At 42.4% G+C, this 71,170-nt stretch overlaps 3 protein-coding genes across 4 annotated transcripts; 1 reads left to right on the top strand and 2 right to left on the bottom strand.

The window, feature by feature from the left end:
• Positions 1-13,016: 13,016 nt before the first annotated feature.
• HMMR (hyaluronan mediated motility receptor) lies at positions 13,017-38,232 on the bottom strand. 2 transcript variants are annotated; one of them, XM_054036864.1, is made up of 18 exons: positions 38,160-38,232; positions 33,922-34,044; positions 32,990-33,078; positions 32,101-32,151; positions 31,317-31,505; positions 29,954-30,040; positions 27,168-27,268; positions 25,252-25,326; positions 23,793-23,971; positions 22,933-23,081; positions 22,443-22,657; positions 20,651-20,767; positions 17,813-17,971; positions 16,229-16,381; positions 15,989-16,088; positions 15,335-15,511; positions 14,610-14,772; positions 13,017-14,093 (listed from the first exon to the last, which is right to left on the bottom strand). In XM_054036864.1, the coding sequence occupies exons 1-18, from the start codon at positions 38,203-38,205 to the stop codon at positions 14,074-14,076; spliced, it is 2,193 nt and encodes a 730-aa protein (XP_053892839.1). In that variant the 5' UTR covers positions 38,206-38,232; the 3' UTR covers positions 13,017-14,073. The 2 variants fall into 2 exon arrangements, with proteins under 2 accessions (XP_053892839.1, XP_053892840.1); XM_054036865.1 differs by lacking the exon at positions 33,922-34,044.
• Positions 38,233-38,479: 247 nt separating this feature from the next.
• Positions 38,480-49,348, top strand: NUDCD2 (NudC domain containing 2). Its single transcript, XM_054036866.1, has 4 exons — positions 38,480-38,730; positions 42,687-42,735; positions 47,108-47,259; positions 48,378-49,348. The coding sequence occupies exons 1-4, from the start codon at positions 38,542-38,544 to the stop codon at positions 48,459-48,461; spliced, it is 474 nt and encodes a 157-aa protein (XP_053892841.1). The 5' UTR covers positions 38,480-38,541; the 3' UTR covers positions 48,462-49,348.
• A 2,299-nt stretch (positions 49,349-51,647) lies between these two features.
• On the bottom strand, positions 51,648-60,402 carry CCNG1 (cyclin G1). Its single transcript, XM_054036863.1, has 7 exons — positions 60,233-60,402; positions 58,812-59,075; positions 57,679-57,932; positions 56,533-56,611; positions 56,343-56,441; positions 55,030-55,224; positions 51,648-53,432 (listed from the first exon to the last, which is right to left on the bottom strand). The coding sequence occupies exons 2-6, from the start codon at positions 59,073-59,075 to the stop codon at positions 55,033-55,035; spliced, it is 888 nt and encodes a 295-aa protein (XP_053892838.1). The 5' UTR covers positions 60,233-60,402; the 3' UTR covers positions 51,648-53,432; positions 55,030-55,032.
• Between the last annotated feature and the right edge of the window lie 10,768 nt (positions 60,403-71,170).

Raw genomic sequence — 71,170 nt, 5'->3', positions numbered from 1 at the left:
CCTCAGAACCCCCAACCCCACCCGCTCCTTGTCCCCTGACTGCCCCCTCCTGGGACCCCTGCCACTAACTGCCCCCTAGGACCCCACCCCCTATCTAAGCCGCCCTGCTTCTTGTCCCCTGACTGCCTCCTCCTGAGAACCCCCACCCTCACTGCCCCCCTATGAAGCTACCTGTCCCCTGACTGCCCCGACCCTTATCCACACCCCCACCCCATATTCATGCCCCTACCCCCCAGACAGACCCCGGGACTCCCATGCCCTATCCAACTGCTCCCCGCCCCCTGACAGGACCGGCAGAACTCCCAACCCATCCAACCCCCTCTGCTCCCTGCCTGCCTCGACCCCTCTCCACACTCCTGCCCCCAACAGCCCCCCCAGAACCCCAGACCCATCTAACCCCCCTCTGCTCCCTGTCCCTGACTGTCCCCCTGACAGCCTGCCCAGAACCCCAGACCCATCTAACCCCCCCTGCTCCCTGTCCCTGACTGTCCCAACCCCTCTCCACACCCCTGCCCCCCTGACTGCCCCCCCGAACTCCCGACCCATCCAACCCCCATTAAAAGCTAATGTACTCAATGATTTTTTTGCCTCTGTCTTCACGCACAAGGTCAGCTCCCAGATTGCTGCACCGGGCAGTACAGCATGGGGAGAAGGTGACCAACCCTCTGTGGAGAAAGAAGTGGTTCGGGACTATTTAGAAAAACTGGATGTGCACAAGTCCATGGGGCCGGATGCGCTGCATCCAAGGGTGCTAAAGGAGTTGGCGGGTGAGATTGCAGAGCCATTAGCCATTATTTTTGAAAACTCATGGCGATCGGGGGAGGTCCCAGATGACTGGAAAAAGGCTAATATAGTGCCCATCTTTAAAAAAGGGAAGAAGGAGGATCCAGGGAACTACAGGCCAGTCAGCCTCACCTCAGTCCCTGGAAAAATCATGGAGCAGGTCCTCAAGGAATCAATTATGAAACATTTAGAGGAGAGGAAAGTGATCAGGAACAGTCAGCATGGATTCACGAAGGGGAAGTCGTGCCTGACTAACCTAATTGCCTTCTATGATGAGATAACTGGCTCTGTGGATGAGGGGAAAGCAGTGGATGTGTTATTCCTTGACTTTAGCAAAGCTTTTGATACGGTCTCCCACAGTATTCTTGCCGCCAAGTTAAAGATGTATGGGCTGGATGAATGGACTGTAAGGTGGATAGAAAGCTGGCTAGATCGTCGGGCTCAACGGGTAGTGATCAATGGCTCCATGTCTAGTTGGCAGCCGGTTTCAAGTGGAGTGCCCCAAGGGTCGGTCCTGGGGCCGGTTTTGTTTAATATCTTTATTAATGATCTGGAGGATGGTGTGGACTGCACTCTCAGCAAGTTTGCAGATGACACTAAACTAGGAGGCATGGTAGATACACTAGAGGGTAGGGATTGGATACAGAGGGACCTAGACAAATTAGAGGATTGGGCCGAAAAAAACCTGATGAGGTTCAACAAGTACAAGTGCAGAGTCCTGCACTTAGGACGGAAGAATCCCATGCACTGCTACAGACTAGGGACCGAATGGCTATGTAGCAGTTCTGCAGAAAAGGACCTAGGGGTCACAGTGGACGAGAAGCTGGATTGTGCTCTTGTTGCCAAGAAGGCTAACGGCATTTTGGGCTGTATAAGTAGGGGCATTGCCAGCAGATCGAGGAACGTGATCGTTCCCCTTTATTCGACATTGGTGAGGCCTCATCTGGAATACTGTGTCCAGTTTTGGGCCCCACACTACAAGAAGGATGTGGAAAAATTGGAAAGAGTCCAGCGGAGGGCAACAAAAATGATTAGGGGTCTGGAGCACATGACTTATGAGGAGAGGCTGAGGGAACTGGGATTGTTTAGTCTCCAGAAGAGAAGAATGAGGGGGGATTTGATAGCAGCCTTCAACTACCTGAAGGGGGGTTCCAAAGAGGATGGAGCTCGGCTGTTCTCAGTGGTGGCAGATGACAGAACAAGGAGCAATGGTCTCAAGTTGCAGTGGGGGAGGTCCAGGTTGGATATCAGGAAAAACTATTTCACTAGGAGGGTGGTGAAACACTGGAATGCGTTACCTAGGGAGGTGGTGGAGTCTCCTTCCTTGGAGGTTTTTAAGGCCTGGCTTGACAAAGCCCTGGCTGGGATGATTTAGCTGGGAATTGGTCCTGCTTTGAGCAGGGAGTTGGACTAGATGACCTCTTGAGGTCCCTTCCAACTCTGATATTCTATGATTCTATGATTCTATGAACCCCCCCCTCCCTGTCCCCTGACCAGGGCCGGCTTTAAAGAGCCCAGAAATTGGGCTGCGCTCCGGCTGCAGGGGCTGGGGGGAGCCGGGAAGGGGCTTTGGCTGCCCAGTGGTGCTTGGCCGCCGCTTTTCTGTCTATAAATAGCTGACCGGGGGGAAATCCCGGACATTTTTAGATTTTTAAAAATCCCCCCCGGACGGCTATTTATAGACCGAAAAGCTGGACATGTCCAGGGAAATCCATATATATGGTAGCCCTAAGCAGTAAGAATCCTCAGTAGAGTTCTCAAGATATACAAAAACTGCAACAAGCAGCAAAGGTTAAGGTCACTGGCCAGAGTGCTAATTAGAGGTTTTTTTGTGTAGTCCATTTATTCACCTCACATGCAGGGGCTGAAGATAGTATTTATACTTGGTAGGAGGAGGCATGTGATAGGCAGTAGAGAGCCTGCTCACACTCTGCCCCACTACTGTTGTCTTCCAGGGTAAAACACATCCCTTTGGGAGTTCCGTGAATCTTGTGGAAAGGAACAAAGAACCTGGTGTATGAATCCCAGAGATGGTAGCGTGGTGCAGAGGCCTGTAGTCTAACTGTCCAAGCTAACTGAAGCCAAACTCAGCCTGTTACTTACAATTGTTGATAAAAGTCAGCAGCACTCAAAAAACAAAGACTTACTGGATTATCTAGGTTAAAAGAACTGGGATAAGGGTTCTTCCAGGCTCCTCCCAACCGTCACAGGAGGATGGGTTGACCAGAAGGAGTGAGATTTAGCATTATGGCTGTCACTTCCATGGTGCCCTAGAACCCCAGGATCCAGTGACACCACTGGGGCTTCATTGGTCTGATCCTGAAATGTGTCCTTACCCAACTAGGCCAGAGGGAACAGATGACATTGGCACTCCAGGTACTTCTGCTAAATCCTGAATACCTGCAATGTGAGGTTTGGGTTCCTTCTCTTACACATGAAGGGTTTATTTTTTTTCCCCCTTTCCCCAATTTCCCTTTTGCCTCTGTCTCAGAGCCTGGCTTAGCCAGCTGTGTCAACTTCATCTTTTGCAACAGAACTGGGAGTCTGTGAGGCAGCTAAAGGCAATGCCTCACCCAGCCCACCTCTGGTACAAGTTTGTCAGGTCTCAGAGTGGCTAAAAAGAGTGTTATCCCCATTAAAAACACCATACCGCTAAATGGAATAAGGAATATTGTTAAAATAAAAGCCTTACTTAGTACTTGTTTGCAATGTTGTTGTAGATGTGTTGGTCCAAGGATATGAGAGGGACATGAAAGTTGAGGCAATATCTTTTATTAGACCAATTTTTGTTGGTGAAAGAGACAAGCTTTTGAGCTCAATAAAGCTGTTCTACAGGTCTGGGAATTAGTGGGAAAAGTAATCAGAATGTCATAGCTAAATACAAGGTGGATCAGATTATTAATTGTAAGGCGTTAAAGTGAATGTTTAGAATGAAATATACATGAGTTAAGAGGCAAGGTACTGTACATCTGGGATCAGGCTTGGGTTATGGGGGGTTACAGGTATCGTTTGCAAGGATGTAAAGATCCATACATATTGCATAACCTGCATAGACCCAGATTGCCCAGATTGGGGTGTAAGAGTTTTTAAAGTGTCAGTGGATAAGTGGGCTCGGGTACGCCACCCATGGAATGAAGAAGGAGTCCAAGTCAGTATCGGTGTTGCAGATAAGTACATGGGTGGGGTACCCTTGGTCTGTCAGGGAAGGAAGTGGGTTATTTCCCTGGTCAGCGGTCTCGGTTACTTAGTGTGGTATTGACTGTGTCCTGTGACGTGTTCCGTATAAATGTCTCTGGACAACCTGATAGTGTCGGACACCATGAGCTGTCTCATGAGCCGGGCGTAGTGTCGACCAACTCCGCGTGCTCTCAGAACCGGCTCGTTGTGGGGGTCCCAGGAGCCCAGGGCTCCCACGATCAGGGCGTGTATCTGGACCTCGTAGCCCTGGGCTCTCAGGGTCTTGGCCAGCGTGTTGCAAGAACCCATTCAAAATGAAGTGGGCCCTTAACACCTCCTCAGTCAGGACAGAGTTAGTGGGTTGCAGATTTCTGTAATGAGATATTAAACTAGTGTTTCTACTGAGTCTATGATTTTTGTCTAGCAGAATTAATTTAAATTTTGAAGCCCATCCTTTGAAGGTGTTGTACAGGTTTCCTTGGGAAGCTTTCAGGATTCATGGCTCCTACACATGGCTGTGTTGTCAGGGTTATGGATCATTGGCCACAGATTTTTGCATCCGTTGTTATGGCAAAGTCTGGTGCCACTTAACACCATTGTGATGTTGTGCAGTCTATATGGTTTTATAAAAACATGATAATAAGTAAATATAACATAACTGGGATAGTTTTATAAAGATTTGATAAGTGAATATAATGTAATTGGGATATGCTTCGTGCAAAAGGTCTCTTGTAAGGTATCATTACAAAGCTTATAATCTACTGAGTGTGATCATCCTATTTGTAGAAATGTACCACTCTTGTATCTAGAACTAGAAATATAAAATACAACTCTAAGGGCCTATTGTAATTATGTAAAGTGTGGGCTATTAATGATGGTTTGGAATCTTGATGACTCCCATTAACCAGGACCATTGTCTGCAGATAGCTGTGTTTACCTGTTAGTCTTCCTGTATATGTGTGTGCTGGTAAGTGGGTAATGAAGTCTTGCAGTGACATGTGATTGTGTCACCTGAACTGGAATCCATCTTTAAGCTGGTGCTTTTCCGGGGGGAGGGAAGGGGGTGGAAACCCAGAGGGACAAAGGGTTCCCGCTTTATGCAAAAGATATATAAAGGGGTGGAAGAGAACAGAGTGGGAGAGGAGCCATCATGAAGAATCCCCTAGCTAGCACCTGAGCTGGAACAAGAGCTGTACTAGGGGAAAGAATTGTGCCCAGGCCTGGAAGGTGTCCAGTCTGAGAAAAAACTTACTGAAGCATCTCTGAGGGTGAGATTATCTGTTCAGTTTGATTAGACATAGATTTGCGCATTTTATTTTATTTTGCTTGTTGACTTACTTTGTTCTGTCTGTTACTACTTGGAACCACTTAAATCCTACTGTCTGTATTTAATAAAATCACTTTTTATTTAGTAATTTACTCAGAGTATGTATTAATACCTGGGGGAGCAAACAGCTGTGCCTATCTCTCTATCAGTGTTATAGAGGGAGAACAATTTATGAGTTTGCCCTGCATAAGCTTTGTGCAGGGTAAAATAGATTTATTTGGGTTTAGACCCCATTGGGAGTTGGGCATCTGAGTGCTAAAGACAAGCACACTTCTGTGAGCTGTTTTCAGGAAAACTTGCAGCTTTGCGGCAAGTGATTCCGACCCTGGGTCTGTGTTGGAGCAGATGGGAGTGTCTGGCTCGGCAAGACAGGGTGCTGGAGTCCTGAGCTGGCAGGGAAAACAGAAGCAGGGGTAGTCTTTGCACATTGGGTGGCAGCTCCCAAAGGGGTTTCTGTGATCCAACCTGTCACAACCATCATATCCTGAGAGGACCTGCTTCAGTATAGAAAATACCCACTGACCACACACGCAGAAATAGCACAGAATGAGGTACACCACACGTGCATAAAATGCCCCAACAACTACAATGTGGGTGAAACTATACAATCCCTATGCTTTTGAATTAACTCTCATGCAAAAAACACACTATCTTTCATTTCTGCATGACCTCTTCACTTTGCAAAATGAAGACTTCATAGCTGACCACTCAGTCCTTGTATATAGTGCCACACTGGAACCCATACAGAGTATCAACACTTGCAACCCATACTTGATGGGGACCCCATCCAGAAATAAATCTTTCCGGTATTCTGGACTTCAAACAATTTCCCAGCCTCACTAAGTTCATCATGAGAAGCAAGCTCCCCACAGATTAGGATACATCAACTCAAAGTGGTACCACACCCTGCCAGAACAATAGATGCAAAACCTGTAGCACAGGGGTTGGCAACCTCTGGCACGCGGCTCGCCAGGGTAAGCACGCTGGTGGGCCGGGCCAGTTTGTTTACCTGTCACATCCGCAGCTTCAGCCGATCGCGGCTCCCACTGACCGCCGTTCACTGCTCCAGGTCCATGGGGGCTGCGGGAAGTGGCGCAGGCCAAGGGACGTGCTGGCCATGGCTTCCTGCTGCCCCCATCGGCCTGGAGCAGTGAACCGCGGCCAGTGGGAGCCGCGATGGGCTGAACCTGTGGACGCGGCAGGTAAACAAACTGGCCCGGCCTGCCAGCGTGCTTACCCTGGCGAGCCGCATGCCAGAGGTTGCTGACCCCTGCTGTAGCATAACCTCATTGTAGCAATGACCAACAGAAGTTGGTCCAATAAAATATATTACCTCACCCTCCTTGTCTTAATTAATGTTATCACATTCCAGGGTGCAATCCAGATTAGTGAGGAGTTGTGTCACCACTAGCCCTGTAACCGTAGATGCCTCACAATGCTTTTCTGCTCTAGCTCCCAACCTGGGCCACTCTCAAACAGCCACACACCAGTCATGCTCTGGCTTCCAGCAGCCTTGGTTACTACTTGCAGAGTGACCTCCAGCACAATCCCAGTCTAGAATTTTCCACAAAATGCGTTTTCGGCACTGTCCTGGACAGGAAATAGAGGAGCAACAGACCTCTAAGGGGTCAGTGTACAACAGTTTGCTACTTTAACTGGAGATAACCAATTCAGTTTAAACAGAACACTGGATTATTCATAGATTCTAGGCAGGGCTGGCTTTAGGCACCGCGGGGCCCAATTCGAAGGAGCTGCCGCCAAAGTCCCACTGCTGTCTTTGGCAGCAGCTCAATCGCTGCCGCGGAGGAAGGATCCTCCACCGAAATGTCACCGAAGACAGCGGCAACGATTGAGCTGCCGCTGCCAATGGTGCCGGGACTTCAGCGGCAGCTCAATTGGCTGCCAGTGCCTTCGGCGGCACTTCGGCAGTGGGACCTTCCTCTGCGGCAGTGATTGAGCTGCTGCCGAAGACAGTGGCAGGACTTCGGCGGCAGCTCCTTCAGGACGTTGCGGGGCCCTCTTAAGGGCTCGGGGCCCGATTCCAGGGAATCGGCTGAATCTCCCTAAAGCCGGCCCTGATTCTAGGATTGGAAGGGACCTCGAGAGGTCATTGAGTCCAGTCCCCTGCCCTCTACTGTCTAGACCTAAAAAGAACAGGAGTACTTGTGGCACCTTAGAGACTAACAAATTTATTAGAGCATAGGGCTGTAGTCCACGAAAGCTTATGCTCTAATAAATTTGTTAGTCTCTAAGGTGTCACAAGTACTCCTGTTCTTTCTGCGGATACAGACTAAACACAGCTGCTACTCTGAAACCTGTCTAGACCTAGACCTTCCCTGATAGACATTTATCTAACCTATTCTTAAATATCTCCAGAGATGGAGATTCCACAACATCCCTAGGCAATTTATTCCAGTGTTTAACCACCCTGACAGTTAAGTACTTTTTCCTAATGTCCAACCTAAACCTCCCTTGCTGCAGTTTAGGTTTAGTTTAGTTTAAAAAAAAAAAAAAAAAAAACAACAACAAAACAAGTTTATTTAAAAAAAAAAAGATTTTAAGTGAGTACAAGTATAAGCCATTAAAAAGTTAGCAATGATTACAGGATAAACACTTGCTAGTAACTAAGACAAACTAGACTTGGTTCCAGGTAAAAATCCTTACAACATGCTCAACAATATAGCGGACCAAATGCTCAAGTCAGCATCTGCCCCCAAAAGGCTGCTTCCTTTGCCTTCTTAGGTAAAAGAATTTGAGAGCAAGAAGAGACACCTGGGCTGTTTTTGCATCTCACTTTTTAGTCCAATTCCCATTTAAAGTGGATTCCTTAGAGGATTATCCCTCAAGGATAAGTTTATTCAATGCATTTATTCAATGTGGAGTCTGGGGGTGAATGTGGCCCTAGGCTTTCATCTTCTGTCTCTGGTGAAATGCAGATTTGCCTGGTCTCCACTTGGCTGTCTCAAGGACCTCCTCATTTACTACTTATATGTAAATTGAGGTAAACACATTTCTTTGTTTAAGATAGACCTGCTTAACCACTCCTGCCTAATCAGGGCAACATGGGTTTGAACATATGCTCTCAACATCATACATGGGGAATTTGTAACTTTACATATAATGTTGACATACATTTCACCATGGCATTATAGGCTATTTTGTACAAAGATTGTTATGTTGGCTATGAATACAGGGGTGCATTGGTCACAAATATTTTACATTTCAGCTGCTTTATCTATTTTTCCTTCTTTTTCGGTCTTTGATAAAAAGTTAACAATAGTGCTTGTTACAATGGGAGTTGCTAGTCATAAAATGACATGCAAAACAGAAACGTTAAGTGTGGGGTTTTATTAGCCTCCTATTGGGTCCAAGACACCCCTTTTTCAATTGGCTCCCTAAGCTAAAAATTGTGGCCTTTACATCTGCCCTTGTAAATCAAAAATTGTAGATCCAAATCTTTCTGGGTGTACACAGCATAATTCACATGCAGCATTAAAACGATCAGCAGTATAAAAACTGGAAACCTTTATTGTAAATTTTGTCACCATTATCCACTTTACACAAAAGCTTGTTTTAAAATGCTTGAACACATTGAGTATGTTTGGGCTAAGCATGCAAAATAAAAAAGGTTTTTAAATCATTAAATAAGGATTTAATATTTTTTGGAATTTTACTCTTAACCAATGCTTTGTGTTTTTCTTTCATATATTTTCAAGTTTGTTGCCAATCAGAAAACTTACATTCATGTAAAGGATAAGCTTTAAACAAACAAAACAACAAAAAAAGTGGTAAAATCTTAACCTTAAATTGCTTAAAAAAATACAGAAACCAAACAAAACAAAAACTCCCACACCCATACTAAATTAACACCAGAGGTAACAACTCCTGTTAACAGAATGCCATCTTGATTCAGGTCTGCTGCTACTACAATGAGAGACTGTTTGCAGTCAAGCACCTGAACTAAAGGCTAGTGCAGCACCAAACTTTGTTGTAATGTGCTTTATTTATTTTATGCATCTAAGTCAGCGTAGTATTGCAGGTTAAGATTCCTGAGATGGGCTAAATTGCCATCATGTCCTCACACAGATGCTGGGGGTAAAACAGGTGAACATCTGTCATGAAATAAAAATGCCTGCCTATTTTTACTACCTCTGGTTTTGCAAGTGGCTGATGAATCCAAAAAAAAAAAAAAAAAAAAAAATGGCTCCAAAGATCATGAATTTGTTGCTTCTTTTGAAACACTATACTTGGGTAAAAAGACTGTTAAACACTAGACATTTCTCCAAGTAAGCAAGTGTAACCATTTCTGCATAGAATTCTCAGTTTGTGTAAGTGTGCAGCTTTACCTGTACAGGCTTAAAAAAGGGAATATGCGTTATTTCCCACCTTCTCTACCCAGTCTAGGAATACAGACAAAAAAAAGTGGTTAGCCCTACCATATTTTTATGCATCTATGAACACACTGCCAACACCAGGTTAGGGTTTCCGTTTACTACAAATGCAATACATTTTTAAGCTTTAATATTGAAAAGAGCTAACAAGTTTTATAACATCTAATCAAAAGGTAAATTCCAATTTTGGGATACCAAATCTGCAAATCTTAAAATACAAAGTACTTCATTTTATATTTGTAATTTATGAACCAACATGGTTATGCTTAAACAAAGCACATGAGATTTTTTTTAATAGGGGAAAGGCAATACGTTGCATTTATTGAGAATACAGCAATTAGCATATGCTATTCAGTCACACACACCATGCACACAGTCCCACCAGTCGATGTTATAGTTACCAGTTCAGAGTCTGGATCAATCTAGCAGCCAGCCAGATTGGTCACAGAGGGGAGCCGATCTCTGTCGGTTGCAATCCGATGCTCTTGGGGTTGTTGGCAAGACGAACCTAAAGTCCCATAGCAAAGTACCCTGTTCCGATAGTCCTTATTCTCCACTGAAGTCTATAGATTTTGCTGAGTCAGTGGTTACTCATAGACTCAGACTTTAAGGTCAGAAGGGACCATTATGATCATCTGGTCTGACCCCCTGCATGCTGCAGGCCACAAAACCGTCCCTACCCTTCCCTTGACTCTGCTGATGAAGTCCCCAAATCCTGTGTTTTAGTGACTTCAATTGGCAGAGAACCCTCCTGCTAGCGATCCCTGCCCCATGCTGCGGAGGAAGGTGAAAAACCTCCAGGGCCTCAGCCAATCTACCCTGGAGGAAAATTCCTTCCCGACCCCAAATATGGCGATCAGCAAGACCCCGAGCATGTAGGCAAGAGTCACCAGCCTGACCCTTGTTAGCCATTATACTATTTACCTTCCATTACTCTATATTCCTCAGCTAATATGTTTTACCATTAGACCATTCCCTCCATAAACTTATCTAACTTAATCTTAAAACCAGACAGGTCCCTCGCCCCCACCGTTTCCCTCGGAAGGCCGTTCCAATATTTCACCCCTCTGACGGTCAGAAACCTTCATCTAATTTCAAGCCTAAACTTCCCCACGGCCAGTTTATATCCATTCGTTCTCGTGTCCACATTAGTACTAAGCTGGAATAATGTGAATGTTATCTTTTATGGCCCAAAACACCTCCAGGAGGGTCATCCTGTCTGGTTTACATTTAATCTATTATCTTGTGTTTTAAGGGTGCTAGCCTTCACCTCAGGGTTGTCAATCTGCCCCTCCTCAATCATGGATGCCGGTCTCTTCAGTCCTTCTCCCTTGGCCATCTGGCTTCAACAATGGTCTTCACACCTTATCTTTTCCTGATGCATGCATTCCTCATTCACACAAACAGTTCTTTACAGAGACCTTCAAAAAGGTAATAAATTGTGTTTTATATTAAACAAAAAAGGCATTGTAAATTATGCCTTAGTTGACATATTTAGTATCTTTTCCTACATTGGGGCCTAGACCTTTGAAATTCCCCTAATCTAATTAACATAGACACAGACAAGATCCTGTCTGTTACTTGCAAATCATGAATAAAAAGAAAATGGCTAATACTAGCATCCACTATCCTATTCATTTATTCTAATACCTTAATTCGTACTACAAGACATGCTGTATATAGCCAAAACATAATTATATAACATCAGAACTACTACACAAATTTAGTTCATAATGAGAAGGGATGTCATGCAGAGGCCTAAATTCTAAACTACCCAAATTAACCTTTATATAAAATTGTTTGTAAGAGTCAAAAACAAGTAGACTGGTTCAAATTGGATTGCTTACAAGAACATGGATAAGGGGTCTTCCAGGATTGGTAGAGGCACTAATTGATCTTGCAAGCTCAACTATAAATGTTTCCTCCCAGTTCTAGAATTTGAAGTCACCTGTGTGTTGATTGGTTAATGTTAATGGGATGAGGCTGCTGCCCCTTCCTAGTCAAAAAAGAACAGGAGTACTTGTGGCACCTTGGAGACTAACAAATTTATTAGAGCATAAGCTTCCGTGGACTACAGCCCACTTCTTCGGATGTTAGTCTCCAAGGTGCCACAAGTACTCCTGTTCTTTTTACAGATACAGACTAACACGGCTGCTACTCTGAAACCTTCCTAGTCAGTTAATGGGTGCAAGGTGATGGGTAACCCAAAAGGAGTGAGCTTTATCATGACTGCCACACCCATTGGCTCTTGGGACCCTGCTATCCATCAGGATACCTTTGGGGCTTCATCATCCTGATCCTGAAAGGCATCCTGAACCAATCAGGCTAAAGCAGGAGTGGGCAAACTTTTTGGCCTAAGGGCTGCATCAGGTTTCAGAAATTGTATGGAGGGCCAGTTTGGGGAGGCACAGCCTCCCCTAACAGCCAGGCATGGCCTGGCTCCTGCCCCCTCCAGGACCCCTACCCCATCCACCCCTCCTGCTCTCTTCCCCTGACCACCTCCTCCAGGGACCATGCCCCCCCCCCCCCCTTCCTTCCTGACTGCCCTCCCAGGACCCCTGCCCCATCCAACCACCTTCTCCCTGTCCACCCCTAACTGCCCCCCCCCACCCCATCTAACCAACCCCTTTTCCTTCCTGACTGTCGTGTCCCCCGCTCCATCCAACCACCCCCCAGGACCCCTGCTCCCTGACAGCCCTCCTCAGACCCCCCCCCTCTCCATCCAACCACCCCTTCTCCCTGACCACCCCCAGAACCCCCACCCTCATTCAACCCCCTTGTTCCCCACTCTCTGACCGCCCCCACCCCTGTCCTCTATCCAACCCCTCTCCCCTGCTCCCTGCCTGGAGAGCCGGTAGCTGGCAGCGCTACAGCTGTGGTGCCTGGCTGGAGCCAGCCACGCACTGCATGCAGCACAGAGCACCAGATCAGGCCAGACTCTGCTACCCCAGGAGCTCACAGCCCTGCTGCCCAGAGCATTGGACCCATGGCACAGTGAGCTGAGGCTGCAGGGGAGGAAGGACAGCAGGAGAGGGGCTGGGGGCTAGCCTCCCAGGCCAGGAGCTGGGCAGAATGGGCCAGCAGGCTGGATGTGGCCCATAGTTTGCCCACCTCTAGGCTAGAGAATGGATGACAACAGCACTGGCACCACTTTCAGCTAAATCCTGAACCCCACTCAGAATGTGGGACATGGGTTCCTACTCTCAACCCCAAAAAATAATGCCAGCATGTCCAAGTGTTGGACAGTAAGCAAAATAAACATTTAAAGGCACCATAGAAATAATCTTAGTGAGGAAGTGGGCCACTTAATAAGACTAAGATTCAGGACTTCAGACAGATTCACTAAAACCATTTTTATTCATCCAAAAAAAACACACACCACCTTATACATATTTACCAGTATAACATTTTAACAAAGCACGTGGATTGTCTTTCCATACTGCCAGTGTCTAAACCTTATATAACGAAACCCCTACTTATGCACTGAACATCTTCCATCCAATGAAGACCGGCTTCCTTGTTTTTTCAAGTGTTGACTTTGTGCAAAGAACTAGATAAAGTGAAGTGTTAGCTGTATAAGAGCCCAGTGAGTTTAGCATTCGTTAAAGGTCACTGACATACCTGGAAATGGAAGCCTATCAGGATGTAGGAGCACAGGCAGTCAAAAATTCTCAGTCTGTCTGTGCCAATCCTGACCAGAGACTTCTGTTTTAGTCACTAACCTCCAAGACGGTCAGTTAGAATGTCAACTGTGGTTTAGGTGGCCTGGGACTACCAGGAACTGGCCAGAGATCAACTTTGCAACCTGGATTTCACATTTATTCTGTAGTTTAGGGAATGACATGTGAAACCAGCCAACATAAATGACTTGTCTCACAAAATGCTCCTTCCATCAGTAAGCACACGTGAACAAACAGTGAAAGAGTTTAGCCTAATGTACAAGAATCATGTGCAGTCAACCCAAGTAAAAAACTTTATTTCTTGAATTAAAATTAAATACTTGTTAATTTGTTGAATTTGTTACCCGTTGTATTAAATAGTCCTAGAGATGGACAGATTTAAAATCTGCTTTTGGTATTCTGTTCCCTTCAATTTAGACAGTTTAGACACAGTAGGAAGTGACATGCCAAATATTTCCCTGGGTCCCAGTGTGAAGCAGGCTTTGACCAGAGAACCTTTTTCAGTGCACAGTTATCCATTGCCTGCTGGGTATAAACCTAGCATTGTTCTTTAAAATATTTAAGAAAGCCTTTCCCTTAAGGGCTCTTACTAGACCCATCATTGTGCAACCTTGATCCTTGATTTTATAATGTACATATGGTCCCTTGAATCTTCAATGCAGCATTTAGCTTTTCCCAGCAAGTTAACAGGATCCTCTTGAATCCAAAAAACAGGTCAGCACTTGTTCCTGTTGCCTGCAATAGAAGAGCTGCTGTGAGCTTCTTGTAAATGTTTCTACTACTGTAGATAAACAATAACTCAAAGTTCACCTATTACCCAAGACATTATTAATTCCTGCTACTAAATTACAGTTCTGCATTTCTCCATATGGAATGAGTAGTTTATATAATATGAAGTCTTGCCTGCAATTATCCCTCAAATAGAGTCAAAACAAGTGTGGACACTTACATATGATCTGAACCATTGATACTCAGACCTCAGTGATTCAGGAGCCACATTAACGATCAATGTTACCCAAACAAGCCACAGTAGTGTGAATTCATTGTTTCATTTACTATTTTATATATTATAATTCTCACAGAAAAATGTCTGACTCAGTATTTTATCAACTACAATTGGTTAACATAGTAAAAGCATCCTGATTGGTTAATAATTAAAATCAGTGTTTTAATATGTGCTGAAAGAGCCACAGGAGACCCATGTGAGCCTCAATTTGAGTATCACTCACCTGATTTAACATCCACACTTACCTTCTTTTAAAGGAGTTTTGGGAGCAACATTTTCCTTGCTATCATGTTGAAAAGCTTTAGAAGAATCAAAGCGTCTGATGCCCTGAATTTCATTCAATTGCTCCTGAAGCTCTCTCTGTGCTTGTTTTTCCTTAGCTACCTGAGCACGCAGTTTTGAAACCTCCTGAAGTAGGAAACCAACACTTTAGTACAATTCTGAGGTCACCACATTATGAAGGAAGCAGTCATGAGTCAGTTATGTTAAGCTATGTTAAAGAAGGCTAGCCAAGAGAAGTCTGTAAAAACTGAAAGACAAGGTTTTCGGATGGTTGGAAACTTTATTATTTACACCTGACTCAAGAGCATAGCATTCTGGAAGTCTATTAGTGTCTCACAGCACCATCAATATCCCCTGCTTTCTTTGCAAGGCTCTGGCCAATGTGGCAATATGGATCTTGGGATCCATTTCCATTAGGTCTAGCAAGAGGTCAAGCAGAGAGATTTGTCCTCTCACAGCTATTACCTGGTTTGTCAAACATTAAACACTAGCCCAGATGTAGATGCCTGGAGCCAAAGCAGCTCATTCCAACTCCAGGCTAGAGAGAAGTGTCCCAGATTATTTCATTATTAAACTCTGAATAAGTTCAGATGTTTAGTGTCAGCATCTAGATAGTTTATCTTAAACTAGGATGATGTTGCTTAGTGGCTGGACATGATACATGCATTAGACATGTCAGTTGACAAACCTGTTTGAGCTGGGCATTCTCATCTTTCAGCTTCATAACATGTTTGATTTTCTGCCTCTGATTCTGATGGCCCAGTAGCTTAGCATATGAATCACTTAATTTGTTCAGCTCTTCCTGGGCTGCACCATGTTCGTTCATGAGAGCATTCTTCTCTGCCTCAAATGCATCCAGTTGTTGCTGAGAGAGAGAGTTTGAGGAAGAGATCTTTCAGGTAAGGGAACATGAGCTATCACTGCCTATTCCATTAAGAAGAATAACCATGCCCCTAAACACTTCTGTCAATAGTTCCTCTTAAACCTAAACTTAACAAACTGGTGATAGCCAGCTAACATCCTTCCCCAAATTGGGACACTGGAATGTGTCATATGTCAATTGTCTGTTTAAGGGGTCTCAAGTTGGGCAGTGAAAATCACTGGTTGCTCTTGAAAAACCTTAGTTTAATTGTTATTCCCATAGCTGACTTATGATTGTACTTCAAAGCTGAGCATTGTCATAGGTAAGAGTGGGGGGGGGGGGGGGGGGAGAAATGGGGGAAAACTAGTGGCATAATATCTTCCAAGTTAACTCCAACTCTTAATAGTTGAGTGTTGACCCACTGGTGATGAATCTTAAGTTTCTAGATGCTGCTTAAAAGTGTTTAGCACAGAGACTAACCTGAAAAGGCTTAGTTTTGTTGTGCAAGTCTTCATAGAGAGCACGCCAGGTTTGTATCTCTTCTTGGAAGCCAGCAGACACCTTTTCATCTATAGTTTTCCTGAACAGAAACACACAAGCAGATTATTTACATTTAAGATTTTTAAACAGCATGCATTTGCAAAGGAAGCTTTTAAAAAGCCACTCAGTCTAGTCTTAGATGTATTCCCATTACTAAGCCAGTCAGAGATCTGGAGTCACCTTGATCTTTCAAATTCAAGCTGTTTCTTGAAGTCTTCGGTTTGCTCTTCTAGTTTTGTCTGAAGTTTAGTTATCTGTGCAATGCAGGATTCCTTGGTTCTCCTTATTTCTGCTTCTTTTAGCGCTAGCTTTGTCTGGGCATCTAGAAGCATTCTAGGGAAGGGAAAAGTTAAAAAACTACTGTTACTTCATGAAATATTTGGAGTTTCAGATTTAATCAGCAGTAAGCAAAGCTTGCAGCATTCCAGCTACTATACTTACAGAAAGAATGGTTAGACTGAAATAGCAAGGTTTGCACTGGCAGTGTTGCATAAGGCAGCCAACGGCAAGATAGTAAGGGGCTATCAGATTAAGCCTACAAGATTTGTAATGTTTCAGTTGTACAGGCAGTATAACTTTCTGTGCAAGGAAAGCTTCTGTAAAGCCTATTGTTCTGGCCAATGAGGACTGTTTTAGCACATTAAGTTAATTCAAGGTATTTGTGTCTTATTCCAGTAGTTGTCAGACACTAATAGGGACACAACTTTGGGTGTATCTATTAATGGATTACCCACTCAAGCTACTTGAAGGAGGGATACGTCTCATGCAAACAGACCTGCAAAGCTAAACTAAACTAACAGGTGTAACTGAACAGTTTATGTAAGCAGTAGAAGCTTAGACTTCTGAATGAGAAGAGCCCCTAAATAAATCCAGCAGGAATTGCTCACTTTTGTCTCCTTAAATATTTCATGGTGGTGCAAACTTGAAAGTGTTTTAATGAAGTTATTTGTAAGATTCTAAAATGAGGAGTTAGTGATTTCTGTAAGTTACTATTTAGCCAAGCTACAAACTTCACTGTACACAGAGCTGGGAAAAAAAATCAGTTTGGATGTCAAGAGGCCAACTGCTCTTTTATAATCTTACCAAAGGCTTTTAAAAATGCTACATCATTCACTGGTAAGCCTTTGGTTTACTAGACATATCCTGTTGTAGTCAAATACTGGAGAGAAAGGTTGGTTGGATCAATCAAGTGAACTTGTGACAGCTTTCAAGACAGTTAAATACCACTGTAGTGTATCTTGAGGTCCCAGATTAAAGAGCAAGAGAAAGTTGGGTAGCACAGATTAGTCACAAATATTTGACCCGGATGGACTTTAAGGCAGACACCTTGAGTAACAAACCCCAAAACTGCAGAATTAGAGCTGGGAGACTTAGGTCACGCAAGGCATTTGGAGAAGCAGTAAGTTCCCTTTTCTGTGTAGCCAATAGCAGGAAGCTTTTGGGTGGAAAGCATTTACATACAACGTAATAAATTGATAGTCCATTAACCAAGTTATGATGAGGGATTTTAAGTGTCACTAGGAGACCAGGTATTGTAGTTAGCTATCCAACTGAACTGAGTCACCTCCTAACCTGCATTGCATATACTAGTGGATTTTGCACAGCAACCTTTCAATGCCCTGCAGCTGAAGGTCTATTCCTCCAACAATGAGAAACAGTTCATAACACTATTTGTGCTGGAGAAATATTCCATATGGTCTGGCCATAGGCATGTCAGAGGTGCCCCCCCCAACCACTTTAAGGAATAATCAGATGGTCCATTACCTTGCATATTCCTCTTTTGCCTTGTCTTTAGCATGTTCCAGCTCCTGGAGTTGCTGTTGTGTATCCTGGCCTGCTTTTCTCAGCTCAGCTACTTTCTCCTGTAGAGAAGAATTGTCCAGTCGGAGACATGCCATTTCTTCAGTCATAGATCCCTTGTAACTAGAAGGAACAGGTTTTTTTTTTTTAGCATGTTACTTAAATGATAATCTTCATTTTGCAGTGTTCAGTCCTTTTGAAGACAGTAACAATCCACCATAAGTTTGATGCAAGTTGTATTTGAGATCCCATCACAGAATCATAGTAATGTGGAGCCAGGTGCTTCAAGTGGTCTAGTCACTACTTCCTCCCTATGCTGAGGCAGAATTTCAAGACCATCCGTGAAAGGTATGTGTCTAATGTGTTATTAGAGACCTCCAATGACAGGGACTCCACAGCCTCCTGTTTCAGTGCTTAACTATCCTTATGTAGTTATAACTTTTTCCTGTTATCTAACCCAAGTCTCCCTTGCTCCAGATTAAGCAGATTGCTTTTTGTCCTAATGTCAGTGGATTGGAGAACAATTCATCACTTCCTTCTTTAGATCATAGAATATCAGGGTTGGAAGGGACTTCAGGAGGTCATCTAGTCCAACCCCCTGCTCAAAGCAGGACCAATCCCCAATTAAATCATCCCAGCCAGGGCTTTGTCAAGCCTGACCTTAAAAACCTCCAAGGAAGGAGATTCCACCACCTCCCTAGGTAACCCATTCCAGTGCTTCACCACACCTCCTAGTGAAAAAGTTTTTCCTAATATCCAACCTAGACCTCCCCCACTGCAACTTGAGACCATTACTCCTTGTTCTGCCATCTGGTACCACGGAGAACAGTCTGGATCCATCCTCTTTGGAATTCCCTTTCAGGTAGTTGAAAGTAGTCATCAAATCCCCCCTCATTCTTCTCTTCTGCAGACTAAATAATCCCAGTTCCCTCAGCCTCTCCTCATAAGTCATGTGCTCCAACCCCCTAATCATTTTTTGTTGCCCTCCGCTGAACTCTTTCAAATTTTTTCACATTCTTCTTGTAGTGTGGGGCCCCAAACTGGACACAATACTCCAGATGAGGCCTCACCAATGTCGAATAGAGGGGAATGATCACGTCCCTCAATCTGCTGGCAATGCCCCTACTTCTACAGCCCAAAACGTTGTTAGCCTTCTTGGCAAGAAGGGCACACCGTTGACTCATATCCACCTTCTCGTCCACTGTAACAGTGAATGGGATTCTTCTGGCCTAAGTGCAGGACTCTGCACTTGTCCTTGTTGAACCTCATCAGGTTTATTTTGGCCCAATCCTCTAATTTGTCTAGGTCCCTCTGTATCCTATCCCTACCCTCCAGCATATCTACCACTCCTTCCAGTTTAGTGTCATCTGCAAACTTGCTGAGAGTGCAGTCCACGCAATCCTCCAGATTATGAGATTGTTTATCAGGTTCTCCTTCAGCCTTCTCTTCTACAGAGGATCTAAAACAAAACGAGCCATACCTTTCCTAATAGGTCAGGTGTTTTAAATCTTTTATCATTTGTTGCGGTCCTTTCCTATTTGTCCACATATTTCCTAATGTGTGGTGCACAGAATTGGAAACAAACTCCAGCTAAGGTCTCATCAGCACCGAGTAGAGTGGGACAGTTATCTCCCACGTCTTACATATAACACTGTTAATACATCCCAGAATGACATTGTTGACACTTATTTCGTTTGTGATCCATTATAGCCCCAAATCTTTCTGCAGTATTACTGCCTAGCTAGTTCCCCCTCCACCCCCATCTTTGTTGTGCATTGATTTTTCCTTTCCAAGTGTAGTACTTTGCACTTATCTTTATTGAATTGCATCTTGTTGAATTCAGACCAATTCTCAATTTGTCAAGGTTGTTTTGAAATCTAATTCTGTCCTCCAAAGCGTTTGCAACCCCCCCCAGCGTGGTACCATCTGCAAGTTTTATAACCATACTCCAAGTCATTAATGGCACATCAAATATAGTGTACAGATACCTACTAGAGTGCCCAAATTATAAGCAGCCTCTACAATCCTGTTGAAATTGTACCGAAACTTGAAGTTTCAATTACTACAGATGACCAAATACAAAACTCTCCATTTCTGTCAGAAGTCACTAAGGGATCATACATAACTCTCTGAATGCCCTTTTGTATAGCAAACAGTTTCGTCAATCTGATTTTATGTAATTACTCACATTGTTTTAAAAGTTAGAAAAGTACTGGCAGACAAGCCGAGTGTTTTTGCTATTTCTGTATCCTCTGCCAGTTTTAAGAGTTTAAAAGTACAAGATTACCAGTTCAGTTTTAAAATACTTTGCAACATTATGTGTAGTTTCCAGTGATTAAAGCAACAGTATCCCTAATTGGAGAACAGCCTGTGATCAGAAATTTAACTGTCCTAAGAGTCATCTGGATCTTAACAGAAAGTTAAGCTGCACTTGCCAGTGCACATAGTCCTAATGTAATTTTGTTTTCAGGAATAGGAATATCATTTGGAAAGAGTGTTCCACTAACATTAATAGTGTTGGGTTACAAGTGTATGGCACATATCACGTAGACAAGAAGTTGAAAGATTTAAATGCCCATATAGGTGCTGACTCCATGGGTGCTCCAGGGCTAGAACATCTGGGGGGGGGGGGGGGGGGTGAAGAAGAGGGAGAAGAGAGAAAAGCAGGTGCTCGGCACTGTTTGGCAGCAGGCACAGGGTGGGGGGGGGAAGCGGGAGGGGAGCAGGTGGAGGGGTGGGGGGGGGGGGGGGGGTGTCCACTTCTCTATATCTCCCTCTAGATGCTGGAGGGAATTTGCATACCTTTCAAATTCAGCAACACTTTCTCCAAGTTTACGTAGCGTGTTGCTGTGCTCTTCCTGCAGCTGAACAATGGCTTTACTGTGTGTTTCATTGGTTCTCTCCAACTCAGCATTCTTCCTGAAAATAGATTTTTATATTCCATTCTTGAGTCTAAATCTTGGCATTGGTCTAGGACAAACAGCAGTGGTTGTACTGGCCATGACAGACTTGCTTTATCAGCTTCCTGTTACCTCTGTTCCAAACCAGTATATTTCTTTCCTCAATACCACTTTCAAGAGTCTGCCTAGCAGGTTTGATTTTACATCATTTCCTTTCCCCAGTGCTTTAATTTCAGTTGTCTGCGTAGGATGGGATTTTTACCATGGAAGTAGAAGGAATTTGAGTTCAGGAAGAAGAGCTGCAAGTAAGGTGCTTAGTTCAATTAATCTCAATTCTGAGATTAAACGGTTTCTCTTTCCTGGTCCTCACAGCATGTCTCCTTGGGATAGTTTAATTTCTCCAGATCCCCAAAGTCAATGTTATCCAGTTGGGATAGAGTATTCTAGATTTTATCTTCATATGGAAGAGAAATAGCTCTCTTTAGAGCTAGCAAGTCTAATAAGAGACTAAATAGAGTACATTTGTGCACAACACCTTGCTTTATGTACTTTCATTATCCTGAATCAGTAAACTGTCTAGCAGTTCATAAAGTACATTAGACACCCTAATGCTGGATACAAAAATAAAGATAGTAATTGATTTAACACCTTTTCTACAAAGTTAGCTTAAAAACCACTGGTTGAACAGCAGCTAACACTTCAATCCTTAGTATAAGGACACCAAGTTGCTCAGTAACTAAGGCCCTACCAAATTCATGGTCCATTTTGGTCAATTTCAGAGTCGTAGGATTTTACAAATAACTGAATCCATGAAATTTTACTATTTAAATCTAAAATGTCAGTGTTGTAATTGTAGGGGTCCTGACCCAAAAAGGAGTTGTGGGGGGTGGGGTCACAAGGTTCTTGCAGGGGTGTGTGCGGTACTGCTGCCGGCAGTGGTGCTGCCTTCAGAGCTGGGCAACTGGAGAGCAGTGGCTGCTGGTCAGGAAACTAGATCTGAAGGTTGAGTTGCTGCCAGCAACAGCACAGCTTCTGCCTGCAGAGCTGGGCCCTCAGTCAGCAGCTACCACTCTCCGGCCGCCCAGCTCTGAAGGCAGCATCATGATTCCCACCCCTTGTGACACCCTGCAACTCCCTTTTGGGTCAGGACTGACAATTTGAGAAATGCTGGTATCCCCTGAATCTGTGTAGTATAGGCTAAAACACACACAAAATAGACCAGATTTCACAGTCCATGACACATTTTTCATGGCCATGGATTTGGTAGGGCCTTATTTATAAGGGATAGGATTGAGTTGCTAAAATTTAAGAGCTGCTTTTTGAAGATACTGGATTAGATCCAACTGCTATAGAAAAATGAGCTGGTGGCTACAGGTCAATTTAGTCTTGTGTATTCTAGCGGAGAATTTTTTTTAACTGAACCTGGGATTGGCATCTGTACAGGTCTGTCACATCCTAGGCGCATTTAACATGTGCGATTTCAGCTTTACACGGTTGGCAAAAAACAAAAACAATTTAAATACTGTTTCTGAAGTGTGGGCGATTTCGCCCGCCATTACACTCAATGTAATTTGGACTATGCGCGATTTTCGCTTTAGGTGCTGACTGCGGAACGTAACCCCAGCATAAGATGAGACAGACCTGTATTTCCAAATTCATTAGAAGCAACAGGTAGAGTTACTCTTTTCACAAACCCTTTCAGCTTTGCTTCCATCTGTGCTAGCTCTTCAGCTCTGGACTTGTTCTCTTGTTCCAAGTGCTTTACCAACTTATCAGCCTTTTCTTCCTTAATATGCAGTTTATCCAACTCATCCATTGCTTCTTCTAGTTCTTCCTCCAAAAGGAGCCTCTCATTTGTCATCTCCTCTTGAAACTCTAGCAGCTTTTGATGAATGGAAGTGAAAAGTTCCTGCAGGTACAGACAGCACAAATACATAGCTATTAGTACAAAGGAGTTTTTGTTTAAGTTTACACAGTAATCTTAATTTTCCATGAAGAAGAGTAAGGGCTTGTCTACATGAGGTTGACTAGCTAATAGCTATTCTACTATAGCTATGTCAGTCAGTTTCCTCTGTGTAAACAAGCCCTTATTCATCAATACATCCACAATGGGTGTGATCTAAACCAGAGCAAGAATTCAACAGCATTTGCTAGGAGAGTAAATAAAGTCTGTATTTTGTTTACCTTCTCTTGTTGCAGTTGAGAATAGATCTCCTCCTGTTTCTGCTGAAGTTTTTGGTGTTCTTGCTCCTCTAGGAGGAGTCTCTTTTTCAAGCTTTCTATTTCAGCATTCATATTTTGCTCTTTTTCTCTGTTCTCAGTTAAGAGTTTCTCTATGGAAGAGAAAGATGCCAATATAAGAATGCTTTGAGGACAGAATAATTAAGAGCTTTGCTCTACAGTACACTGTGTTGCTTTTTTTTTTTTTTTTTCTTCTTTTTTTAAGTAGACTTCCCCCCCACCCCCACCCCAACTTGGTGAGCTGCTGAGTTTATCATATGAACTTTCTTCCATCCTAGGTGACAAGAGCAACCATTAAGACTATCTCTTAGCATCAAAGAAAGTGGGGTCGTGCTTCCTCCTACTGTCTCCCAGAACTGCTGGGATTATAGAGGGGTGTGCAGAGATGAGAGTCACTTAGTGGAGTCTAGAGCCAGAAGATATCATGGTATGCAGCAGTGAATTGTGACAATGCAATGCTGCACTGCTGCCTGGAGAAGGGCTCACACCCTATCAGTCACCATATCAGAATATGGAACTAGAACCAAGTGATTTTTCAAGTGGAAAAATACTTACTCTGGAAATTCCACAGAGTAAGCTAGCAGCAGATGGAGGAGGGGGAAATTTTTAGTATTTGTTAGTAACAATACTTCTGACTATAATCTGGGCTAATAATAGGTAAAGAAGCAGCTCAGTATAACTACATACCACAGTTTTGACTTGGGACATGCTAACCTACATTTCAACAGAAGGTTACATAAGGTCTAAATGAAATCAGTTTGGACATGGGTCCAGAGACTCAACCCACAGGCTAGAACAATTACCTTTTTCTTGTTCAAGCAACTGACACCTTTCATTAAGCTCTTTGATTAGTTTAGATAGTTGTTCTTCTTTTGTTGTAAAACAATCTTTCAAGGCCATAATGTCCTGGTCTTTTTGTGCCAGTATCTTCTCCATATGGACAAGATCTAGTTTGTACTTCTCTATCTGTTCTGCAACTCCACTAAGAAAAAAAAAATCCAGATGTGAGCATTACATTTTGCTTAATTTTACATTTGTTGTCACAATTTGCACCAACATAATCCTGTGTAACATTAAGATCTGAAGTATCTAAACAGGACTTGGGAAAGATTCATTTCTAAATGAAGAGCTCAGGACAAGATTTATATTAATGTGCAATGATGGAGATCAGGTCTTTATGGTTCACTTTTAATGCAGCTTTCATTTGGAGAGTTAACTTGTACTGAAGATTACTTGTGTTAACTAAGACTCAGATCATTCCTCCCATGGAAAATATTCATGAAGAATCCTATGAAATTCTCTCCATAGAGTGCCATCCCCACCCCCGCCTCTTGGACTGGTTGGAGGCTTGTCCCTTCTCCAGGGAGGAGTGGAAACCAGTCTCAGATTTATGCAGGAACTGCACAGATCCAAGAAAGTCACAATGTCTGACTCACTGCATGAAGATACAAGGCTCTGCTTAAAGGGCCCCCCCTCCCCCCCTTCTCTAACAGTGCATCTTGGCATGTGCACAATTAGTGTGGAATTGGGCTGCAGTAAATTCTGTACCCCTTTAAGGAGCAGAGAGGATCCCCAACAAAGAAAGGGGTACAGAATTTACTGCAGCCCAATTCCACACTAATTGTGCACATGCCTTCTCTATATTGGGATCTGCAATACACTTAGTTGTCCCATTGATCTTGGAAAGCATCTGTATTGAAGGGTATTGTTTACACAGCCCATGGTAAAGCACTGCCGTGGCAGCGCTTTAAAATGGTTGTGTAGTTGCACTGGGAGAGAGCTCTCTCAGCGCTGTAATAAAACTATTGTAGTTCTGCAAGGGGAATAGCTCCCAGTGCTGTAACACTGTTTATGCTGCCACTTTACAGACCTGAAATTCGCATTACTCAGGGGGATGTTTTTTCACACCCCTGAGTGAAGAAAGTTTCAGCACTGTAAGTGGCAGTGTAAACAAGGCCTAAGAGGGAAAAATCCAGCATAAAAAACTCTGCATAAGTAGTGTTGACTAGACATTTTTTATATGGAAGTAGCTTTCTATGCTACTATGGAGAGGTGAAGCCTTGCTCAACTATCAAGAGTCACGCTAGTTTGAAGGTTTTAAATCTAAGAAATGGACTAGAGATTTCACCCCCTCCCATATAAAGGGAAGAGTCATAATACTGATGTCTGTACAATTCAGATTAGAAATACTACTAAAGCTTTATCAAGCCCCTACAAGTAAAGCTTAAGTGACACTTGATTTGTCAAATAGAAACTTGTTACCTGAGTTCTGTAATATATTCCAAGAGTCTCTCAGTGTCAGACTTTTCTTCAACCTTGTCTCTCTCAGTAGCAGTTCTAAAAAATAAGAAGTTTAGATGCTGCACTTAACATGACAGTTCTAAAGCCAGATACTCAAGAAAAGCAGCACAGAGCCAGAGGTTAATGAGTAGCTGCCTGAAGACAACTAACAGAAATTCTGCATTCATCTGTGGATTGCTAGTATTAAGGCCTCTAATCATGAACCAGAAGACACCTAGACAAGTAATTCAGTACCACACAATATGAAATTAAGGCAAGTTTCTTCATGAATGTGTTAGAGTTGCATTTCAGTAGATTTTGCATTATCAGTTTCAAATACTGAATGTTCAGCCATTCACATGTACGTGGGAAGCAACAAACAAACTTTAAGGAGAGCTCATGCTAACTCACAGAATAAGTTAATTCAGTCTCTTCCATACCCAGCCTAGGGGCTCTCTATCCTACAGTCTGGGAAGGAGGTGGCATGAGATCCTGCCCAGTCAGTAACTGCTGCTTCTGGTAACAGTGAGAACATGGTATTCCTTCCTTCCTTGGTAGTCCATCAAATCCGATGATGACAAAAAGGAAGGAAGGGCGATATTTGATGAACATGGTATTAGGGATCTGATACCAAAATCAAGTAGATTTTTCTGCGTACCTATGATTTTCATGATTAGGGACATAAGTTGGGAAATGCTGCATCTACCACCAGTTGTACAACAAACAGGTAGCCTTCTTCAAAAGTCAACGTACTAATGGTCTCCCATGACTATTTGTATTCTGCAGGAACTATTAGCTCTGAGTTTACCAGTAGAATCACCAACAGTTTCATTAATTTTACTTTTATTAATCAAACTCAAAGTGCAATGTTAGCTCAGGCATTTGACTACTGAGACACTGAAAAGTGTACAAAACATATTTTAGTGTAATGAGGATTCCATTCTCCTTCGCACATGCTTGAGCACAGGGTGTTATGGGTCATACTTGAGATCCATTTTGAAATGTGCACGGATGTAGAAAAGCAATGGCCTGCACAGTGAGGTGAAGTACACTGGTTGTTGATTGGCTTCAGGGTAGAATTTGAGGTGATGGCTGGGGCCTGCCTCTCTGCCCTTATGATACACCACCTCAAGCTGAGGCACTTGATTTGCAGTCTTTATGTAAAACAAAGTTGGCCTCTAGAAAGACATTCTCCACAACCGGTATTAGAGCAAGTTGGAGAGGAATAGTTGGACCTTCAGGTCAGAAATTCTCACAACACCCGTGAGGGAGACAAGTGTTGTTCCCCATTTTTTAGTTGGAGAATGGAGGCATAAGTTTCACTGAAGAGCCTATGACTGGGCCAGGAACTGAATCCAGCTAGCTTGAGTCCTAGTCCAGTGCCTTATCCTCTAAGCTATCCTTCTTACCATATTATACATGCTAGCTCACCTGAACTATATTAATGTTGGTCAACTGGTTACCTACAGTACACCAATAGCTTGAGTAGATAAGAAAAAAAAAATTGAAATCTTGTAGGATGCAATACCTTCTTTTTGCTATGGAATGGAAGTCACCCCAGGTTGATGGATTTCAATTCCAGTCACAGCTGGAATACTAGAGGAGCTATTTGTCTTGCTACAAATAGACACTAAAGGGCAGTGTCATATACTAGGCACCTCTTACAACCCTATACAACGGGGCCTAAATCTGATTTGCAGGATCACTTTGTATTGGTTTCCTCCTACACCAGATTCCAATCCACTGGCAAGCTCCTGTCAACTCCTTGTTTTCAGTACTTTTCTCCTTAGCATCTGCTTACACTCATTTAGTTTGCCAGATATTACACCCTTAGAGTTAAGTATAAGCAACAATGAAAGTTGGCAATTTATACCAGAGGTAATTCCTCTATTACTTACAGTTTTTCTTCCAGCTGTGCTACTTTTCCTTTGGATTGCACTAGATTCCTCTGGACTACCTGCAACTTCATTTCCATGTCTTCTTGTTTAGCAAGGACATTCTTAAAAAACAAACAAATCAGTAGTTAATAGCTATAGAAGTTTCATAAGCATAAAATACAGCCAGCAAATTATATTCTTACTAGGCATTGTGGTGGGCTTATTTATCCAGGCTAGTTTGCCACCATAAAATCAGAATTCACTACTGGTACAGCCCAGTGCAGTTGGAGTCAAATTAGGACTTTGGAATTCAAGATGAATATGACGTGAGAAAGTATATCAGGAAGGTATATTAATGGCAGTGATTTTTACAGAATTAAAGGACACTATTTTGTTTGCTTTCTAGAGGCAGTGGGGTCTAAATACATAATTGGATTGTGATGCTGTATGATTGAAGATGACCATTTGTATTGCTGTTATACAATTGCAACAAATCTTATACAAAATGTATCATGTAAGGTGTCAATGGAAAAAGTTACAATTTGTCAGGTATGATTATCCTGGTTAAATCCATGCATCACTGTATCTGAAGTTACAAACATTGCATATAGATCTGTATTTCAAACATGTATTGTATGCCTCAGAGCTAGACTGATAGTTGGCTAGCCCTGATGTGTTGGTGGCCCATTAAAGGACACTCTACTCACAATGGGCCATTGAAGAGGCAGGCCTTTCCTGTGGCTGCAGGGATAGGCAAACTTTTTGGCCCGAGGGCCACATCTGGGAATAGAAGTTGTCTGGCGGGCCATGAATACTCACAAAATTGGGGTTGGCGTGCAGAAGGGGGTGAGGGCTGTGGTTAGGGGTGCAGCCAGAAGTGAAGAGTTCAGGATGCGGGAGAGGGCTCCGGGCTGGAGTATGGGGGGCTTGTGGTGCAGGAGGGTGCTCTGTGACCAAGGGGTTTAGAGAGTGGGAGGGGAATCAGGGCTGGGGCAGAGGTTGGAGGGGGTGATGGCTCCAGTTGGGGGTGTGGGCTTTGGGGTGGAGCCAGTGATGAGAGTTTGGAGAGTGCTCTGAGTGGAGATTGAGGGGTTTGGAGGGCAGGGGGAGAGAAGATCAGGGCTGGGGCAGGGGATGGAGGGGGAGGCTCAGGGGTGCAGGCTCCAGGCGCTGCTTACCTCAAGCAGCTCCTGGAAGCAGCGGCATGTCCCTTCTCCAGCTCCTACACAGAGGGATGGCCAGGCAGCTCTGCACTCTGCCCTGTCCGCAGGCACCACCCCTGCAGCTCCCATTGGCTGTGGTTCCTGGCCAATGGAGCTGCGGGGATGGTGCTTGGGGCAGGGGCAGCATGCAGAGCCAAGCCACCTGGCTGCCCCTACACATAGAAGCCGGAGGGGGGCCATGTCCCTGCTTCTGGAAGCTGTGTGGGGCAGACCCTGACCCTGCTCCCCAGTGGGAGCTTGAGAGCTGGATTAAAATGGCTGGCTGGCGGGCAGTATCCGGCCTGCAGTTTGCCAACCCCTGTGTGGATGCCTCAGACAGCCAGGAGGCTATGGCCACCCTGTGATTTTGCAAACCATGTAAGGACATGTGATGAAGAGGTGCCCCTCCCCCAACCCTAGAGTTGCTGCAGCAGGGAGAGCCTCCCCCCCCCCCCCCCCGGTGCTACTGTGGGAAGGGGGGGGTCCTCTTCCTGCTGTAGCCCAGGGCAACCTGCACCCCCAGCCCTACCCCAGAGCCCACACCCTCAGCCGGAGCCCTCACCCCCCCCCCCTCTGCCCCTGAGCTCCTCATTCCCAACCCTCTGCTCCCTCCCATGCTCCAAACCCCTCAGTCCCACCCCCACCACATGAATTTTGTTATGTGCACCAATATGGAGGTGGTATGTGACAACAAAATCCATTCCGCACATGCATGGGAAACATTTGAGGGAACACTGCCAGAGCCATCTCCATTTTGCCTTATTCCAGTTCTCTGGACTATAGGTTTACAACTAAAATGAGTATTTTTAGCTATGGACTGTGGACCTGCCAATCTTTTGGAAGTTACCAGAGAGACTTTTGCAAGCCTGCAGTCTATTCCATCACTGCTATGATCCTGATCTATGAACACTGAAAATCACTTGTATGTATAGGATTCTTTAGCCATTCAATAACTCTTCTTAATAAAAATCTTTAGCTAGCCAATCCTTAGTAAACTGGCAGTTTGATATCTGGGTAAGATCTGAGATAACCCAGGTCAATATGCAAGTGTCTGATCCTTTGGAATTAGCAGAACCTCACATATAATGAATTGGGTTTTTCAGTAACCTCTCACTATACTAGACTGGTTTGTCTGGATGGAAACCAATGGCTGGAATGCCTAAGAGGGACTGTGTTTGGCATCTTGGTAGCCAGTGTGGTGCTACAGAAGCTCTTTTGATACTGATTTGGGGAAAATGTCTGCCCTGTCTCCTGCAGTCTGCCTCGAGTGTGGCATTCTCAGTGTGGTCCATCCCAGACACACTGATATTGTGACATCTAAGGATTTCTAGAAGCCTCATTATCTGGGTTCTGCTCGTCTCTGCTGTAGACTTGCAGTGCAAACTTGAAGTCATTTGAGCCTTTTGGCTCACTCTTCCCATTTAACAGAAGGGTGGAATAGCTACTTCTGACAGTGGAGTTGGAAGAACCTATTATTTGCAAGTCAATTTGTAATTAAAGGCATTTCAATTGCAAGCTATCATGTAGAAATGCTAGTACCCGGCTTCTAGTTCTGGAGGAGATCCAAGTTCCTGTCATATGAGCAATTTCAGTACAGTAACTTACTTTACTCTTTGCCTCCATCTTGTTCCTGAGTTTCATTAACTCCATGCATAGACTGCTCATTTTTTTCTGTGTACCATCTTCAGAAAACTTGGAGAGATAACACACTTTCTGGTTAACACAGAATTAGCCCTACACAGAAGAACAGCTCACATATTCATTTAATAAGGGCCTTCCCCGACCCTTATTAATTTCCTCCCTCTCACCACTTAATCCTGCCTCCAAAAGAAGATATCTGCATTTCTTACCAGACTTAGGGGGAAAAAGAACTTGTAAACTGACTTTGCTTAAACTGCAAAGTGTGCAAGCCAAGGCAAATGTACATTAAAAAGGCGTATTTGTGGCTTTATATTCTTAAATTATAAAGTTCTACAGTATCTACCACTGAAGTGTTGCAATGTAGCTTGGGAGAAGTTTTACTTTATTTAACTGAATCAGTTTTATGTATTTAACACAGTATAATAGGTCCCATTGCTGGTGAGGGCAGGAACCTGAAGGGATGAAGCTAGAGCTCTAGAAACAAAAATGTTCCTAAACAAGCCACTAATCATTTCCACTGGAAGTTTACCATTTGCCTATGTGTAAATGCTAGTCGCACTTTAGGATTAACAGCAGATTTCAACTTGCTGCATGTCAAGTCTAACAAGTTTGATCAAAAGAACTCAGCCACACAAGTACACACTTGATAGGAGACTTTATTGTGAGGGTAGGATAGGCCTCGATTGCTTAGGTCAAGATAATCAAAGCTAGTAGGTAAAATCCTGGCCCCACTGAAGTCAGTGGCAAAGTTTCCATAGACTTCAATGGAGACAGAATTTCACCCATTATCTTTAATCTTCTTCCACCTATGAGCTTTTTGTCAGTGTCCTCCAAAGCAAAGCTTTCCTTGCACAGCATCTTGGTTGATAGTTTAGCAGGAAGTTTACCTTTTCTCTCTTATGCACTGTCTTGGTACAGCCCACACAAGCACAAGATGAGAGGATGTTTTGCAGATGGTAACACCAAGCATCCCTGTCTACCCAGTAGTATTACTTCAACTTTGTTATAACATACTTTGATCCAAATTACAGTGAGAAAGTGTGAAAGACAACAGTACAATTAAAGTTTAAGTTGCCATATAATTTACAAGTATAGCCTAGTACTCTATTCACACAAGCCTGAGCATTAGCCCTACTGGTCAACTGGTCTACCTACCAACGCCAATCTAAGGGATCAGGTCCAGTCTTTTTTCTTAACTGTAGAAGACTAAAAACATTAACTTTGTTGCTTGTGAACAAGCTCGAGGATATCACCTCCACAGAAAGTGACAAAAACCATAGCAAGTCTCTGCTAACTTGATTAAATGGATCCAGGTTCAGACAAATACCTTTGATTTTAGAAATTCATTAGTTCTTGTTAATTCAAGAAGCTGTTTTTCCAGGGAAGCAACATTTGCTGAGAGAGAGGTTTTCTCCCTGACTGCTGCAGTTAGTTTTGCTTCAGACTTCATGAAATCCTCCTCTAGAGCCTGGAGTCTTTTATCCTGCTCGCCACGTTCTCTCACTAATGCCCGAATCTAGAGGAAACAAGTTGTTTGAATATTTATTACACTTCTCTAATTTCTAAAAATAAAACAAACACAAGTTTAGTTTGAGTGATGCCCATTGTTCTCCTGTGAAGACAGATTATCCTTCGTTATAACAACTTTCAGCTGTTAGAAAAAGGGAAAGGACATTGAGTGTTACTACAGAAAATCTTTACCCACAATTAAGCTTAGTGGCTTTTGTATCCTTAGCATTTCATCTGGCTACTTTGCCCTACTCAGTTTATTTCAACTGGGGTGCAAATCAGAATAATTTCATGGTTTCTCTAATTTGCCATGTGGGCAAAACTGGCCCTCTGGATTGAGGGGTGGAAAGACACTTATGTCAACACCACACCCTTAACATCAGAGATTTTTACATGAAGCCAAAATATAGTTTTAGTGGCGAAAGGGAGACGTTTAACATCCCCAAACTTGAAATTTGTATCTTAATTCCAAAGCTACAGCTTCAGCAGGTGATTACATAGAATACCCCACCATTTGACAAGAAAAATCAGTTTCTCTCATTCATATTCAAGCCAATAGTGGTCACATTATTTAAAAAAGCCAAAAAGAAATCTGTTCATACCTCTTTCTCAAGCATCTTTTGTTTTTTCAGCTCTTTCATGATGGTTGTATCCTTTAGATAGGAGAAAAAGTATGTAAGGGTTACATATTTTCATACCCGAGAGCACAAAAATTAAGTACTAACAGGTATTATTCCATTGCAGGGTTTTTTGAAAAATTACTGACCAAATAAACTGTCACTATGAGACCCATGATATTGGGCTATTTGAACTAGTATGTTAATCATAAGGAATTTTATATTTATTTACATAATATAATACTGAAAACCCAACACTGAAGTAGCAAGACTTCCTACCACTTCACAAGCACTTAAAAACAAAAAAACAAACAACACACAAAACAAAACAAAACAAAAAAACCCCACACACACTACCCAGCACCAAATCCCCTCTTCCCTCAAAACTACAAAATATTTAATTGACTTTCACACACTAAGTGGTTCTACCCCTTCTCTTCACAGGACTTCATTGAAGGGGAGGGGTCGCTCCCTACCCAAGCATCCTTAGCATTTGTGGCCCTCACCCTCTTACAGCCCCATATTGGGGCTTTCTGCTTTTCACTTTATTCTATGGGGAAGGCAGCAGAGACTCAATAGTCAGTCACTCTCTCTCTTCTCCTGCCACAGGCAGAGTTTCTATTGCCCCTGAGCAAGTGGATTATTCCAGGTCTGACTAAGCTATATTCCAAGAAAAGAAAAAGGACTTCTTTTTTAGTCCCTACAGGATGGGCATAAGAATGGGCCTTAAAATAAACCCAATTATCCTATCAAATGGTTCAAAATTTGGAGAACGCATTGTTTTAATCACCCAAGTTCAGAGTAGACTAAATTATAGGTTTGCCAAGAATTAACAGTATGGACATAGCTATACCAGAGACAAGAAGAGTCTTACTGTTGATCCCAGAGATTTAAGTCTTCTTACAGTTTTGGGCAAGCAGTCATTCGTTTCACTATTCAAATTCTGTTGACTTCCCATTTCCCCTGTGGAGACAACAAAGTTTCACCATACTAATGGGTCAAGGTTGAGTGACTGTTTTTGTGGAAAGACTACATTTAATAGAGTCTTTGATCTTGGTTAGAATGCCCACCTCAAATCTGAAGGTTTGATAAAAATATAATTATCTTCTATATCTGGCACTGTACAAGAGTTAGATGGACACCATCAATTGGTCTATTCAGTTTCCATTAAAACCGCCACCTGTCCTGAGACATACACTCAGGAAATGAAATATTATTGCCACTTTACAGTAGCTCCTCAATTGCAGTGTGAAGGAGAAACGGACTAGGTAGGTAGGTGGACGGAATGCATGAAGTGGAAAAAAAAAGAAGTCCCTAATGTTTCAATAAAAATAATGCAGTATTACTGGAGGAGGGAAATTCAGATAAGCATACTTTTCAAATTGCTGTCCGTCTTAAAATAGAAGCAGGTGGTCAATGAACCAACATGAAGCAAAAGCAAAGCACAGACCATAATCTCAAGCACCGAGAAAGCAAGCCGAAGCTGCAGCGTATCAGCACCAAGGCCATGTTTATAGTACAGCAGCAAAAGGGCTACAGCTGTGCTGATGGAAGAAATTTTCTGTGTATGTAGTTAATCCACCTCTTCGAGAGGTGGAAGCTAGGTCAACAGAAGAATTATTTTGCATCTACACAAGGTTAGGTTGACCTTACTATGATGCTTAGGATGTAACATTTTTCAGCAGCACTGAACAACGTAGATAGGTTGATCTAATTTTTAAGTATTAGACCAAGTGATAGTTTCAGCATTGCAAGCCCTTTGAAGCTTTGTAATTTGCAAGTTTGTCAAGCTGTAGACCTACTTACCTTTCTGCTTTCTAAACTGTCGGGATTTCTGCTTTCTAAAGCGTTGGGATTTGTCAAAGGACACAGGTCCCTTCAATGCCTCTGAAGATTTGACTTCATAGGACCCTGGGGATGGGGCAGAAGCTAGAAATGAGGGAATGAGATGTTCAGCACATGAGAGAACACTAGTTATGAGAATCTGAGAGGAGTTATATTTATGGATTGATTGCCACCAAGCAGTTCAGACCTATACTGCATCTCCCAGTTTTTAATCTTCACAAGAGATATCCAAATAAAAACACGCAGAAGACAGACAGACATCGCTTGTCCAAACATTCTGCAGATCATACCAGCAGTAAAGTTATGCCCATAGCAGAGCATTCTTACCTGTTTGTGTACGGATCACCACCATAAACTAGATTTGTGGTCTGTCCTTCAGACCACGGAAAGACTTAAAATTAGTGCATTAAACTCTATTCAAGTAGTTATTGGAAACACATGAGCAATTAGAAGACAATCAGCCCTATTTCAGCACTTTTGTTGGCACTTTGAATGGCACAAACTTTTAAAAAGTTAATTCAACTTTAAGAGGGAGGCGCATTTGAACTCTGCCATTTTTCCAAGTGCGTAATTTTAAAAAACTGCTTGCAAAAGTGTCTTTGAAGGGAAACAGGAAAGACAGGAGAACACACTGGCACGGATTCATCATTGCTCTTACACTTACAGCTGGCAATATCCTGCCCTCGGTGGTCTCAGAGTATGGCGAGCTACTTTAAGCGAGTCTGTCAACTTGTTTCAGTTTCCAAGGCTGATTTACTGACACAGAGATCAGGGATTGAATGGATATGAATTGCCACCCTCTGACCTCTCCAAATATACGTTGGTGGGACTGTATACAGATGCAGTCACTAATATCTATTCTGAAAGGCAATTCAGAGAGTGAATTTCTTGAAGCTCTGTATTAAACTGTCACCGGTTAGGATTTTGTGGATATAATCTTTGCTTTCTTATATCTTGTATTAAAGCTTAAAAAAAAAAAAAACCACAAAACAAACAAAAAGCCACACTGACATCTAACTAGGTGCCCTTTTATTAGTGAGGGGGTGGTCTGTATCTGTAGTTCCATTTCAAGAAGAAATGAGATTCCACGCTAAGAGGAAGATTGGACAGTTATAGTGACCTTTGGTTGAATAGAAAAATTTTAGTCAGTACTATTCAGTGCTAATGACACATTACTGCTTCAGGACATAGAGTACTAAAAAGCCAAAAAGTAGAGACGGAAGGACTGCTGTCCTTGGATGGGCATGATCTACAAAACAAGTTCTTAAATTATTTCCATAGTTTGGACCACCTCCTCGTCCACGTTATAACACTTGTGGCAACTGTAACAGCTGCCTACAGGAGATGGAAGGGCATTTTAGCAGCTTAAAAAACAAAACAAAAAAACCAAAGCCACCACCATGTGACTTGCCAGCTGATTCAAGGAACAGTTTGGGAACCACATGTATACATGAAGCACACAGAGTATCTGGACATTGAAAAGGATGCAATTGAATTGGTGGAAAGATCAGAATAAAGTTTTCACAAGACGCTAATGCCACTGTAGAACTCTACGAATCCTACCCACAACGCTAGATGTATCAGCCAGTTAGAGGAATACTCAGGTTATGTCCTAAAATTTAGGATTTAGGAGTCTGTTTCATAGAGATTAAGGCCAGAATGGACTATAGATCATCTGTCTAACCTCTTGTTTATCTCAAGACATAACACTTCAGATACTCCTATACTAAGTCTAATGACTTTAGTTAGACCAAAGCAATTTAGTCCTCAGGAGACACCACAGTTGTGTGCCACATGAAGAGAACAAGAGACAGAGATACACTAATGCCTGGAAATTGATTAGGAGAGACATGCTCAGATGATCCTAGCTGCCAATCCATGCCCCAAAGTGCAGAGGAAGACATCCAGGCCAAAACGTTCCTACCTACCTGACTTGGGAGAAGATTCTTTCTTGACTGATCTCCTGATCAGTCAGACCCTGAGCATATGAGCAAGGCATACCAGCCAGGCATCTAAGAAATAATTATTTGTACTGTCTCAGAGTACCAGTTTATTCTGGCCACAGATGGCGACAGGACACCAGACAAATCGAGGATGCCTCAGAAGAAGGCAAAAAAAAACCCTGTTGCCAGTTATATAGTAGGGAAAAATTCTCTCCTGATCCCTGCAGGAAACCGGCTGAAGCATGAGAGTTGATTAGTAGAGCTGCAAGTGTTAGGAGCCTACTGAGGCCAAGGGAAGAAATCCGGTTCTCTCCATGAGGTGGATGAAAAGGGGATTCATAGATTCAGATTTCAAGGCCAAGAAGGGACCACTAAGGCCATCCAACAACACCTCCCCCGCCACCCCTCCCAACATACAGGCCGTAGAATTTATCCCAGAACCCAGATTAAAGCATATATTTTTAGAAAGATCACAAGCAGAGCTCAATAGAAGAAGCATCATCTTTTCAGAGTTTCACAACTCACTGGAACGCCATAGACAAGGAAGATAAAGCTTTCAGTGCATCAAGTGGTAGTGACACACAATATTTACAGTGTAATACAGAAGTCCCTGTCAAGTACGCTTGTGACAGGGCTTTGGAGCTGTGCTCCAGCTCTGCTCCAGGCAGGAACCTGCAGCTGCACTGCTCCGGAGCTGCTCTGCGCTCCAGCGCCAGACTCCGCTCCAAAGCTCTGGTGACATACTCACATACTACACTGAGTACCCTGTACCAGGCATAAATAGGGCCATTTATATTCCAGTGAAGACAAAAGAGCAGCCCTAGAAAAAGTTCAACAGTTAGGCCAAGTCCCAATGCATGCAATTTCATCGCTCATAGTCCACAGAGGATGTGGGTAAGGAGGTGCACCTTAATCCATAAGCAGGACCTTGCTACCTAACTGAAATAAGTCTGCTGACACTATTAATGGTGACAAAATTCCAAGTCTGCCCACATATTTACACTAGCAACACCATCACAGGACCTAACCAGATCAGCCACATCATCACCAATTTATTCACCTGCACATCCACTAATGTAATATACGCCATCATGTGCCAGCAATGCTCCTTTGCTATGTATATTGGCCAAACCCTACATAAAAGGATAAATGGGCACAAGTCAGATATTAGGAAGGGCAATATACAAAAACCTGTAGGAGAACACTTCAACCTCCCCGGACACACAATAGCAGATGTAAAGGTAACCATCCTGCAGCAAAAAAACTTCTTCAGGACCAGACTCCAAAAAGAAACTGCTGAACTTCAGTTCATTTGCAAATTTGACACCATCAGCTCAGGATTAAACAGACTGTGAATGGCTAGCCAACTACAAAAGCAGTTTCTCCTCCCTTGGTGTTCACAGCTCAACTGCTAGAAGAAGGCCTCATCCTCCCTGATTGAACTAACTTCGTTATCTCTAGAATAATTCTTGCCTGCATATTTATACCTGCCCCTGGAAATTTCCACCACATGCATCTGTGGAAGTGGGCATTCACCCATGAAAGCTTATGCTCCAATACATCTGTTAGTCTATAAGGTGTCACAGGACTCTGTCGCTTTTTACAGATCCAGACTAACGCAGCTACCCCTGATACTTGACAAAAATAGCACTGTTGACTTAAGACCCCTTTGAGCAGACATTTTAGTATCGCACACAGCCAGAACAAGCTTTGATCAAGGGCTGAAGGCCATGGACAGCTGCCCGCGTGGATGCTAGCACTCAGGGGTCTTAGCACCCCATTTCTTCCGGCACTATACCAACGCCAGCCTTCAGGAGTTAGCAGTAGGCTAGTTAATCAAGGCAGGCAAACCTGGGAGCCTATGGGCGCCTCAGGGACGAGAGAAACCTTAACTCAGCCGGCTGTAGGGTGACCAGACAGCAAGTGTGAAAAATCAGGACAGGGGGTGGGGGGTGTAATAGGAGCCTATATAAGAAAAAGACCCAAAAATCAGGACTGTCCCTGTAAAATCAGGACATCTGGTCACCCTAGCCGGCTGCTATGACCAGTGAGCACCAGCCCAGCCGAGCAGCTGCACCAGGGCCTAAGGGGAGGTTTCAGGGACACCTTCAAGCCCAGATGGCCTCCCCTGCAAGGCCACAGAGCACCCTTAACCCCCCCACTCCCACAGCCCCTCCCCCGTAAGAAAGGCTAGCGACTGCACACGGCCAGGTCCGCCCTCAAGTGGCCCAGGGCGCGGGCCCCACGCACGCTCACCAGTGGCCTCATTAAAGCGCTTGAGGGGAGCCTTGGGGAAGGCCATAGCTGCACAGCTCTCGGTTCCAATAGCCACTCGCTTTCCCCAGAACCAGCTTCAGATTCAAACGGCCAACCGCCTTCTTAACACACCCCGACAGCCAATCACAGAACACCGCCTGCAAGCCGGTAGAGCCACCCAACCAATCACCGCCTCTGCCTAGAGTATGCGCACCCGATCCCACGGGAAACAAGCGATGCCAGCGCATGAGCGGAAAAGAGGGGCTGCGGGGCGCGTGCGCAAAACGTGCCTAGCCCGCGACGGCGCATGCGTACCGCGCTGTTTTCCGAGCGGAGGGCAGAAGCGTGCTGTTAGCTGAACGGTGTGGGGCCTGTGAGTCCAATGTCGGGCCCCTTTGAGGAGCGGAGCGGGGTGGTGCCCTGCGCGACTCCGTGGGGATGCTGGTACCAAACTCTGGAAGAGGTCTTCATCGAGGTGCAGGTCCCGCCGGGCACCCGGGCGAAGGACATCCAGTGCAGCCTGCAGAGCAGGCACCTGGCGCTGGCCGTGCGCGGGCAGGAGGTGCTCAAGGTAGCGCTGGGACGGGGGAGGCTGGCCGAGTAGGCTGCCAGTAGGGCAGGGCCCGGCTTAGGCCGCAGAGCGGGGGGGCAGCAGTTGTTGCAGACAGTCAAGATCGGTGGGGTGCGTTTGCTCTGGCGCTGGTTCGCTGACACTTGTCCTTACTTCACTAGGGAACGTGTAACTTCTTCCTGCCCTTGCTCGCACTGCTGGGGAGCCTTGGGGGAGACGCTGCTTCTAGCGCCGTGGTATTAGATTCGGGGGCTAAGGGCCCACGTGCCGTTGACATGGCTCTTGGAGTGGTATCTCCTTTGCCTATAGAGCGTCTGGTGGTTGGGGTGTAGCTCCTGCAGGGAGCTGTGAACATTTTCGACCCGTCTCTTGTGATAGTAAAGAGTTTGGCATTTCAGATTTAAACACTGTTTGTTGTAAAGTTCAATACAGTAACTTCTCACTTAAAGTTGTAGTTATGTTCCTGAAAAATGCAACTTTAAGTGAAACAATGTTAAATTTAATCCAATTTTCCCATAAGATTTAATGTAAATGCGGGGGGGGTTAGGTGCCAAAGAAATTTGGGGGGGGGCGCTGACAAAAGGCATTATATAATGTACTGTGGTGGGGAGATGCCTCTGGCTTACTGCTGGGGGTGCAGGGTCTTGGAGGGAGTTAGGGGTGGGAGGGCGTTGGGGGGTGGGGGTGCGGGGTCTGGGAGGGAGTTAGGGTGTGGGAGGGTGTTCAGGGTGGGGGTGCGAGAGGAGGCTCAGGGCTGGAGCAGGCAGAAGGTGCAGAGCACTTACCTGGGGCAATTCCTGTTTGGTGCAGGGGGTGTGCAGGTAGTTCAGCGTGGCACTGCACCCATGGCTGTGATTCTGGGAGCTGCCACACCCCCGGCAGGCAGGGCCACCTGGAACTCAGGGGCTGCAGGGCCCTGGCCTGCAGCTCCAAAGCCGCTTTTGGAATGTGAGCACGGGCCGGAGGACTTGGGAGGAGCAGGGGCAGCCAGCGGCCGGAAAGGAGCCACGCTTTCCCCTTCAAAGCCGGCCGGGGAGAAGCAGCGCTTTGAAGGGAAAGCGGCGCTTCTCTCCGGCCACTGGCTGCGCAGCTGCCCCGCTCCTCCTGAGTCCTCCTGCCCGTGCTCGCAGGGCCGCATTCCAAAAGGGGCTTTAGAGTTGCAGGCTAGGTCCCCTTAGCCCAGGGCCCTGTAGCCCCCAAAGCCCTGCGTTTCAGGTGGCCCTGCCTGTCGGGGGACGGGGGGGAAGCTTCCCCCCTCCCTCCCAGAACGTCCTAAGCGCCATCAAACAGTTGTTTGGCAGCAGCGGAAGTGCTGGGAGGGAGGAACGGAGGGGGAGGAGGCGGAGAAGAGCAACTTGTGCAATGCTCCCTTGTAAAGTCAGCCAAACGACGTTATAAGGGAGCATTGCACAACTTTAAACGAGTATCTTCCCTAATGGAGCAGTGATGTAACTTCGAAGCAACGTGAAGCTGGAGGACGTTAAGTGAGGAGTTACTGTACAAACCTGCCAGAGTCCACAAACAAGGTAGATGGGAGTAGGCTGTTTAACATTGAGAATACTAGACTGATAAGGTGGGTGAGGCAATATAGAGAGACAAGCTTTTGACTGTACACAGCTCTTCTGGTCTACACCTGTGTAAGCTCGCAAGTTTGTCTTTTCACTAGCAGAAGTTGGTCCCTTAAAAGATATTATGTCACCCTCCTTGTTTCTCTATATTCTGGGACTGACACGGCCACAGCAACACTAAAAAAATTCAGAATATTGCCTCATTTCTCAGTCTGTGAGGTTGATTATTTTCCATTTAAGAGAGAAATAATAAGAAACTTTATGCCCAAGGTCTTGATTTTTTTTCGATTTTACAAAACCTGCTAGTGCAACAGGTTTTTTACAAAACCTGCTAGCATGTTTCTTGTTTGGTTTTGCTGCCTTTTTGGGGGGGTGGGGGTGCGGGGAACAGTTAAAACAATTTTGAGGGAATTATAATACTTCCTTGCAGTGCTTGAAATGCAAACTGTAGTATTCTACTAGTAAGTGAGAACCTAAGTGAAACTGAGTCTCTAAGGTACCACAAGTTGTTATCCCACAAACTTATACAGGATCGTTTTAGGGGTCAAGGCAAAGATGCCACATTTATTATTAATCTGTAACTATTAGCAAATACCTCAATGCTTACACACACACACACACACACACACACACACACACACACACACACACACACACACACACACACACACACACACACACACACACACACACACACACACACACACACACACACACACACACCAAAATGTTCTGCAGCTGCTGGATAGTTACCAGTCCTGAGTGTAGTTTGAGTTCGCAGCTTGGGATCGTAGCTCGTGACAGCTAACTGGCCAGGAAAGCTGAGCACGAGGGGGAGCCGGGTCTCTGTCGGGCACGCACCAATGCTCCTTGATGTTGATAGCAGAACGTTACCCAAAGTCTCTCATCTCACCCTTCCTTTTTTATAGGAGTTTTGGATTTAAAGTCTCTAGGTCTCGCTGTGTCACCCCGCCTCTGGGTTTGGTACTTGATCACCCGTCAATTGCAGGCGTGACTGTCAGCCTGGGACCTGGCTTTGATCTTCCTTCTGTTGTTTCTTTTTAAGGTGGATGCTTCTTGCTTGAGTTAGGGCTGTTGTCTAGTTCTTCAGCCATTGGTATTTGAACTTTATATCATCAGGACGGGCTGGTGCTGGAGGTTGATTCTATCACCCATACATTCCTCATTCACACATCTTAACTAGACTAATAAAACTACAGCAGGGTTTGCAAAAATGAAGGTTGCAGCAAGCCCTTACAAAATGGAGTAAGCGTTTTAAAATGGGGTTTGAATTACAATATGGCAAGTGTAATGAAAGTTACAATGTAGGCAAAATGGCAAGTGTAATGAAAGTTACAATGTAGGCAACAGAAGTTACAATGGTACAGTGGATAACTTAAAAACAATTTCATTCACATTGGTTCTACAAAGTACTCCTCATTCTTTTTGAGTAGAAATAGAAGCACATGGGTCCACTCCTTCACTCCTCAAATTAGCATAATTGACTTCATTTGATTTAAGCATTTGAAGATGGAGACCTTACATTTCCCCTTCAGTACAAGGTGCTGTACAAATAAATAATAAAAATAATGTATTGGTAACATAGGTAATGACTTTTAAAAATGTATTTGTCTTGGTACTGTCCCTTTAATATTTTTAAGTTACTGTGTCTAATTACAAACAGGATATTACAAAGTTTGTCTTTAATGTATTGCATTAGCAAACAGTAAAACACATTTAATGATGATGCATTGTAGAGTATCCATAGGAATGAAAGAGTCAGTTTTCTAATTAAAAAAAATATTAGAAATTAGAGAGTTTTCAAAGTTGTTGCAGTGCAAATTCTATGGTATATGTCTAAATGTTTTTGTTTCAATAGTTAAAAGCAAGATGCGTACACTGTAGGATTTATCTTAGTACTTCAAAACTTTCTGACTTTCTTTCCTTTCTCATTGGAAAGCCCATTTGCTTTCCCATTGGCGCTGGTAATTAGCAATTTTTTGCATCATTATAATTTATTTATATTGTGCCATAGGTGTGCATGGCACTTTACAGACATACTGGAACCTTGATGGCAAGTCACATTAAAATGGGAACCCCCCCTATCCCCCCACTGAGAAAGACAGTCCCTTTCATTGAATGGAGATACTGAAACAGTGACAGGTATTTTTATTGTATTAAGCAATTATTTTTAATTATTATTTTTACTTACTTTCTTAGGTATAATAATCATTGGAGCTTTTCAGTGCCAGGTTGCCCATAGTTACTTTTTAAACCATAGGAAGTTTTCAAACTTCTGTATAAACTGGGAGTAATGTTTTGAGATTCAATATCAATCAGATTTTGAGAAACTTCCATTTTACATAACTTTGTAAATGTCTTTTTCAGGGTAAACTCTTTGACTGCACAATAGCTGATGAAGGGACATGGACATTAGGTAACTATCTGCTTCTTTTAAATGAAATTTTGAAAGACAGTTAAATGTCTAGGAGTCTGGTGGCACCTTAAAGACTAACAGATTTATTTGGGCATAAGCTTTCATGAGTAAAAACCTCACTTCAGTGAGGTTTTTACTCATGAAAGCTTATGCCCAAATAAATCTGTTAGTCTTTAAGGTGCCACCAGACTCCTTGTTGTTTTTGTAGATACAGACTAACACGGCTACCCCCTGATAGTTAAATGTCTGTGTGTGTTCAAATCTCTCTCCACATTACATTTAATTTCTTTTTAAGAACCAAAGTGTACTATAATTGTGTTATGATCTGTTTTCTTCAAACATACAGTTCTTGAATCACAATACAAAAACAGCCTAATGATGTCTTTTTTTTTTTTTTTTGTGAGAATTAGAGATGAAAGGAAAATACTGTATTAAGTCACCTAGTCCATTTCCTGCCAATGCAGGATTGTTCCCATTAGTATACTTTGGAGTGCAGGTTCCATTCGTCTAGTTGTAAAAGTCGTGAGCAAACAGGCCTCACTGAAAGACTGTCGTCCAGATTTTTTCCCCCTTGACATTCAGCCTAAATTTTCCTTTTCTTAATTTCATCCCATTACTTTGTTATATCTCAGTATGCTGTCCAAAGTAATTCCTTGCCCTCATTAGTATTGACCATTTTGAAAGTTGTTACCGTGACCTCAGCTTCATTGTTTTCCCTTAGCCAAGATGCACTTACAGTAACTCCTCACTTAAAATTCTAGTTATGTTCCTGAAAAATGTGACTTTAAGCAAATCCAATTTCCCCATAAGAATTAATGTAAATAGGGAGGCGTTAGGTTCCAGGGAAATTTTTTTTGCTAGACAAAAGACATTATATACACATACAGTATAAGTTTTAAACTATTTTTAACAAGCAATTTAATACTATACTTAGCAATGATGATTGTGACGCTTGGTTGAGGTGGTCGAGTAAGAGGGTGGATCGTCTAGCTGCTGTTCTTGCTGAACTTTACCAACTCGAAAACGCACATTTAGAGATTGTTGTTTTGGTTTCCTTTTTTTATTTTTTTCTTGGTAAATTTCTTTATAGCAAGTCATTACTAATCACTTTAGAGCTGCATTCCCTGTCACGATCGTCATCACTAAGAATTTGCAAGCCAGCTTCAATCATTTGGAAAGCTTCAGAAGGATGTTTGGCAGTCAAATTTTGATGGATTGGTTCTTTTTACTTCTTGGCCCTCTTCTTCCATTGCTCTCATCACCTCTAGTTGCATTAGATCTTTGTTGTTTAGCTCTTCTCTGTGTGAGCAGAAGTTGTGTAACGTCGGCGTTTTCCACTCATCAAAACCTGCTTTCTTGGCCAAGCCAAGGATAGCAGGGACAACATCTTTAAATCCTTTTAAGTCATTGAAACATTTGGGCTACAACTTCCCCCACACACTATTCATGCATACCTGAGTAACTTAGGCCCAGGACTCACCGATGTTTTTGAAGCACTTGAGGATGTTGTAGTCACGCCAATATTCCTGAATCGTAGGTTTGCCTTCCCCATCGGTGCCTCTGATGAACTGGTCGAAAGTACGGCCTGAGTAATGCGCCTTAAACGCAGTGATGGCTCCTTGGTCCATGAGTTTGGATGCGTGATGTGGTGTTAGGTGGCAGTTTTTGACGTTTTCGCATAGGTCGTACAGGTTGATTGGATGAGCCTGTGCATTATAAATATGTAATAAAAAACTTGAAATCAAGATTTTCCTTGGCACAGTATTCCTTCCATGTAGGGACAGCATAGACAATCAGCCATTCTGAAAAAATAGCTCCAGTTATCCATGCCTTCTTATTGGATTTCCAAATGACCGGAAGGTGTTCCTTTGAAAATCCCTTGAGAGCTCGTTGTGTTTTGGATTGGTATACTGTCAGCGGTTTCATGTTCATATCTCTGGCAGCATTACTACCTAAAAGCAAGGTTATGTGGTCTTTAGCTGCTTTAAATCCGGGCGCTGTCTTCTCCTCTCGGGAAATGTAAGTCAGCTTAGGCATTCTCTTCCAGTAGAGGCCCGTTTCATTGAAGACTTGCTTAGGGGAATAGCCGCCTTCTTCAATTATTTTCTTGAGATAGTCCGGGAATTTTTTAGCTGCTGCAGTATTGGCACTAGCTGCCTCACCAGACATTGTGATGTTATGCAGGTGGAAGCGCCTCTTGAACCAATCAAACCATCCTCAACTTGCCATGAACATCTCTGTCTATGATCCTTCAGCTTGGTCTCTCTTCAAATTGTCATACAAACTTTTTTGCCTTAGCTTGTATTAGTAGCAAACTTAGTTTTGGTCCTCTATCCACATTGAGAGAAGACACTCCATTATTTTCCGGCAAACTACTTCTTGATCGATTTAATTGTAGTAGCACTAAGTGGTGTTACACACCGAGCACTAGCCCTGATCTTGTCGGCATTACTCCGTATTATTTTCACAATGGTCGGAGTACGACCTAGAGCGATGCCAATGTCTACCGCGTGCTCGCCTGCATCAAAATGCCTTAGTGTCTAATTTAGTACCCAAACTAATGGTTTTCCTGGTTTGCTTACTGCTAGTGGTATTGCTAGGCACTCCACTATCACTTGCTGAACGTTTTTGACTCATGATGCTGGGTGATACTCCTCTGGATGGTGCATGCATGTGCTACTCTTTGTTCCCTTCAGCCTGGAGTGGTTGGGATCATGCAGCATCAATCAGCTATTGAAAGAGAGAGAATTTGGAAAACCCATGTCATTCTCCATGGTAATCTGCTCCCCTACTGGAAGCCCTGTGGGTTTAGGCTAGGACTAGTTATGGGGTCAGTTTCATTGCAGGTTCTTACTTTCACAGGAGCCCTGCTGGAGGAACCAAAGGCTTATCTTCCAGGGTGCTCTGGAAAAACTGGCCCTGCTGTACCTCCTATAGTAACCATGGCAGCACTGCAGCCAATGTAGTTGTGACTGTTGTAAGAGGAGGAAAATAACCTCTGCTGCAGGACTGCACCCCTCCCTGCTGTGTGCATGCAGGGGCAGAGAGATGCAGCTGGCATTGAAATGAATGGCAAATCTCCCATGGATTTCACAGATTTTTATGGGAGTAGGGCCAGGCTCTGTGCATCCCTACGCAGCTTTTCCCCCTTGCTAGAGTGAAGCAGGCGCTGGAACGCTATTAGCTTGCTTTGGGTCAGCTGTCACCCTGTGTTCTTACCCCCTTCCTGCAAAAGTGTGTGTGTGTGGGGGGGGAAGCGAATGGAATGTTGTGTATTCAGGCGCAACACAGCAAGGAAGAGTTTGCAGGTGGCTGGTGGCCTTGGGCGGAGCTTCCGCAAGCAGTTGGCGTAGCGCCCTATTCCCAAGCAGGGAGGAGGGCGATGGTTAAGCTGTAAAACGATGATGAATCACTGGGGGGTAGTGTGCACGTAGAGTGTGTTTACAAACATACAGTAATAGGGAGGGGCCCCTGCCTTACCCACACAGGCACAGCCCGCTGTAGACAATGAGGTGGGCAAGGAGGCTGAAGGTGCCACTTTAGGCTAGGAAGCGCCTTGAGTAGCAGCAGCGGCAGCTTCCCCCTTTGCAACTCAGGTTAAAGCACAGGTGCCAACTTTGCCCAGGGGTGCTCTGCCCCAGGCCTGCCCTCACTCCACCCCTTCCCCCAAGGCCACACCCGCCTGTCTGCTCCCACTCCACCCCTTCCCCCGAGCACGCTGTGTCCTCACTCCTTCCCATCCCCCCCCCCACTCCTGCAAAACAGCTGATTGCAGGGGGCAGGAGGTGCGGGGAGACAGAGAGAGGGAGGTGCTGATCCACAGGCGGGAGGCACTGGTGAGGTGGTGGGAAGCTGATGGTGGGGGCTGCCGACCCACCATGGTTCCGAGCCCCCATGAGGACCGGCTGCTCTTCCAGAGAATCCTGCAAGCAGTAGACAAAGTGGCCAAATGTCATAAGGGAACATTGCTCAACTTTAAACGAGCATGTTCTCTAATAGAACAGCGACGTAACGAGGTTAACCTGGAGGATGTTAAGTGAGGAGTTACTGTATTAATATAATTAATCTTTCTTCATCAGTCAGTCCCTCTAGAAAGGTTCCACTTAGTTTGGAGGGAGGAAATATGTATATACAATGTTTTAAACATATGAATAAAGGGATCTTCTTTTCCTTAGTTTTCAAGTTTTCTTGTTGCACATTGGTCTGGACGTCTGAGTTTGTCTTCATTTTCAGTGAATGAAATATCTTTTTTGCATAGCCTTTAAGAATGAAGTTTCACCAGAAAATTCATTGAAATATTAATGTTGTATTTGGCTGAAAAAGAGTATAGCACTTAAGAAGTCCAATGGTTATTTCTATTTTTCTTATGAAGAAGACAGAAAATTGATACGTATTGTTCTAATGAAGACAAATAGAGATGCTGGAAATTGTTGGACCTCTCTGTTAGAAAATGAGTATGCTGCTGATCCTTGGGTACAGGACCAGATGCAGAGGAAACTTACACTGGAGAGATTCCAAAGAGAGGCAAGTCAGAGGACACTAATTACCGTTTGTTTCTTATTTATACATATTATGCACAGGTTATGGCCATGAAACTGAGAACAATTCTTTTACATTCATCAGAGATACAGAAAGTTAACCCATTTTTACTATTTTATTTTAACCCATTCTGGTTGATTTGTCACTCAATGGGTTGAATCTTCATGAGGATACCAAACTTTGCCTATAGGATGCCATTCTGTAATATGAGAGAACCTAAAACTTCTTTTAAAATTGAAAAAAGGCATTAGTTTTGGAAAGTAATGCATAGTTCATTTAGAATCTTGGCATTTGACTTCACTGAAAGTTGCAAGTACCCAAAAGCAGGAGAATTGAGCCTTGAAAGAGGACCTGTATATGGCAGTCTCTCTGAATGATTACAGATCTGTATTTAAAGTTTATTTTTTCAAAATCATGTCTCCTTGAGTACATTTATACAGAACACACAGTCAAGACTTAGTTTTGAAGACAAAGGAGAGTAAACTCACTGAGCAAATAATTTCTCCCTCTATTTTGAGTAGATTTCATGCTAAACTTGTTTCCCAGTGCTGTGACTACTACTTATAGCACGTCACCGTCTTTGTGTACTAGCATTAGTAATTTGGCAGAGCTATGGCAACAGAGTTTAACAGTTAGCAAGTGCTGAATCAGCACAATTTTTTGTTTAACAAAAAACAGCAGCATTTTTATAAAAACTAGCTATCCAGTACTGCAGGAACTTCCCCTTTCAGATAACAATTTAAAGGGACATTGTAAAAGTCAACAGCTGTAATATTTAACCCTGCTTCCTAATAACATTTTAAAGATTTTCTTGATATGGAAATCTAGCTGCCTCCTAAACTTGTGATGGCAACAGCCTGCAAACTCACTTCTGTAGCTGGGCAAGCCACCAACCAGAATCCCAATCTCCCTTTGTGTAATTGCTGATGCATGTGTGCAAAAATTTTTCTCTCCCTGGAGAACTTCAACTGTGCCAATTTCCAGGAACATAACCAGCAGAAGATGTTTGCTTTTATCAGTTTGGGAAAGCATTAAACTTTGATTTATACAGTGATATATTGAATATTAACCTTTATATGAATCTTTCTTTTATCTCTGTACAGAATCCTGGCTTTGACTTCAGTGGGGCAGAAATTTCTGGGAACTACAGCAAAGGGGGACCAGACTTTTCCAAACTTGAAAAATAAACTTTCAGCTGTGTTCCAAAGAACCAGAGAGAAATTCTATGTTAAACTGAAGGAGTGGAATATGTCATTGCTAAAAAGACTTCACCTGTCTACAGAATGAATATCAAATACTGACTCCGTGGATAGTTTACAGAGGATTCCTTTCAGTAGGATGAAGACAAACAGCAGTTAGAGGCTCATTTTTAAGTGTGCTAATTTTGATATTAATGGAAAATATGCACACATGATAAATGTACTTTAAAGGTGTCATGACTGTTTAAGCAGTATGGATTTGTGGAACTATTCCACAATGAAGTGAAATAGAGGCACAGTTATAGAATGCTACATAAATGTCAGCACTCATCCTCTCGTGGAGAATTAATCCTACAGGCAAGCCACCTACCATTATCCTTAACTTTGAAAGACCTATATTTTCTAAATTTTAAAAATGTACTTTTGTAGCTCTCACTTGGTTAGCAGCCCTCTGTGTGTTTAGTACATTCAATTTTAAAACACAGTGGCAGAAACAAGAATATTACTCTCAGGTGCAGAAAATAAGGTTTGACATTTTAGTGTTGTGCCAAATGTTGCTGAGGGACAAACAGCGTGGTAGCAGAAAGTCAAAAGGTTTAGGTTGAAGCCTGGGTTCTAGTACTTGTAGGTCTACTTAGAGTATAGTAATTTAATATTCTTTGTGGGAGAAGAGGTTTTGGTTTCTGAAAGGGTGGAATACTTTGCTTGTAGGATGCAATTCTGTGTACTTAGAAGTTAAAACTCTTTTTAGAATTTAAAAAACTGTTCCCATGTGAGAGCTACCATAATGTACCTCTTCCTAACACACTGAACAAAATGTAGACTTACATTCGTTGTGCAAGAAAATAAATGTGCAGTTATGCATTTCTATTGTCCCTACTTAGTGTTGTTTGAATTTAAGAAAATATAAATTTTAATTACAGGTTTTGGCTGGTGCTTGACTACTTAGTATTATGTGTTTTATATGAAAGTTACATATTCTAAGACTTGCCTATTTTAATTCTTAATGTAGCCGGCAGAGACTGAGTATATGTCCAACATATACAATTACAAAAGCCAAATCATCTCCCAATCTAAAAGAGTCAGAAGCCTGCATAATGCTTTGCACTGTTATGCATGTTTACAGATAGACCAGTTCCAGCTGTGAATTCCAGAATAGAGGTCTCTTCATTGACAATGATCTGCCAGTAGCCACCAATCCACTAAAATCTAAGGTTTAATTAAGACTGTCAGCTGATCACTCACTTCTTCCTTTCTACCTCCATAGCTGTTGTAGGGTGCAAGAACCTAATCCATGTGTAAAATACTGACAATACCTTCCATTACACCTAGGAGCAAATATAAATCTACATTCTTGTAACACTCCCTGAAACCATATCAAACCTCCCAGTGCATAGGTCAGCTGCTACCTGATCCACTAGGCTAGCATTCATTTTCTGTAGAATCTTTCATTTTATAGAACAGGTTCAGACTTCTGAGCCATTATTACAGAGAAGAGGGTAGATATCTCACATTCCCCACTAATTTCACTAGTGCATTAATCCAAAGGCCGAGACTCTAAAAATGTACAGATAACTAGTTTTTATTTCTGACAAATAGCATGAGGATGAAAATTGAGTATGGCTGTATGGACAAATCCAAGGCAAGGGAAGAGGATGGGAAAGGAGGCAAACTGAAGGGCAAAAAGTATCTGGACTGTGAGGTGAACATTTTGTGCTAGCAAGTAATGATAGTGAATTCCACAATGGAACTGTACAAATAAGTTAACCAAAAGTTTAGTTAATATGTAAAGAGTTTATGCAAACTACCTATTTATAGCAGTAGTACTAAGTAGGATTCCTGGGTACTATGATAATTTTATAGCCTAGACCATCATTAAAAATGGAATTCTGTATTCTCCACAGCCTGAGTTTGACAACTTGTACCCTTACAGCAAACATTCCTATGCAGTCCAGGCTCTGGATTTGGTGCCCTGTGATGGTTTGGGAGAGTTCTGCAAAGACAGGCCAAGATGAGCATCTTACTGCAATATAAATGGGAGATGGCAAAACTTTCAGCAAACCTACATCTAAGCTGCAACTGTTTAGAACTGTACCAAACACCGAGGAGGAAAAAGCCAGTTAGCTATGATTATGTATCTTGAAGTTAGGGAACAAGACTTTTTTTAAGTAGTGGAAGGAGGCCCTGTTACCATCTGCTTCCAGTTATTGCCTAAAAGTGGTTTCTACTGTAGTCAGATCCATACAAGTCTAGGGTTCATAAGGAGGAGATGATGTGGTGCATGTAGGATATGATTTCACTTGAGTTCAAATCCTTTCACTTTTTCCAGATACCTCAGACATAAAGCCAAGAGGTAATGTGAGCTTTCTGGATAGGAGCATAGTTATCTAACAGCTTCATTTAGGTTTTCATGTTGTACAGTTCTAGCCAAGAAATCACCCCTGCAGCTGAGGGAGAAGTAACTGCTTAGTCAACTCTTCAAAATCAATTGTAAAAACATTAGCAAAGGTATGTAATGGACACTTAAGAGTCCTTTCTCAAGAACTGCTTATGTAAGAAGGCCACTATAATACTTTGTTTAGGGCTACAATAAAGCCCTCCTACACTAATTTTATTTGCTATAGAAACTGGTGCCAATACCAAGCCTCCTGTTCAAAATTGGAGTATCCACATAGAAGGTATCTAAGGTCTCTCTCCCCCCCCCCCCCCCCCAAAAAAAAAAAAAAAGTGTAGGCTACATGTAGCCTACTAGTAAATAGTGGTGGTGCAACTACTGTGGACTTTACTATACTCTATATTTCAGGTAGAGCAATCCTTTAGAAAAAGTTAGGATAGTCTATTTCAGATATTTGTCTCCTGCTTTGACATTTAAAGTCAAACTAGAGAGGAAGTGAAAACCAACCCTACTCATCTATACATCAAATAAATCTTGCTAGGTTTGTTTAGTCTTAGATGTCACATATAAAAAAATAATCTTTTTCCTTAGACAATAAGTTGACCTCTGTTTTAAGATAGATGACAATGAGATCTCTATAATAACTCTTAGCACTTACAGTTTAAGTTTACTTTCACAAGAGCAGTTATTTGGGAAGTTTATTACTGTTCACAGACTAGTAAAGAAACAGTTTTGTAATAGGTAGTGGGAAAAGTGTCAAAAGGACAATTACTGATACCTGCATTTCAATAAGTTTTATTGAAAGGTACATTCTTTAATGAAATTGAGACAATGTTACTTCTGCTAAGAAGGGAACAGTGCATCTTCAGCAGTTGCATTCAACTTGCATAGCATGTACTATCCTTTGCTTCCCTTGCCCCTTTCACCAGTCAGTAGTTAGTAACTACATACAGCATACCTATCTGCACAGTCAAGGCTAGCATCAACATTTGTCTATAAGTTCACAGTAGAATTTCCCCCCCTTTAGTTTAAAGTGCTCTGTAGGGAGTTTAACTATGCTTTTACTACATTAGAAGGAAGGTGAGGAGTGTTTCCCCAAAATCAATGTTCAACTTTAAAAAAAAAAAAATCAATGTTGGTGTACCAGCCCCACATTTTATTTAACTATTCAGTTCTTTTCTCTCATTGCCCAAATAAGTTAAGAGTGCATGCAGGAGTTATTAATGATTGACCAGTAAGATGTTCTCATGCAACGTGAAGTGGAACATTCAGAAGTCACTGCCTACATCCCAGCTTCAGCCATTCATTTCATGGCCGACAACACTGCAGCTTTACTTGCTCTTAGGCATCCCATTTATGAACATCTTTAGAATGTACGCTCTCATATGTTTGACCTTCCTCTACTGCTGAAAAGCTAGCATTGACACAAAGGGTTTAGATGTTTTAGTGACAAACCAGGAATGAAGCTGTATATGTTCTAAGTAGCAGAGTTGATTCAGAACTCAAGCTATTAGAGGTATAGATGCAGTTTCCTCTTTGGGCAACATAAGCTGATGGTCATCTTACATTATGGTGGTACTGGTACAATTTCTATTGAGGGCATGCAAACTGCACCTGCATAATCAGAATTTGTCCCCTTGTCTATAAGTGAACTTAGGGAAAAAAAACTATTGTCAGGCTCTGCAACTGACTAGACAGAAATAGCAAAGTAGCAGTTTTACTGACATTGCAAACTGATATAGGGTGCAGTTTGCTTGTTAAAGCCAGGCTTTCAATCTCCACCGAAGTTCACAAAATTATACTTTTCACAAAAATATGGTAGAAGGATGGCTAAGTTCAGTAATGATGCAGAGTAACAACTGCAGGCTTTCCCAGCATAGCATCTGATTAGTATTTTATCCTCTTAGCTAGAGTGGTCAACTCTGCACTGGAGGTAAAGTAAGTGGACTGCACTGCATCAAAGGACCAATGCCTTGTGCAGGAGGACATGGCTACTCAAAAAGAAAACATGACACAGAATACAAAACATTTGACTTAGTCTCTTATCTGTCCAGTGCAGTATCAGAGATTTGTCTGAGACTATTTGGTAGCCTCAGCAGTCCTGAAGCACATTATGCCCCCTATGTTTCAAGTACAAAAGTTTTAGGAGGTGGAGAATCAAATTGCATGAAGTTAAGTAATCCAACTAAACAGCCACAGTTGCAGTAACCAAGGTTAAACTACACTAGCTGTTCTATCAGTTAACTACCAAGTTGTGTAAGGCTATTCACTACTATAAAACAGCATTATGCTGCTTCACTGTTACATATGCATATTTCAATATTCAGACAAGTTTTAGTCAGTCATCCTTTAGGAACTTTTTACTACTTATTACTCCTGTAGTCAGCACCAATACAACTGCATTTGCTGGAAAGGTCTACTAAAGAAACCTGGATGTTTTAGTTTTCCAAGAGTTGAACTTCAGATGCTGGAACAGCTGTCATGTTTTAGGCTTCAGTTTTCAATTCCACAGCTGAATTCTGTAAGCCAGCCTTCAGGATAGTCATCTTTCCATTTTAAGATTCCTGTGCAGACGGTATAAGAGACATTAAGACATTAAGTCAACTAAACAGCTGTTACTACAAATGGCTACATGCTGTACAGCTGTAGTGCAGCAAGACAATTTCTGCCTTTGAAAATAGAAAGAGGATGGGGGAGGGAGAAAGGATACTCCAGGGAAGACACAGTTAATGGTGGTCATTTAAAAAAAAATTAAAGTAGCAACTCAGTGAAAGTTTGGCAATAGGCTAAAATAATAATTAATTTATGTCCTGCTTAGACTCCCCACCCCTGAAGTTTATTTCAGGCCTTTACGTTTGTTTCAGCAAGAATGGTTTATCATACATTGGTTAGATACAAGCACTGTTCCAATACAATGTTGGAAAACAGCTTGTCTAGTCAATGCACAGGACAGAGTTAGAGGCTAGTTTTGCCAGATTAAGCTTAACCATGTTTAAATTATGTAGATACAGCAGAACCTCAGAGTTACAACCTCAGGAATGGAGGTTTGAGATACTGAACAAAATGTTATGGTTGTTCTTTCAAGAGTTCACAACTGAACATGTATTTAATACAACTTTGAAACTTTATGCAGAAGAAAAATGCTGCTTTTAACCATCTTAATATAAGTGAAACAAGCACAGAAACAGTTTCCTTACCTTGTCTTTTTTTTTAAACACTAATTTTTAGCAGTTTACATTTAACACAATTCTGTACGTACAGTATTTGCTCTCCCCCCCCCCCCCCCCCAATTTCTGCTGCCCGACTGCATACTTTCAGGTCCAAATGAAGTGTGTGGTTGACCGGTCAGTTTTTAACTCTGGTGTTTGTAACTGAATTTCTCCTGTAGAGCCTTTGGAAGTGTGAGGGGAAGCAATGTCTTAATGCATTAAATACCCTGTCAATGGAAGTAGTATGTATTTTTGTAGGAAAATCATTGTCTGACATCAGCTTTGTATACTTTTCTATGACAATTATCTCAGAATCTTTATTGCATAGCCTGTACTCATGTTAGGAACATTTGTCCTGAAGTCCTAGGACAACCAGAAACTTGTTACAGGCAAGCCAATTTCAGTAACTTGGTGTCTGGAGGATGAACTAATCAACCTTCACTATAAATTTTGGTGCACTGATTGATACATTGGACCTGCTGCTCAAGTATAGACACTCCTCTTCCTCTCCTCTTTTTCGTTGTAAGCATCAGAATGTGAAGCAGGTTAACAACCTGGCATCTTTGTCACATTCCACCACTTGCTCTGCTCATCTAGCTGTGCTCCAGACTTCAGTGAGTGAGATTCAAGTGGCGGACACCTCAGTATGGGAAAGAACTGGTACTCTGCTACAGGAGACATTAGGAGGGTTGCCAGTTTGTATTTTCAGACTCAGATATTAGTGTTGATGCACCTAAAGGTCAGCAGAATGTGTCCAAGAATTGACAGGCCACTTGGAATGTGTTGATTAAATTGATGAGTTGCTTTGTTTGACAGCTAAGTTGAATATCTAGGCTGTGCCTAGGGGGCTGAAGAAACCGCCTCCACTCTAGTAAGCATGAAGAAAGTTTTAGTTGTTTAAGGATTCCTGTTTGTGCACAAATCCAAGTTGAAAGCAGCTGAAGAAAGTTACCTGTTATGAGCCAGTCTCTGGGATTGTGGGGAGGTGTGAGATTCTGTAGTAGCTATGCTTCAGCTGCCGTGCTGTACGTCCTGACACAATCCACTTGAGCTTCTGAACATTTGGTTTTGAACACTTGTTTGATGAGTATTCTGCAAGGCACTTTAATACCAGCTCCTTCCAGAAAGTTAGGTCTCTGCTATTTGTCTGAATGAAGAAAGGTTGAAGCTAGAATTAAGCACCCATTTCCCAGTTGTTTTAATCTACCCTCAAGCAAGCTAAATTAAGAAAAGCCTTGTACCACATGCCAATTGCAGGAGGTGTGAAGGGGACAAGCTTGGGTGCCAATAGACTGCCGAAGGCCCTTAGTTATTAAGAGGTTCCCCCCACTTCCACTAAAGGAGCCTTGCTGCTCCCCCCATGCCACCCCTGACCTGGAGACTAATATCACTGTACCCCAGCATGTATGAGTTTCTTTATCCTCAATCAAGCATCAACCAGAACCAGCCTTCATTTACTAAGCTATTGCAGCCTCTGCAACTATTTAAGTTGAAAAATTGTAGATTTTATTTTTTTTAAATACAAAGAGCAAGAGCTTGGACAAGATACTTTACATTATTTTTGTGACTTGCTTTACTGGGCACCTCCAACAGAAAGGACTAGTTGTTCCCTTGTGAACAAGTTTCACAATAGTTCCACAGAATGACGCCATATAAGTTGTGGATGATAGTAATAGTCGAGTTAAACGGAAACCTCATTTGTTGGTTTTCCTTCGCAGTTTATTTACATCAGCTCCCACTGGCTGCGGTTCGCCGTTCCAGGCCAATGGGGCTGCAGGAAGCAGCAACCAGCACATCCCTCGGCCCACGCCGCTTCCCGCAGCCCCCATTGGCCTGGAACGGGAGACTGCGGCCAGTGGGAGCTGCAATTGGCCGAACCTGCAGACACTGCAGGTAAACAAACCGGCCCAGCAGCGTATTTCCCTAACTGTCTGCGTGCCAAAGGTTGCCAATCCCTGATTTACATCATGGATACTGTGAAGGACTGTTGTGCGCTTTCATCCCCTATGAGCCAGTCATATGAATGCTGCATAAAAGTTACAAGCAAGTTTTTCAAATCTTCATATCGGGAGAAAAAAGTCAACTCCCATTTGTCAGTTGAAGTAAAGAATTGCTACTGTTAAAAATGGAATAAACTAGAATCCTTTCTTTGGAGGAGCCTTCAAGACAAGCAGAATTATGTTCAACAACCTAATGTTAAACTTGTTCAGAGACTCTACCCTTCACTGTGTTAGGGACATCCCCCCCCCCCCCCCCCCAACCTACCTTGGAATGTATTTGAAGGCCTTCTATCGCCTCTTTCAACTCTAGCAGTTTCTTTTCTTCGATCTCTAGTGCCAATATAGATAATGCCAAAACAGAAGGCTAAGGGAAACAAAGTAAACGTTAATACTGACAGCTGAGACTGTTAAGCTTCAGTAAACTCAGTGTGCTTATGGTATTAGAAACCACTTACCTTGGCTTTAGAAAACATGATTCTGCAGTGACATGCCTTAAGCTGGGCTTCAAGTCTCTCAAAATTAAGATGCTTTCTCCTGTAAGAGAATGGCATTAAGAGTTTAGTTAGTTGTAGAGAGCATGTAATATTCTTTTTCGGTATATAAATCAGATCAAGACTGCAAAAGCCTTAGAAATTTGCTGAGCATTTAATACAAAATTACTCAGACATTCTCTTAGATACAGTTTAAGGGCTCCATCAGTTCCAGCAGTGTTTGTGAAAGAAGAATGACAGGTTTCTTTTAAGTTCAGAGGTGTTGGATATGTCTACACTTGAACCGCTACCGCAGTGCTGCTGCCGCAATTCAGTGTATACAGTAACCTATGTCAGTGGCAGGGGTTCTCCTGTCAGCATAGGTAATCCACCTCCCCACTTCTGCTGTCTACCTAGTACAGTCTACACCAAGGGTTAGGTTGGCATAGCTACATTCAGGGTGTAGATTTTTCACAGAGAGATGTAGATATGCCAATGCAAGTTCCCATTGTAGACTAACCCTAGGACTCAGTTTCTATACTATAAAATTAAGTGTTGCAGCTTAAATGTGCTATTGCTTTGTTTTATACATAGATATTTTTCTATATATATTTGCAAGACTGGCAACATGGTAAAGTAAAAGCAGTTTTGACTTTATATCCCTGGTTGTTCTTACCCAGCTAAGGGGTATTACAGGTTTGACGTGCTTACAATATTTGTTGACCAAGCAAGTTTTGATCTTGAAGTAACTAAGGATATTCATGAACCAGTTGTCTTTTCAGAGACGACATTTTGAAAGGCTGTCAGACACTACTGCTGCTTGATCAGCAATGCATTAACCCGCACCTGTTCAGCAAGGCTGTTTCCCTGATCTAAAACTATGCTCCGAGTCATTTTTATTTTAGCTGTAAACAACATTGTCCCTGAAGTAGGAGAAAGCTCTGTTCATTAGAGCACAATATCAATCCACAGGGATTCATATCAGCCACTGTTTACCTGTTCGTAACTGTTTGCATTCTCACTTTTGATTTAAATTGTATACATTAAAGTAGATTACTTGAGCGATTTTCCCCACCAGCCCTTTCCAGTGGGCAGTGAAGCTTCAAAGTCATGGTGAAATAGTTGTTTTACCTTTCACAAGGTAAATTCTCATGGATGAGCAAGTGATAGAGTTGTAGAAACTGAAAGGCAGTTGTAGCTTTGACTCTCCAGTATAGCTTCTCTAACACAATTTTCTCCATTCTCATCATGTCAGATACAGTGAACCTATACTGGCTTATTCGAATTAAGTCAGTGGCTAAGGGAATGTTTCTTTCCTCTTCTGTTGCTTTCACAGCCAGGTAGAAGCAGCTTAGTCCAACACAGCCTAAGTGTTTAGGCTGCACCTAAAAGAGAGTCAAGTTCCTTATTATAATGAAAGCATTTTATAGTAAGTCAGAAAAATAAACATGTATTCAGCTAAAATAGATGTTGGGCTCTCTTTTTAAGCCAAGCTCTGCAGGTAGCAATCATTTTGCATACTGTAACTCTACCATCCGCATCCATACACCACTATGTCAGATGCCCAAAATTACTTCTCACTCTGCTTTCTACAAGTAGGGGCATTTGGGGGATTCCCTTCTTATACTGAGCTTTCCTTATTGTATTAGAAATCTAGCCATTGCTATACCAGTTTAGATCAGGGTCACTAATCCAATATCCTATTGGAGAGTTAGACAGTGAGGTACAAGAAGTTCCTTGGAGGAGAATTAATGAATAATTTAAACTAGTGGACATTTCTTCCAAAACTACATTGCTAAGGGATGTGAAAAATCCACCTCCCCTCCCCCCACAAAAAAAACACACACCAAAAACAAAACAACCCATAGTTGAACTGACCTAACCCTGGTTTAGACATCACTAGGTCAACAGAATTCTTAAGTCAACCTAGCTACCACTTCTGGGGGATGTGTATTACCTACACAGATGGGAGACCCTGACCTGTTAGCATAGGTATGTTTACAATGAAGTGCTATAGCAGCACAGCTGTGCCACTATAGCACTCCAAGTGTAGACAAGCCCATAGGCTGTATCTTCACTTGGAATAAAGGTGTTCTTAACTAGAGTTAAAATCTGATGTGAAAACTACATAGTGCTCGTCTTCAATAAGTTAGGAGGTTACGTTAAAGGCTATGAAGCATAGCTAACATTTTTCCCCCCCTTAATTAAGTGAAGGCAAGGCCATAAAAAGTTAGTGCATTAGAGCTTATGTTTCCAAAACATACCTTCATTTTTGACAGAAACCGGTCTAAGAAATTCACAGCTAAAGAAAATGTTTCTGCATTGAAGCCAAAGAATTGAGTTAAACTGAGGAGATCTTTTACTTCAAAGTCTCGCAACCTTGCAGTCATTCGGAGGCCATTGTCATGAGCAGTTTCAATTAGTCTCAGGCCAGAAGCCTTTGGCTGATATCTTAACTCTTGTTCCAACAGAGCATTGAGCTGATCTAGCAATTCCTGAGCTTCAGTTGTTACAAGTATTTCAATCATCTGTAATGAGACACAAATACTTAATGCAAGAAGCTACTAAGAAGAGTCCCAAAATGCCTTTATGATATGCTAGGGAGTTACATTTGCCCCAACATCAATCAGTGGCAAAGATGCTCTTCAAAGCACATGAAAGCGCTACAACCTTCCCCAGGAGGATAGAATTACATCATAACATTAGCTAGCTCTACTTAGATTTATAATGACTCCCTCTCTATTGTTCTAGTCCAGGTGTTCTTAAACTGGGGGTCACGACCCCTCAGGGGTCACAAGGTTATTATGAGGGGCAGGGGGAGGGTCATGAGCTGTCAGCCTCCACCCCAACCCCTGCTTTGCTTCCAGCATTTATAATGGTGTTAAATATATTTTTAAAAGTGTTTTTAATTTATAAGGGGGTCACACTTAGAGGCTTGCTATGTGAAAGTCACAAGTACAAAAGTTGGAGAACCACTGTTCTAGTCAGACATTTGCTGCTGTTATATTTCTGAACTTAGACTTTTGATTTTATAGTACACATTTTACAGAAGATTTTATTATTTACAGATTTGGGTGGCCTTCAGTTGGGGTGTTATGGCCAGCAAGCAGCCTTCCCCTTTAGTCAGTATACACCCTGAAACGCCCACATTATACAGGAATCTGTGCTGGCACTTTATGTATGCAAGGAACCCAACCTCAAGTTCAGAAGTATTCCTCCAAGAGAGAGGTCAGCATTTGCAGACAGCGGAGCTGTAGCGCTGACTGAAGAGCACAGACACATTGCACACACGTCAGCTGCCCGAGCCCCTCCAGTCACTCAGCACCTCCCCCTCCACAGTGACATGCCTGGGCTTGTCCGCCCCGCTCGGGAGAGGGGACTCGGGCTTATAGACCCCGAGACATAATCTTAGTGGGGGAGGGGGGTTCAAATCCGCCTCCCAGCAATTCCAGCTTGACCCTTGACAGCCCCAAGCTGTAACCCCACAGACCGGCTGGGCGTGGGGCAGAGATCCGACCGCCCAGCCCGCAGCCTCTGGTCCCCCAAACCCTCACGCGACCTGCCCAAGACTGGATCGTCCCCCCCGCCCCCAGCCCAAACCCATAAACGAGCCATCCCCCCACCTTACCCAGCCTGGATCCCCCCAGCCAAACCCGCGCACGATAGTCCCCCGCCGACCCCTTACCGTGCGATCCGGGGCAGGCGCCGGGTCCTGCTCGGGGCCGCGGGCACCTCACAGATAAATACTTATAAAACGTTACTTAAAACCCCAGCGTGTTTAAAAATAAATAACCGCGCGTCGCCGCCCCGAGACTGCCCGGGACCCCACCGCGGCGGCGCCTGCCCCTACCGCCCTCCGACCCGAGCAGCTCGCGCCCCCAGCCCTTATGTAGAGAGGGGAGGACGAGTACCGCCCATACTCGCCTCCGGTTGGCTGCTTATGGGGCTGATCGACCAGCCAGTCGGCCAATCAAGACGCTGACTGAGAGGGAGGCCGAGGCTGGCGTTTACCGGCCTCAGCTGTAGCCTCGGAGGTCGGGTAGGGGAGGAGTCACTGATTCGAAGCGCCGCCTGGTTTGGTCAGCAGGGGCAGCGCCTTGCACCATAGAAATGTCAGGCTCATGCCTAGAGGCACCTGATGAAGTCACCAAAGGCACCTGGCTTCCTTCCTGCCCAGAGTCCCTGGCTTCTGGGCGCTTTTCTGCTAGGGCTGTGCCATGGGTCAAATGGCCCACCAGCCATCCTGGGCCCTGGAGAGCTAGAATCTGAATCTTTCCAGCACCACCAAATAAGTCAGTACCATACCTACTTATGCTGGCTCCTCTTTGCGTGCTTTAAGTCTCATAAGCTTTCCCCCATCCAGATACCATTGGACAGAGGGATTATTTCAATTGGCACCTTTTACATGTTTCTCCAGCTACGCAACAGCTGAGGCTCTTGCTTCATTCATTTAGTAGGGTCCTGATGTTTCTGTCTTCTTTTCTAGAAAACTTAAGAGCTAAACTGTTGAACTCACACTATTTTGTTTTAAATGTATACATTTATTTCCCTTGCTTTTGAAGGCATTTACATAGCTGCCTATAATTTTGGTGGATTTCCAGCTTGCACATCTGTATCTCAAGGTAGAAATAACATCTGAGTTGAAGCTTACTTTATCTTTTAATGAAAGCTGAGTTTCTCACCTAATTATATAGCTCTAGGAGCTGGGACTTTAAGAAAAACATCAAATAATGAGAGATTCAGGCTGAAATCACGAAGGTGGGCAACACAGCAACCTCACCTGGCTACATCTAAGCAATATTGTATTATGAGTTGGCTTGGCAGAATAATTTTTTTTTAATTAAAAGGATAATACTGATAATTATTTTTAAACTTTTTTTACATTTTATCTATATAAATTTTCATATTTGTGCAAAATCATGAGTGTTTTAAGCATTTTTTTCTATTTTTATCAATTTAAATTTTCACAGTTGAAGGAAATTATGGGGGGATCAGACAGTTATTTAATGACAGTAGACACTGAGATTCAAAAGTTAAAGCTTTATAAACCATTAAAACACAAATTGTCAATTACACATCAAAATATACAAAGTAAATATCCTTAAATCAACAAATCATACCTATTTTTACTATTTATTTGCTATTTCATTGGTAACAAGCCTAATCTGAAAGTCTAAATCATTTGATTTTGACTCTTATAAATTCTCAACCTGCATTTTTCTTACTTTCTCTATCTGTACATTTCTGTTATTATCAATGGAAAAAAATTTTCATTGGTCTGTGTGCATATTATGCAATCAATGTTTACCAATATTTATCAACAAAGATCTAATTCTTCCAAGCCTGGCTTGGCTATGTCCAAACAGCACTATGTTACGAGGTGCGCACTATATTACTTGAGGGTTGGGAGGTAGAGGGGTTTGCTGACAGTGCAAGAAATGTGGAATGACAATTAATGTCAGAAAGACAAAAAGGATAAAAATAAGTAAATTTAGCAATGGACAAGGTAAGTAGCACCTTTATCTTGATGGTCAAGTGGTGAATAGTTTCCCTTTTTAGGGTGTCTAATAACATCAGATGGAGGATAGAACAAAAAAATCAGAAAGATACCCCTTGCAAAAGATGTATTCAACAATTTTCAAGGACTTCTGTGTTGTCAAAAGTGAAAACTACACATCTGCACAAGATTGCTGAAATGCAACATATGATCAACACTCTTGTACAGATATGAGAGCTGGGCATTTAAAAAAGACACTGAGAGATGACTCTGGACATTGGACTTTTGGTGTTGTGGAAGAATATTAAAACATTTGCTGGATAATTTTACGTCAACTATCCTCTTACCATTCAACACACCTTCTCAGAAAGTCTTAACATTAAACTAACCAGTCAACAAATTTTGTAATATTTTAATATAATAGTTCAGTGCATGTGTATCTTCCTAAATTATTCATTTACATAACTTTTATTTTTCTTATTTGAATAGCAAACTTATGTAGAACAACATGTCCTAATGCCTGTGCTTTCTTATCTTTTCTAAACATGGATTTTCAAGTGAATTTTGCGCAAGCTTTCACACCATGTTTGTAAATCATAAAAAACTCTGTCAGCAATTTTGCCTGTTGAATTTTGAGGTGCTTATTCAGTTTAGGGCCGTGGTGTTTCAATATTCCGCAGCACTCCTTCCTTTGGCACTCTTGGAAATACAATATTTTTGAAGGTGTCACTTATTTTACATGGTGGAGTATGGTGGTGTGTTCCAATGCCTGTTTTCTTTCTTGCCTTTTTTACCAGTCTTTTAATATAAACTATATTTTACAAAGCATTATAAACATTGCTATAATTATTAACACTTGTATTCATAACAATATCTTAAAACTGAGTACTGCAACCATATGTTCCCAACTGTATTTATTAGATCCCACCAGGTCTATTTGATTATTTACTGTATTCAGTTTTTTTCACATAGGAAAGAAATGATTTATATTTCATTTTAACAAAGATTTTAGGTATACGTTTAATTTAGCAATAGCCTAGGTACTATATAGTTAGGGAGAAACTGAAATGGCTTAGAACCAAAGCTTGGTTGACTTTGTATTACCAATGGTTCAAACAAATTTGGGTATAGGTATGATTTTGATTGATCCAATTGTAATTTTGAATTTAGGGATAAAGCACCAATTGGACTGATTAATTGGGCATACTCTTTCTCCCTCCCTCCACATTTCTTACATATGTTGCTCATGTTTGATGTTTATTCGAGGCACACAGACGCACTGGACAATTGAGGTGAGCCTTTTCAGGGTCCTGTTTCATTACTATGGTCTATCCCACAGATGGGTTACATAATCCCTAAGGCATTACATCAGCAGATCCATCTGGCTCACACCTGTTCAATGAGACTACTTACATGCGTTGGAGAACAAGTAGTACCACTGAAATTTCCTTTGTTGGAAACCTTTGCAGGAATGAATAAACACATTTCTCATTTGAAGTTTCACTGCTGAGCCCTTTTAAAGTTATCTGCATGAGGAAAAAAAGGTCACAAAAATATTTGTTAATTCATTCAGTGATCTTTCCTTACCAGTTATACTGAAGAGTATACAAGAACAACTCTGTGAACAGGTTTATGAATGACAGCTGAGATAGAGTGAATTCAGAAACCTATTCACCCCAGGGCCAAATGTTATTTATATTACAGCACTTAATTTTAGTTAATTATTTAGCTGTCATTCAAAGAGCTGTCACTGAAAGTTCTTACCACACTAGGTCATTACAGTTGCAAATTATGGACTTGTAAACCTCAAAGTATATATAGTGCAATATCATTTTGAAAGCAAATATTTATACTGACACAATTTTTTATGTCCCAACTCTGCCCTAAGACACAATTAAAGCTGTTTGGCAAACAGTTTGATCTACCATGAAAAGAGGTTCCATAGTGAAGTTATAACCTTCAGGATTTATTTCATTTGTTAACCAGTGTTTACACACTGTCTTTTAGAATATTTAAAAAGTGACTACAACTGGCTGTTAGACACACAGCAGACAAACCAACTCACATGCAATATAAACAAATGACAAACAATCCCTTGCCGACCTTCTCCTTCAAAGAAAACTGGCAGCTATATTTTTGTAGTGTATTTGCTTTAATGTACATTGTTTGTAAAACTGCCCTAGAAAACAAAATGTCTCTTCCTACAGATTGTTCTTTTATATTTGGCAAACATTACTTTTGTGTACAATGTTTCTTAGTGGTTTAATAATATTTATCTGCCTCAAAGGATTGTTATTTAGATTGATTAATTTGTTGAGAAGTATTTTGAGATCTTTGGGTGACAAGCACTATAAGTGCAAATTATTATTTATTATTACTAACATTAACAAAATTGGAATAGAAACCAAGTTGATTCCAATTTATGTTACTTATCACTTTCTTTCACTAATAACAATATTTTTCATTTATACAAGGCAGCTGTAACAATTCTTCTAATGATATAATTTTTGATAGGTATCCATGCCCCATCTGTGATGTGCTATTTAAAAGTCTGTATTAGAGCACATCCTTCTCCTATTCCCCACCTTCTTTTGGTCTAGTCAGCTGTCTGTATGGCTCCTGCAGTCCCTCCATTCCACTAGATATAATTCTTAGACTCATGTACATTTATGGCACTGTTCCATTATGGGCGTATCATATTGAAGGACAAACTGGAGAAATGGTCTGAAATAAATAGGATGAAATTCAATAAGGACAAATATAAAGTACTAATTTAGTAAGGAATAATCAATTGCACAGATACAAAATGGGAAATGACTACCCAAGAAGGAATACTGCAGAAAAGGATCAGGGGGTCATAGTGGATCATAGACTGATAAATTGTTTTCCTTAACTACAAAGGAACTAACATGTGCATTAGGAAGTGTTCGTCCTAAATTGTGTGTGCAAATACAGTCCTTTAATGTATCTTCACCTTTTCCAAAGAAAACTTTGGGTTTTGTTAGGGTTCCTGGAAGTTTGGATCTAAACTTTGTCTCTCTCTACATTTTATCTAAAGAGCTTGTGTCAGCAAAAAGCAGTCTAGTCTTCTTACAGTGACAAGCATACATATAGGAAACACTGACCTTAATAAAGCTTAATTTTTAAAAAATGAAAATCAACATATAGTTTGAATCCAGCTGTAATATCTGATTATCACATGCAGTGGCTTTGCAGAAAGCAGATAATAACCATGTCATAAAAAACTGAAGATAGATACACAGATATCAGAGTAGCTGACTGTATTAAATCATTTGCAAATGGAGAAAGGGTTAGAGCCTGTACTTTAAGATCCTTTGAGGTGCTGTTTGCCTCCTGAAAGGGGTTGGACATCTCTAACCTCCACTGAAATCAAGAGGAATGTAAGGTACTCAGTACCTTGCAGGATCCCTGAGGGAACTCCCAGACAATATTTATCATAGAATCGTAGGACTGAAGGGGACCTCGAGAGGTCATCTAGTCCAATCTCCTGACAGGTGTTTGTCTAACCTGCTCTTAAAAATCTTCAGTGAAGGAGATTCCACAACCTCCCTAGGGAATTAATTCCAGTGCTTAACAGTTAGGAAGTTTTTCCTAATGTCCAACCTAAACTGCCCTTGCTGCAATTTAAGCCCATTGGTTCTTGTCCTAACCTCAGAGACTAAGGAGAACAATTTTTCTCCCTCCTCCTTGTAGCAACTTTTTATGCACTTGAAAACTGTTATCATGTCCCTCCTCAGTCTTTTCTTCTCTAGACTAAGCAAACCCATTTTTTCCCCAATTTTCCCTCATGGGTCATGTTTTCTAGACCTTTAATCATTTTTGTTGCTCTTCTCTTGACTTTCTCCAATTTGTCCACATCTTTGCTGAAATGTGGTGCCCAGAACTGGACACAATACTCCAGTTGAGGCTGTATCAGCATGGAGTAGAGTTGAAGAATTACTTCTCGTGTCTTGCCTACAACACTCCTACTAATACATACCAGAAATATGTTTGCTTTTTTTTGCAACAGTGTTACACTGTTGACTCAAGACTCATATTTGGCTTGTGATCCACTATGACCCCCAAATCGCTTTCTGCAGTACTCCTTCCTAGGCAGTCATTTCCCATTTTGTATGCATGCAACTGATTGTTCCTTCCTAAGTGGAGTACTTTGCATTTGTCTTTGTTGAAGTTCATCCTATTTATTTTAGACCATTTCTCCAGTTTGTCCAGATCATTTTGAATTTTAATCCTATCCTACAAAGCACTTGCAACCTCTCCCAGCTTGGTATCACCCACAAACTTTATAAGTGTATCTCTATGCCAATATCTAAATAAGTGATGAAGCTATTGAACAGAATCAGACCCAGAACTGATCCCTGCGGGACCCCACTTGATATGCCCTTTCAGCTTGACTGTGAGCCACTGATAATTACTCTTTGGGAACGGTTTTCCAATCAGTTTTGTACCCACCTTACAGTAGCTCCATCTAGGTTGTATTTCCCTAATTTGTTTATGAGACAGTCATGCGAGACAGTATCAAAATCTTTACTGAAGTCAAAATATACCACATCTACCTCTTCCCCCCATCCACAATTAGGTTGGTTTGAAATGAGTTGTCTTGACAAATCCATGCTGACTGTTACTTATCACTTTATTATCTTCTAGTTTGCAAATTGGTTGCTTAATTTTGTGCTCCATTATCTTTCCGGTTATAGAAGTTAAGCTGACTCGTCTGTAATTCCCAGGGTTGTCCTTATTTCCCTTTTTATAGATTGGCATTATATTTTCTCTTTTCTAGTCTTCTAGAATCTCTCCTGTCTTCCATAACTTTTCAAAGATAATTGCTAATGGCTTAGATATCTTCTCAGTCAGCTCCTTGAGTATTAGGGTGTATTTTATCAGGCCCTGGTGACTTGAAGACATCTAACCTGTCTAAGTAATTTTTAACTTGTTCTTTCCCTATTTTAGCTTCTGATCCTACTTCATTTTCACTGGCATTCACTGTTATCACAAGCTGAATGGAAGATGCTTTAGTCAACAGATAAAATATTGTTCCTGTGGGAGAAAATTGTTCCCTCTGGCTCAACCCATTGTTCCCTTAGTCAACCCATTTTCTTCACCAAGAGTAGTGTGCTCCCTTCCTGGAAGCTTAAGCAATACCATAGGGGAAGAAAAGTTTTGCTTCCTTTATTCCAGAGAAGGATTTTTATTCTCCTATTGTGTTATTTAAAGATTATAGACCCCCCACACTCACTAGTGCAGTCCCCTTTGGGGCATACAGTTGTTCAACTCAGTGAGAGGGAAATTCATATCTGTGGTGTATTTTTAAGATCTTTCTGCTGCAAATTCTGCTGCCACTAGCTCACTGGCCCCTTCTTCCATTGATTCAGCATCTTTCCAAGCTATGTGAGAAAGTGGGACTTAATTTTTTAAGCAAGAGACAGAAAATAGCCAAGGGGAAGAAGAGAAAGAAAGGGAGATGAAGGGGACAGAAGGAGGAAGGGAAGAGAAAGGAGAGAGAAGAGGAGAGGAAACAGGGAATAGAAACAAAGATAAGAGAAGGAATTGGAAAAGGGAAATCAAAAAAGGGAGCAAGAGGAGAAGGGAAACAAATATGGAAATCAGAGGTGCAGGAACAATTTGTATAGTGGGGGGTGCTGAGACCCATTAAACCAAACTGTAAACCCTGTATATAATAGAAACCATTTGAAGCCATGGGGTGCGGCAGCACTGCCAGCACCCCTAGTTCCAGCACCTATGATGGAAAGAGAGGGAAAGGGAAGAAGGGAGAGTGGAGAAAATTAGGAAGGCCTTCCCCCCCCCCTTTAATTGTATGAAGGGAAACATTTTTGTATGTAAGTGCTATAGTGTGATCTATTCATAACTTGGAAAAACATTGATATACATGCAAAACTAGAACAAAACTAAACAAATGTAATTGCATTTTTTTGCTTTACTTATGAAAGCATAATTATTGGTGACACACTCCTAAAACAACCCATACTACAATAACATTTTCTTTGGTGAGTTCCTAGTTCCAACTGTTTGTAGCACAGTGTTACCATTTTTAGAGGATCTTATTCCCCCCCCCCCCCAGGGCATGCCTTATGTTGGGAGTGGGGTGGGAGGGCTGACTTTAAACTTGGTAGAGCCAAGCAACTTTCATCACAAAAAGTTCATTTTATAGCTAGCAGTTGCTGATTATGTTTCTTATTTTTTTCCCAGCTGGTAAGTATTTTTTTAACGTTTTCTCTTTCTTAATGGCTGAGATTGAACACTCTTCACAAATATTTTAGAATTTTTTAGAGTTAAGATAAACATCATGCATATATTAACAAGATTCCGTCTAGGCCTAGATTATAAAAGGTTGTAAAATGGCACTAGTAAAATTAATGTCAAGTAGTGTGGCAAATGATGATTGTGCCCTATGTACTATAGTTGGTGGTAACCTGCCTTTATTTCTGAACTTCTTTGAGTTTGTGTATCTTACCTTTTAGTTTTGGCAGATGAGTATAAATCTTAAATTGTTTTTAAAATTTTGACTTACTCAAGTAACTAATAACTATACTGAAGATGAACTCTCTCACCTAATGAAAGTATAAGGCTTTTGTTCAGTTATTTGCTTATTTTTCAGTTATGCAATTCTCCTTGGTTAAGTGGGGCTGATTTTCATAATAACTATAGTTATTAATGCAGATTCTTTTACAGGCAGTCCTCGACTTTACGACATTTGAGTTGTGACAAACGGCACTTATGACGCTTCTGCATTGACACCCTGATTCGACTTACAACTATAGGTTTCGAGTTTACGCTGCTCGGTCGCACAATGGAGTAGATTGTGGTTCCAAGTTCCGACATTCCAAGTTCCGACAAAATTGTAAGGAACCAATTGTGTGATAAGTACGAGGACTGTCTTTAGTCTGCAGTTAGCCAATCAGAACACTGTGATTTGGATGACAACAGTTACTTAAATATGAATTTGAGGGTGCTCCCTGTTTTTCAAGTAAATAAACAAACTCCGCTGCTAAAGGTCAAGGTTTTTATAGAACATAAATTCTAAGGCTGAAACCCTAATTCTTAGTCCAGGATATAGTTATTACTGAGTTAATGGGATACAACCTCTAATTTGAGATTATGCTTCCATATAGAAAAGAGCATAACATACTTTCAGTCTAAACACTTTTATTCTTAGATGAAATTTTCCCAGGAAGGTTCAGAATTGGGTCAAGGAGGCACTCCCAGGTAGGAGCCGATTAAGTGCAACTGAGCCTAATTAGGCAAAGTGCCTTAAAGAGGGGGTGATTCACTTTCACTTGAGAGAGATGGATGGGTGTGGGTTACTACTCAGAAGCCTGGACAGGAACTTGGGGAGTTATAAGGACTGCTCTGTTTGTATAATTTGTGTTGGAGTTTCCTGACAAACTATATGGAAGGACCAAAGCCAGAGAGTCTTGCCAAATTTGTGATGTTTTGATAAAACCAGAACTCTTGAAACAGTCTCAAAATCCCACAGATGCACTTTTTCTTAATTATGTTTGTCTAGCTGATCAGATCCAGCCTGGTGGCATTGTTCCTTAGACAAAGCTATCAGGTCTTGACGGTTTTTAGAAGTTTGTTGGTCAGGTATGACTTTATTTCTTGCTTCTGTCTGCTCTGAGTACCTATTTCACATGTCTTTTTTAACACTATGTTACTCCTTGTTCTAGAAAATCTGTAGCTTGCTGGCAGAAACAGCACATGGATGTCCAGAGAATCCTATCTGTCTTTCTGCCTTAAAAATTGATAGGCATTCCCATGTCTAATCAGACCATACTTCAGAGGAAAGTGTAAATTTTCCCCGTCAGTAAGCTATTATGTCAGGTGCTGATGGTCTCCCAAAGAAGCCATCTATTTCATCTTGGTAGGAGATGTGTGGTCGTCTTATGGAGCCTAGTATAAATGAGTCATTATAAAGAATATTTTTAAAGCGCAAAGGAATTTTTGAAATTATTACTTATTTCATGTAAGCCTTTTGAGGAGGTGGAATTGATTTAATGCAGAGAATGATTTGTGCATAATCAAATTACATATCTGAGGAGCAAACTTTCCTTTTCTATGCATTCCATTAAATCTCCCGTCTGCTTTTAAACTAAAATCTATCTCTGTAGAAGCTTTAAGAGACAGATACTTTCTACTTAACAGCAGTATAATGAACATCACATCTTTCAAATTCATAGAGTTGCTTAAACTTGGACAGAATTATTTGTTGTTCTGAGTTCAACTGAACACCTTTAAGCTGCTTCAAAGTAACAGTCATTGAATGAATGGTGAAAGGTTTAAAAGTAATGATGTTAAGAAATTTTATATCAAAATACCCTTAATGAGTGAATTGATGCTATCTGAAATCCAGGAAACTTCTTTTAGAAAGGCAAATGATTTCACTGATATTGGGCCTTTCATTTCTTAAGAACATTTACATTGAGATAGAATCCTGTTCTTTCCCTCACTGGCTTGTCTAAGTGCATGGGTATTGGGAAAACAAGCATTAGTGATAAGTGCTTGTATAAAGGAAGAACCAGTACTGACATGAGAGTTGAATTCATTGTCTGCTTCTGTTCTGGAATTTTTGAGAAACATAAAAGAAAAATTACTGCTCTAGAATAATATGCTTGTCACTTTAGGAAGTCTTATTTGGAAAGCCGTAATTTTAACTTCACAATAGATCTGTGTGACTCTAAGGTAATTAGGTATTTGGACTGTAAACTCTTCAGGGCAGGGATTGTCTCTTTGTACATGTACAGGGCCTAGGACTGCCAACTTCCTAATCGCACAATACCGAATGCCGCTTCTCCAAGGCCCCTATGCCCCCTCCCTTCATTGGCCACTCTGCCCCACCCTCCGTCACTTTCACTGGGCTGGGGCAGGGGGTTGGAGTGTGGGAGGGGGGTGCGGGCTCCAGGTGGGGCCAGAAATGAGGGGTTCAGGGTCCGGGAAAGGTGTCTGGGCTGGGGCAGGGGGTTGGGAAGCAGGGGTAGGGGGGTGGTGAGGACTCCGGCTGGGGGTGCAGGGCTCCAGCTGGGGGTGTGGGCTCTGTGGTTGGGCTGAGGATGACGGGTTTGGGGTGCAGGTTGGGACTCTGGGCTG

The sequence above is a fragment of the Malaclemys terrapin genome, chromosome 8, assembly GCF_027887155.1.
Source record: "Malaclemys terrapin pileata isolate rMalTer1 chromosome 8, rMalTer1.hap1, whole genome shotgun sequence".
NCBI lineage: Eukaryota > Metazoa > Chordata > Testudines > Emydidae > Malaclemys > Malaclemys terrapin.
The sequence above is the reverse complement of the archived record's forward strand: the minus strand, read 5'-3'. Positions and strand labels throughout refer to the sequence as shown.

What these genes read in the sequence shown, in the direction of transcription:
- HMMR (XM_054036864.1), bottom strand. Translation starts at nt 38,205, where the DNA reads ATGGCCTTCCCCAAGGCTCCCCTCAAGCGCTTTAATGAGGCCACTG. An exon ending in CTCAACTGCAACAAGAGAAG is followed by an intron (nt 22,658 to 22,932) that starts GTAAACAAAATA and finishes CTGTACCTGCAG; the next exon opens with GAACTTTTCACTTCCATTCA. An exon ending in ACAAAACTAAGCCTTTTCAG is followed by an intron (nt 15,512 to 15,988) that starts GTTAGTCTCTGT and finishes TCTCTCTCTCAG; the next exon opens with CAACAACTGGATGCATTTGA.
- NUDCD2 (XM_054036866.1), top strand. Translation starts at nt 38,542, where the DNA reads ATGTCGGGCCCCTTTGAGGAGCGGAGCGGGGTGGTGCCCTGCGCGACT. An exon ending in TGAAGGGACATGGACATTAG is followed by an intron (nt 42,736 to 47,107) that starts GTAACTATCTGC and finishes TTTCTTATGAAG; the next exon opens with AAGACAGAAAATTGATACGT. An exon ending in TGGAGAGATTCCAAAGAGAG is followed by an intron (nt 47,260 to 48,377) that starts GCAAGTCAGAGG and finishes ATCTCTGTACAG; the next exon opens with AATCCTGGCTTTGACTTCAG.
- CCNG1 (XM_054036863.1), bottom strand. Translation starts at nt 59,075, where the DNA reads ATGATTGAAATACTTGTAACAACTGAAGCTCAGGAATTGCTAGATCAG. An exon ending in TCATGTTTTCTAAAGCCAAG is followed by an intron (nt 56,442 to 56,532) that starts GTAAGTGGTTTC and finishes TGTTTCCCTTAG; the next exon opens with CCTTCTGTTTTGGCATTATC. An exon ending in GCCTTCAAATACATTCCAAG is followed by an intron (nt 55,225 to 56,342) that starts GTAGGTTGGGGG and finishes TTCTTCATTCAG; the next exon opens with ACAAATAGCAGAGACCTAAC.